This window comes from Pan troglodytes, chromosome X (genome assembly GCF_028858775.2).
Source record: "Pan troglodytes isolate AG18354 chromosome X, NHGRI_mPanTro3-v2.0_pri, whole genome shotgun sequence".
In the NCBI taxonomy this organism is placed as follows: Eukaryota; Metazoa; Chordata; class Mammalia; order Primates; family Hominidae; genus Pan; species Pan troglodytes.
The window spans coordinates 1,096,214-1,166,444 of NC_072421.2; the positions used below are offsets into that span (position 1 = coordinate 1,096,214).

The 70,231-nt window shown below is 50.5% G+C and overlaps 1 protein-coding gene across 2 annotated transcripts; it reads left to right on the plus strand.

Annotated features, from left to right (window-relative positions):
* The first annotated feature begins 13,440 nt into the window (after positions 1–13,440).
* On the plus strand, positions 13,441–52,400 carry LOC107971217 (short stature homeobox protein). 2 transcript variants are annotated; one of them, XM_063804031.1, is made up of 6 exons: positions 13,441–13,985; positions 22,197–22,908; positions 26,369–26,577; positions 32,887–32,944; positions 33,066–33,154; positions 51,764–52,400. In XM_063804031.1, the coding sequence occupies exons 2-6, from the start codon at positions 22,632–22,634 to the stop codon at positions 51,806–51,808; spliced, it is 678 nt and encodes a 225-aa protein (XP_063660101.1). In that variant the 5' UTR covers positions 13,441–13,985; positions 22,197–22,631; the 3' UTR covers positions 51,809–52,400. The 2 variants fall into 2 exon arrangements, with proteins under 2 accessions (XP_063660101.1, XP_016799831.1); XM_016944342.4 differs by lacking the exons at positions 13,441–13,985; positions 51,764–52,400 and adding an exon at positions 36,253–38,690 and having other exon boundaries at positions 21,808–22,908.
* The last annotated feature ends 17,831 nt before the right edge of the window (positions 52,401–70,231 follow it).

A 70,231-nucleotide genomic window follows, 5' to 3' on the forward strand; every position in this document is an offset into this window, starting at 1 on the left:
GCGGAGGTTGCAGTGAGCCAAGATTGAGCCATTACACTCCAGCCTGGGTGACAGAGGGAGACTCCATCTCTCAAAAAATATATATATATAAATATATATATGTGTGTGTGTGTGTATATATATATCATCATATATATGTCATATATATAGATACCTATATATATCATGTGATATATATATGTGTGATCCAATTTGCTAACATTTTAGATGTATCTTTATAGATAAGACACACACACACACACACACACACACACATATACACACACGCACACGTGACCCAATTTGTTAACATTTTATGAAGGATTTCTGTGTCTGTGTTTGTGGCTGATGCTGGTCTCCATCTCTTTTCACAGTGTCTTTGCTTTTTTGTGGTTTTGGTGTTGAGGTCCTACGGGCCCTCCAGAATGATTTAGGGAGTGCCTCCACCCCTCCACTGCTGAAAAAGTTTGTGAAGGTTTGCTGTGTTTCCTTAGACAGAATTTGCTAGACAACCTGGGCCTGGAGATTTCTTTGGGAGCAGACTCTTCATCACAGCTCCGATTTTTAAATGCTAAACAGGACTATCCACATTTTCTACTTCTTCTGATGTCAGCTTTGGTGACTTGTGTCATTCAAGGAATTTGTCTGCTTCACGTCAGTTAAATTCATCACCATAAGGTTGTGGATGAAATTCTCTTGTCATGTTTTGAATAGTGTTGGGATTTATAACTTCCCTCCTTCCTAAAACACTATCTTTCAGAGTCACCTTCTCTTGGTTTTTCTCCTACATCCCTGGCCACCCCCTCTGAGCCTGCTGCATCCCAACCTTTGTCTCGCCCTATAAACATTGCACTGCCCAGGGCTCAGTGGACAGACCTCTCCTCTTCCCTATGCATGTTTAAGCCGTGGGGGATCTCATCCAATCCAATGCAATAATTCCCAAATATATCCATGTCTATCTCATCCCAGTCTCCTCATGGAGCTCCCACTCAGCAATCCAAGAAATGACTCCACATCTCAGAGGTCCAGTAACCATCACAAATAAAACAAGCCCAAAACAGGCCACCTTTCATCCCCCTAAAACTCCACTTCACATCCTCTGCCATTTTGGTGAATGTGCCACTTTGTATGTGGTCAGGCACGTAGGTCACTGAAGCCCTTTGGTTACTTCTGAATGTGAAAGGTTTATTCCAGCCTCTTGTCTCTCCTTGTTTTTTTTTTTTTTAATTAAAAAATACATTTTCATAGATTTAGGTGGTACAAGTGACTATGTTACATGGATGTGTTGCGTAGTGGTGAGGTGTGGGATTTTAGTGTAACCGTCACCCAAATAGTGAACATTGTACCCAACAGATAATTTTTCAACCCTCAACCCCTCTCCCACCCTCAGGCCCTCTTGACCTTCCAAGTCTCTAATGTCTATTATTCTACTCTCTGTGATCATATCCGCACATGGTTGAACTCCCACTTACAAGTGACAACATGCGGTTTTTGGTTTTTTGATTCTGCACTAATGTACTTAGGGGCTGTGATGAAGAGCCTGCTCCCAGACAAATCTCCAGGTGCATGGATGAAGACCTCCAGCTGCATCTATGTTTCTGCAAATGACTTGAAGTCATTCCTTTTTCATGCCTGCATAGTACTCCATGGTGTATAGATACCACATTTTTCTTTTTTTCTTGAGACAGAGTGTTACCCTGTTGCCCAGGCTGGAGTGCAGTAGCGCCATCTCGGCCCACTGCAACTTCTGCCTCCCAGTTTCAAGCAATTCTCCTGCCTCAGCCTCCCGAGTAGCTGGGATTACAGGTGCATGCCACCACGCCCAGTTAATTTTTGTATTTTTAACACAGACGGAGTTTCACCATGTTGGCCAGGCTGGTCTCAAACTCCTGACCTCAGGTGATCCACCCGCCTCAGCTTCTGAAAGTGCTGGGATTACAGGCTTGAGCCACTATGCCTGGCCCACTTTTTTTTAATCCTGTACATTATTGATGTACACTGAGGTTGATTCCATGCCCTTGCTATTGTGAATGGTGCTGTGGTCACCATCCAAGTACATATAATGACTTCTTTTCCTTTGGGTAGAAACCCTGTCTGAGGATGGCTGGATGGAACACTAGTTCTACTCTTGGTTGTTTGAAAAATCTCCATACTATTTTCCATAGAGGTTGTAATACTTTACGTTCCCACTGGCAGTGTACAGCATTGCCCTCTCACCATATTGTCACCAACGTCTGTTGTTGTTTGACTTTTTAATAATGGCTATTCTGCTGGTGTGCGATGGTATCTCATTACAGATTTGTTTGGAATTTCTCCTGTCCTTGTTTTATCTGCTTATCATGCCCTTCCCTCCAGGGTCTCATAACCCCTTCCCTCACTTCCCCAAGATTCTGCACTAAATGTCACTTTAACTTCCAACTCTTTCTTTTTATTAAAAAAAATTATTTCCATAGGTTGTTGTGAACACGTGGTGTTTGGTTACATGAGTAAGGTCTTTTTTTTTTCTTTTGTTTGTGTGTGTGTGTGTGTTTTTTGTTGGTGGTGGTGGTTGTCTTTTTTTTTTTTTTAACAACAATAGTTGGCATTTATTGACCCAGATAATATACAAGGCAAGTCAACAATGGCATCATAAATATTAATGAAGTCCTTCCATAAACACTGTATGTTATCAGCGTTATTTCCCCAGTACATCTCTATAAGGACATTGAGTCATAGCAAAAAGTGAGTCAGTATAATTTGAGAGCCTGGACCATTAATGACTTAGCTATAATCAATTTAGTAAGTAAAACGATTTTCCATTTGAATTTGTTTCTTTGGTTATTAGTGAGATGAACACATTTGTAATATTTTAGTAGAATATTTGAATCTTTTAATAAATGACCCTCTCAACACATTTTCATTAATCTGTTGCAGGGATTGTTCATTTTATACTGACATGAGTAATTTCTTTGGTGGCGATTGGTGAGATTTTGGGGCACCCATCACCTGAGCAGTATACACCAAAACCAATTTGTAGTCTTTTATCCCTCACCCCCTTCCCACTCTTTCCCCCAAGTCCCCAAAGTCCACTGCATCCTTTTTTTGTTTTGTTTTGTTTTGTTTTGTTTTGAGATGGACACTCAATCTGTTGCCCAGGCTGGAATGCAATGGTGCGATCTTGGCTCACTGCAAGTCCCCAAAGTCCATTGCATCATTCTTTTGTTGTTGAGACAGAGTCTCGCTCTGTCGCCTAGGCTAGAGTGCAGTGGTGCAATCTTGGCTCATTGCAACCTCCACCTGCCCGGTTCAAGTGATTCTCCTGCCTCAGCCTCCCGAGTAGCTGGGATTACAGGTGCCCGCCACCACGCCTGGCTAATTTTTTGTATTTTTAGTAGAGACAGGGTTTCACCATGTTAGTCAGGATGGTCTCCATCTCCTGACCCCATAATCCGCCCACCTTGGCCTCCCAAAGCGCTGGGATGACAGGCATGAGCCACTGCACCCAGCCCAGTCCATTGTGTCATTCTTATGCTTTGCCCACTTATGAGTGACAACGTACAATGTTTGGTTTTCCATTCCTGTGTTACTTTACTTAGAATAATTGTCTCCAGTTCCATCCAGATTGCTAAAAATGCCATTAATTGGTTCCTTTTTATGGTTGAGCAGTATTCCATCATATCCTTGACTCCCCCAGCTCCTTCTAAACAGCTCCTGCACCCCATCTCCTTCTCTCTCCCTCCATCTCTCTTTCTCTCTCTCACTTTTTCTCTCTCTGTATTTAGAGACAGGCTCTCGCTCTGTCACTGAGGCTGGTGTGCAGTGGTGCAATCACAGCTTACTGAAGCCTCAACCCCTTGGGCTCAAGCAATCTTCCCACCTCAGCCTCCCAAGTAGCTGGGACCACAGGTGCACGCCACCATGCCTGGCTAATTTCTAGTAGAGAGGGAGGGTCCCACTATATGGCACAGGCTGGTCTTAAACTCTTGGGCTCAAGTGATCCTCCCACCTCAGCCTCCTGAGTAGCTGGGACCACAGGTGCATGCCACCAAGCCTGGCTACTTTTTAGTAGAGACGGGGTTGGGGGGTCTCACTATATTACACAGGCTGGTCTTAAACTCCTGGGCTCAAATGATCCTCCCACCTCAGCCTCCCAAAGTGCTGGGATTACAGGTGTGAGCCACTTCACCCAGCCCCAATCACTGTCAGACTCCCAGCCTTTCAGTCTACTTACCATCTTGTGAGATTGTATCTGATTTTCGACTGATGTATTTCCTGATTGGCTGTGTCCTCCAGTAAGATGGGAACTCGGTGAGAACAGAGAATGTACTTCTGTATTTCCCGCTCGTGTGCCTGGAAGACAAGCAGGTGCTCATCTAAGTGGGTGGATCTGTTTCTTCTTGCAGCTGTAAAAAGTGATCCTAAATGCAATGGTTCCAAACGGCACCTCTTCATCATCCTACGGTCACTGTGAGTCAGACGTCAGGCACAGCGTCTCCAGCTGCATCCCCTCCTCAGAGCCTCCTATGGCCACAATTATGAGATGCACGCAGTAGGCTCTGACTGGGGGTCCTAAGAGATGGTCCATGTCCGCATTCAGGCAGGTCGTTTGCCCAAGCTCAGTTCCTTGGGGTTGCAGGACTGAGGCTCCCAATGCAGGACCTGGCTTTGCTCTTGGAGGTGCTCATGGTCCTTCTCCTGCCCCCACCTGGGGCCCCTGTAGCAAGGGCAGGCTGAGTTTCTCTGTGCTTGGAACCCTCCTGATGCCGTCTTCTCCTTGTCTCTCTGACTCCAGGCACAGAAAGTTCTTTGCTATGGAGAGCGCATCTGATTAGATTGGACCCACTTGGATAAGTTTGGCAAACTGAATCCCATCTTTAAAGTCCCCTTTGCCATCCAAGGTCATATTGAAGCTTAGAAAATGATACCCTAAATGAAGGCTTTATCAGCAGCCTGAGAGGCAAATGTTTCTCTCTTTGACCTTCTCTTATCCTCCTGCCTCTCAGTCCCATTCTCCTCTGAGACACCACCAGAGAAACTAGAATTTTTCTTCCCCCGGACATGGGTCTTGGAATTCAGAACTTCTTTTCCTCAAAGACATCATAGAAACTAGAATCCTTCTTCCCCAGCATGGGTCCTAGAACCAGGACCCCCCAAGCCAGGCACTGTGGCTCACACGTATAATCCCAGCACTTTGGGAGGCCGAGGCGGGTGGATCACCTGAGGTCAGGAGTTCGAGACCAGCCTGGTCAACATGGTGAAACCCTGTCTCTAGTAAAAATACAAAAACTCCCAGGCGTGGTGGCAGGCACCTGTCATCCCAGCTACTGGGGGGGCTGAGGCAGGAGAATGGCTTGAACTTGGAAGGCGGAGGTTGCAGTGAGCCGAGATTGTGCCATTACACTCCAGCCTGGGTGATGGAGCAAGACTCAGTCTCAAAAAAAAAAAAAAAAAAAAAAAGAGAGAGAGAGAAAGAAAGAAAGAAAGGAAAAAAAAGAAACAGGATCCCTTTTTCCCCAAAGACACCAGAAAAACTAGAATCCGTCTTCCCCAACACGGGTTCTAGAAACAGGAGCCCCCAAGCCAGGTGCGGTGGCTCATGCCTATAATTCCAGCATTTTGAGAGGCCAAGGTGGGCAGATTGCCTGAAATCAGGAGTTCAAGACCATCCTGGCCAACGTGGTGAAACTCCGTCTCGACTAAAAATACAAAAATTCCCGGGCGTGGTGGCGGGCACCTGTAATCCCAGCTACTGGGGAGGCTGAGGCAGGAGAATCACTTGAACTTGGAAGGCGGAGGTTGCAGTGAGCCGAGATTGTGCCATTGCTCTCCAGCCTGGGTGATGCAGCAAGATTCAGTCTCAAAAAAAAAGAAACAGGAGCTCTTTTTCCCCAAAGACACCATAGAAACTAGAATCCCTCTTCCCCAACATGAGTCCTAGGAAGAGGAGCCCCCAAGCCGGGCACGGTGGCTCACACCTGTCATCCCAGCACTTTGGCAGACCAAGGAGGGCAGATCACCTGAGGTCAGGAGTTCGAGACCAGCCTGGCCAACATGGTGAAACCCTGTCTCTAGTAAAAATACAAAAACTCCCGGGCGTGATGGCGGGCACCTGTAACCCCAGCTGCTGGGGAGGCTGAGGCAGGAGAATCTCTTGAACTTGGAAGGCGGAGTTTGCAGTGAGCCAAGATCATGCCACTGAACTCCAGCCTGGGTGACAGAGCAAGACTCAGTCTCAAAAAAAAAAAAAAAAAAACAGAGAAAGAAAGAAAGAAAGAAAAAGAAACAGGAGCCCTTTTCCCCCAAAGACACCAGAAAAACTAGAATCCATCTTCCCCAACACGGGTCCTAGACACAGGAGCTCCCAAGCCGGGCGTGGCGGCTCACACCTGTAATCCCAGCACTTTGGGAGGCTGAGGCGGGCAGATCACCTGAGGTCACGAGGTCGAGACCAGACTGGCCAACATGGTGAAACCCCGTCTCTACCAAAAATAGAAAAAATAGCCGGGCGTGTTGGTGAGCACCTGTAATCCCAGCTACTCGGGAGGCTGAGGCAGGAGGATCGCTTGAACCCGGGAGGCGGAGGTTGCAGTGAGCCAGGATCACACCACTGCACTCCAGCCTGGGCGACTGAGCAAGAGTCAGTCTCAAAAAAAAAGAAAGAAACAGGAGCTGTTTTCCCCCAAAGACACCAGAGAAACAAGAATTCCTCTTCCCCCATATGGATCCTAGACACAGGAGCCCCTTTTCCCCAAAACCAGCCATAAAACCCAAAAATAAGACTCTAACTTTCCCTCTACCGTATCTGTATAAAAACCGGTCATAAGGAAATTCGCTGACATACATTGTTTGACTGAAGGTCCTATGACCCCCATTTCAGAGAATACCCTGCCCCACACCTAGAAGAAAGGAACGCTGCTCAGAGAGGCCGAGAAGATTCTAGACAGACAGGCCTGGCTCGGTTTCCCCACTTAGTCCATTAGCCTTAGGTCAAGCCCTTTTTGTGCAATCCTGTTTCTACAGGGCTTTGTTAAACCAAAGCACAAAAATGGATAATTTCCCTTTTATCTTTGGGTCTTCCTTTTGAAGCCTCCTGTGTACACACGTGACATAAATGTGTATGTGTTTTCTCCTATTTTTTTTTTGAATCGGAGTCTTGCTCTGTCGCCCAGGCTGGAGTGCAGTAGTGAGATCTCGGCTCACTGCAACATCTGTCTCCTGGGTTCAAGCGATTCTCCTGCCTCACCCTCCCGAGTAGCTGAGATTACAGGCATGTGCCACCACCACCATGCCTGGCTAATTTTTGTATTTTTAGTAGAAACAGGGTTTCACCATGTTGGCCAGGCTGGTCTCGAACTCCTGACCTCAGGTGATCCGCCCGCTTCGGCCTCCCAAAGTGCTGGGATTGCAGGCGTGAACCACCGCGCCTGACCTCTCCTATTCTTCTGCCTTTTGCAAATTAATTTTTCAGCAAACTTTCAAAGGGTGAAGCTCCCTTGGCCCCTACAGTAAGACAGTCACAGCTTCCAGGGATGAGGGTCTGGATATCTCTTTTTTTGAGGGGGGTGGGGAGATGGGGGCTGGCGTGATTCCATCCCCCACAGGGCTCAGGTACTATTTCATCACTCACAGAATCTGCAAACAGGACCCTTTCACAGCTGGCTTGATCCTGATGCCTGCCTGGGGGCAGTGATGCCTTCAGAGCTCTGTGAGTCTTTTTCCTCCGGGGAACACAGGAGTGTCTCCAGCACTCTGGGAGATCAGATCCTCCTAAAGCACCGCAGCCCATTTCGCAGCAGAAAGGATTTTGGGAAAGCAAATGAGCCGAATACAAGCTGCAGAGGGTGAAAACGATGGTGTCTCCCTCCAGACCGCAGTGGTGTCATATACCCTCTGGACCCCCAGGTTGTCACCTCCCCTCCAGACCCCCACGTTCTCATGTCTCATGTCCCCTCCACACACCCACGCTGTCATAGCCCTGGGCATCGTGGCCTGTGTGCAGAAGAACCTCTCATCCTTGGAGACCCAGAGTCCCCAAATCACCTGGCCACACGGGGGACCCCAGTCTTTCTGGTCCAACCTGGAATCACGCCCTGAAGTCACGGAGACCTAAAGACCCCAAAACATGTCCCCCAAAGACACCTTACTGCGCCCTGGTGCAAGAGGCCTCACTCCCAACCTGGAAAGCTGCCTTCCTGACTCCCACACAGACCCCAGAGCTGCTGGGAAGGCCCTGGGCATTTCAGAACTCCCCTGGCCAAGCTCCTGAAACCCCACGAACTCTGTGACTCCTTTGAAAACAGGGGTGGGAGTCACTCCCACCTCCCCGCTGCCAGACCGAGGGCTACAGGGTCACGGAGGCAGCCTCAACACGTGTGAGAGGATGACAGCTGAGGCCAGCAGGCACACAGCAGAATGAATGAATGAATGGATGGATGAATGAATGGATGAATGGATGGATGAATGGATGGATGAATGGATGGATGGATGAATGGATGAATGGATGGATGAATGAATGGACGGATGAATGGATGGATGAATGGATGGATGAATGGATGAATCGATGGATGAATGGATGGATGAATGGATGAATGAATGAATGGATGAATGGATGAATGGATGAAGGAATGAATGGATGAAGGAATGAATGGATGAAGGAATGAAGTGAACCCAGGGCAGTCCCCTGCCTGCAGCATCTCCCCACACACCTCAGGGCTTTCTTAGCTGCGGCCAGCCGACGAGTGCCCTGAGCTAGAGTCCCTGAGTGACCAATGCAGACAGCTGTCCGCTCAGATCCCCCGGGACCCTCAGTCAGTGGCACAGAGTAGCTCTCCTGCCCACGCCTGCAGAAGCAGACATGCCAGGGTGGTTTATCCTGCGTGGCTGGGGGCGTGGGGGTGGCTGGGCTGTCGCTTGCTCCCACCCCTACCCCGGGTGCGCCCCCTGCCCCGTGCGCTGCGGGGGAGAAGCGCGGGGCGGTGCAGAGCGCAGAGCTGGGCTCCGGGCGAGAGTCCAGCCGGGTCGAGCTCAGGTCTCTCGCCCCAAGCTTCGCCTCGGGCCAGGAGGCTGAGCTGCGGGTGGAAACCGCCCTCCCCTGCCTCGCCCCGGGGCCCCCTCCCCCGCACTCCGGCCCGGGCCGGGCCGGCGGCTGAGCTCCCCAATTAGCCCGGCTGCACTCGGACCTCCCCCAAATCCCTCCCCCAGATCCCTGCCCCGCACGCTCCTGCCTGGAGACCCCGCGCGCTCTGCGCTCCCCGCCTTCCCAGCCACCGCAGGCCAAGTTCCCCAATGCGCGCAGGGCATGACCGGGGCGCATCCCTGGCCCCCCAACAGGCAGCCTTGGGCGGTCAGCGCGGGCGCCTTATTAGTGGGGTGGGATGAAGGGTTCCCCGGAGAGACGCAAGGCGAGCCCCCACCCACCCACCCACCGAGGCCCCGAGCATGGATAAGCGCCCCCAGTCCGGGCACCGTGGGGGACCCCTAGGGTCGTGGCCTCGCGGGCTGGTCCAGGAGCGCCCAGAAGCCTGGGGCGAGGGTGGGGGTGGGGGTTCCAGGACCGGCACGTGGGGGCCCCAGAACCCCTGCGCTCACCCGCGGGGTCGAGCTGTCTCTCCAGAAGCTGCGCTTGGTCAGGACTTGGGCCTTGTCCCCGCGGAAGTTCTGTTCCAGGGCAGCCCCCTGAGGCAGGAGGATGGGGAGGAGGCGGCCAGGTCTGCGGCACAAATTAGGCCATTAATTCCTGCCTGCTCCTAGAGAAGGCAAAGTTTCTGTCCTGGAATACGTTTCCAAAGACACAGCTTCTGGAAGGGGAAGGGAAAGGATGGAGAGACTGCGCGGTGCTGATTCCACCCGACAGGCAATGCTCGCGTTCCTTGGAGTGGGAGGGGTGGGGGCGATGAGAAACCTCTGGGGGATCGGGGCAGGTGGACACGCGCGCTCGGAGCTGTCCAAGGCCTGGTCTCCCCGGGGATGACCCTACCCAAGCGTCAGGTCCCCACCTCAGGGAATCCTCCCGTTCCTTGGAGTTGGGGGGATGGGAGCGATGGGAAACCTCTGGGGTCTTGGGGCAGGTGGATACGCGAGCTCTGAGCTGTCCAAGGCCTGGTCTCCCCGGCGCTGGCCCTATCCAAGGGTCAGGTGCTCACCTCAGGCCTCAGGCCTCAGCCGGGGAGGAAGGCGGTGAACCAGGCACGGCGCCCTGTGCGCGCTCCTCGCTCCCCGGAGGCTCGGGGCCGCCGTGTCCCCGCCGCGCCCCTGGGTGCCATTCGCGTTCTGCCGAAGCTTCTAGTCTTGGGAAGCAAAGTGTGCCTCTTCCTGGCTCTGCGCGGTGGACGTCTTCGTTCCTTTCATCTGCGTTTTGACGTTGGAGAGACGTGGCCAAAGACTGGGAGCCTGTTTGGGAGTCCTGCCAATTTCTTAAGCCGGTGCGTCCTGGGGACGAGAATCCCGCGTCTGGGGCACGGGCAGGAGGAAGGAAGGACCAGTTCTTCTTCTGTCCCCTTGCGGAGGCCCGTGCCAGAAGTGGAAATGACAATTGAAATACACCTCCAAGATGTATTCCTCAGAACATGAATGACCGCAGAAAGGGGGCTGAATTTATTCCTGGCGAGGGAGGGCCGCCCCTTGTTTGTGCAGCGGTGGCCTCCAGCAAACGGCCTTGCTGGGTTTCTTGTTCGTGACAAAGGCCTTTGCTCCCTGAAAAACATAACGTTTTTCTTAAACAAATAAGAGTTTTCTTAAATAAAACATAGAGGCCGTGTGATTAAATCCGAAAGGAAAGAGGTGTAATGCCCACCATATGTGGCAAAGTACATGCTAAGGTTTAAAAGAGAGAGAGAGAGAGAGAGAGAGAAGCAAATTGCACAGAAGGTCCCTGAGAAAAAGCAAACAACGTTTTCTCCTAGGAAGTTTTACTTTAAAAATTGCAAGTTTGCATGGTGGGGTATTTTAGAGACACCCGCTCCTGCACACACACACGTAGGTACTAGGACTTGTAGAAAAAGTGAGACAAAATGAAACAAATAGAAAAAATAATAAACCCACACAAAAACAAAGCTACATTCCCAAGGCAGGTCCTTAGACACATATGGTCAGCCAGGCCTGTGGAGAGAAGAAAAAACCAACCAGGGCCTACGTGCCCCTTTTGAATATTATAGACGTTGCCCTTGTCCACTGGATCAGTCTCAGCCATTCACGAGCCAGATTGACAAACCTCACTTTAAAGAAAATCTATTAGCTTCGCGCGGGCAACGTGGATGTTTGCGTCAATCAATAAACAGCGTCGGAGGGAGTAGAAATCCAGGTTTCTGAATTTAAAAGGGGAGGGGGGAGAAAAAAACAAACAAGAGTTTGTCTAGGAAACGTGTTGACACGTCTGTAAAATTCTGAAACCCTAAATCCATCCTTATACATATTTAATGTGCGGGGAGGGGTTGGTGGTTGTTATAGGGGCTGAACCTCGGTCAGAAACCATGAATACCCGCCCTTCCGTGCTTATCATTAATAGAAATGGCCTTTCGAATTACGTGCTTAAAAAGTGGGCCACACGGAAGGGGTATTTCTTGAAATAGCTGTAGGAGATATACCTAATGTCAATGACGAGTTCATGGGTGCAGCAGACCAGCATGGCACATGTATACGTATGTAACTAACCTGCACGTTGTGCGCGCATGTACCCTAGAACTTAAAGTATAATAAAATAAAATAAAATAAAATAAATAAAGTAAAATAAAATAAAATAAAATAAAAAGTGTTTCCTCCCTGGCTGGAGGACCCAGGAGGAGGCCCCAGTTTTCTGGTGGGGGTGGGCGTCGAGTAGGGGGCGGGGGAGGGATGAGGGCCTTAGGTTCTGCACTCAGGAGGGCTGGAGGCCCCAGAGGGCCCCGTACAAATGCCGCTCTGCAATTAAGAGCTCTGGGCGTGAAATTTGATTTAAAGTAAATACACTAGGTTCCAGAGAGCGGAGCTTCGTTGGAGCTAAAACTGAAAAAATATAATCAAAGCCATACTTTTCGGGAGTTAAAGAAATCAAGTGTTCAGTATTTGAAGGTTCACGGCTTCTATTCCCCTTGGTGCTGCAAATGAGAGAGAGAGAGAAAGGAGAGAGAGAAAGAAAAGAGAAAGAGAGAGAAGACATAGAAAGAAAGACAGAGAGAGAGAAGAGAGAGAAAGAGAGAGGAGAGAAGAGAGACAGAGGAGAGAGAGAAGACAGAGAGAGAAAGAGAGAGAGAAGAGAGAGAAAAGAGAGAGGAGAGAGAGAGAAGACAGAGAGAAAGACAGAGACAGAGAAGAGAGAGAAAAGACAGAGAGAAGAGAGAGGACAGAGAGAAAGAGAGAGAGGAGAGAGAGAAAGACAGAGAGAGAGAAGAGAGAGAGAAAGAGAGAAGACAGAGAGAAAGAGAGAGAGGAGAGAAGACAGAGAGAGAGAGAAAGAGAGAGAGAAGAGAGAGAGAAGACAGAGAGAAAGACAGAGATAGAGAGAAAGAGAGACAGAGAAGACAGAGAGAGAGAAAGAGAGAGAGAAGAGAGAGAGAAGACAGAGAGAGAGAGAAGAGAGAGAGAAGACAGAGAGAAAGAGAGAGAGGAGAGAGAGAAGACAGAGAGAGAGAGAAGAGAGAGAGAAGACAGAGAGAAAGACAGAGAGAGAGGACAGAGATAGAGAGAAAGAGAGACAGAGAAGACAGAGAGAGAGAAAGAGAGAGAGAAGAGAGAGAGAAGACAGAAAGACAGAGAGAGAAGACAGAGAGAGAGAAAAAGAGAGAGAGAAGACAGAGAGAGAGAGAAAAAGACAGAGAGAAGACAGAGAGAGAAAGAGAGAGAAGAGAGAGAAGACAGAGACAGAAAGCGAGACAGAGAAAGACAGAGAAAGTCAGAGAGAAGAGAGAGAGAAGAGAGAGAGAGAGCAAATGACTTATTCCTTAAAATGTACCTAATTCACATAGAGAAAGCGAGGTTATTTGATAAAATGGGCCAGTGTCAGAGTTCCTTCCTCTTCGCAGCCATCCTAAGCGCGTTCCTCGTGTTTCCCCCCAGCAGATGCGTTCTAGAAAGCGCTGGTCAGGACGCATGGCTGCCCTATAGATTTCTTGGGGACGGGAGTGAGAGACGCCTGGACGCCCAAGCGGAACCCTCCAGCCTCCAAGGTCCTACAACAGATAACAGCAGCTACTGAGTCTCCTCTCTGGTTTCTTTTCCGCACCTGGGGAGAGAAAAGACAAGGGGAGAAACGTCACCACCAGCAACTGCTCCCGGCCAGCAAGACGCACGGCGGGGAGGCCGGGGCTGGCCGCGTCCTGCAGCTCCTGAGCTGCGTGTCCGAGCTTTTCCCAGCCCCGCCTGCGTCTCCAGGGGCGAAATAAAAAGCAAATCTTGCTGGGACCAAGTTCAGGTCGGGGAACTCCGGGGCCTCTGCAGCCTCAGCCCTGCTGCGCGCTCCCCGCAGCTTCGGGCCTGTTGCGGGGAGTTGGGGAGGAATTCAGGGAAGGGGGGAACCAGGGCGGGATAAGAGGCTCCGGCTTGGTGTGGGCTGCATGAGGGGGTGCAAAGGCGAGGAGAAGCCCCTGGGATCCTGGCTCGTCTGCTGCGGGACCCCCAGCCCCGGCGGGCGGACCGCGGAGAGCGCTGTCCCGGATCCGGAGATTCGCTTTTATTTTGCAACTGCGGGGCTGGCGCGCGCGCGAGGGGTCAGCACCCTGAGCATTGGGGTTAATGCAACCAGGGCAGGTCCCTGGGGGGGCCCCCAGGAGCCAATAGGGGTCTTCCGATCACCCTGCGGCCGCCTCCTTTTGCCCGGGTCCTGACAACAGGGTCTCCCCACATTTTTTTTTTGGTTTTGTTTTATTTCGTTTCCGCGCGTCTCTTTCTACTGCAAAGAGAAATGGGAGGGTGGACAAGGGGGTAGGAGCGGATCAGACGCCCAGGACGCAGCAGCCCGAGTCCGCACAGGGTTTGCAGGAGGTGGTGACCGCGCTGGGGACGCCAGGACGCGAATCAACCTCCGGGGCGCGCTCGGGGCCTGCGCTCAGAGCTTGGTGAGCTCGGTTTTGGAACTTTCCTTTTCTTTTCCAGAAAGCTTTTTCCTTCCTTCCCTCCTTCCTTCCCTCCTTCTCTCCCTCCCTCCTTTCCTTTCCTCCCTCTGTTCTTTCCTTCCTTTCTCCCTCCTTCTCTCCCTTCCTTCCTTCCTTCTTTCCCTCCCTCCTTCCCTCCCTTCCTTCCTCCCTCCTTCCCTTTCTTCTTTCTTTCTTTCTTTTCTTTCTTCCTTTCACTTGCCAAGATTGGTTTTGGAGCTTTCCTTTTCTTTTCCAGAAAGCTTTGTCCTTCCTTCCCTCCTTCCTTCCTTCCCTCCTTCCCTCCCTTCTTTCCTTTTTTCCTTCCTTCCCTCCTTCTCTCCCTCCCTCCTTTCCTTTCCTCCCTCTGTTCCTTCCTTCCTTCTTTCCCTCCTTCCCTCCCTCCCTTCCTTCCTCCCTCCCTCCTTCCCTTTCTTTCTTCTTTCTTTTTTCTTTCTCTTTCATTTCTTTCCTCTTCCTTCCCCCGTCCTCCCCCTTCATTGTCCCTCCTCCTCCTCCTCCTTCTCCTCCTCCTTCTCCTCCTCCTCCTCCTTCTCCTCCTCCTTCTCCTCCTCCTCCTTCCTCCTCCTCCTCCTCCTTCTCCTGCTCCTCCTCCTTCTTCCTCCTCCTCCTTCTCCTCCTCCTCCTCCTTCTCCTCCTCCTTCCTCCTCCTCCTTCCTCCTCCTCCTCCTTCTCCTCCTCCTCCTCCTTCTCCTCCTCCTTCTCCTCCTCCTCCTCCTTCTCCTCCTCCTCCTCCTTCTCCTCCTCCTCCTTCCTCCTCCTCCTCCTCCTTCTTCCTCCTCCTCCTTCCTCCTCCTCCTCCTCCTTCCTCCTCCTCCTTCTCCTCCTCCTTCCTCCTCCTCCTCCTCCTTCCTCCTCCTCCTCCTCCTTCTCCTCCTCCTCCTCCTTCTACTCCTTTTCCTCCTCTTCCCTCTGCCATTTCTCTCTTTCCCCTTTGCGTTTTTATTCGCAGTCGTTGTTTTTGTCCATCCACTAACTTCTCTGAAACCTGATTCTTTTGGGACACTCGGCAAAAGGCATTTCATACAGGGAGGCGGCCACATGCTGACAAGACACGGTGACGTGTGAAAAGTCTCTTCTCATCGGCTTGGTGTGGTGCTCTCTTCTCTCTCTCGCTGTCTCTCTCTGTCTGTCTCTCTGTCCCCTGTCTCTCTGTCTCTATTTTTCTCTGTCTCTCTCTGTATCTCTGTCTGTCTCTCTCTCTCCTCTCTCTGTTTCTCTCTCTCTCTCTGTATCTCTGTCTATCTCTGTCTCTCTTTCTCTCTCTCCTCTCTCTTTTTCTCTGTCTCTGTCTGTACCTCTATCTCTGTCTCTCTTTCTCTCTGTCTTCGTTCCTCTCTCTCTTTTTCTCTGTCTTTCTCTGTCTCTCTTTCTCTCTCTCCTCTCTGTCTCTTTTTCTCTGTCTCTGTCTGTATCTCTGTCTGTCTCTGTCTCTCTTTCTCTCCTCTCTCTGTTTCTCTGTCTCTCTCTGTATCTCTGTCTCTGTCTCTCTTTCTCTCCTCTCTCTGTTTCTCTGTCTCTCTCTGTATCTCTGTCTCTGTCTCTCTTTCTCTCCTCTCTCTGTTTCTCTGTCTCTCTCTGTATCTCTGTCTATCTCTGTCTCTCTCTCTCTCCTCTCTCTTTCTCTGTCTCTGTCTATATCTCTATCTCTATCTCTCTCTCTCTGTGTCTGTATCTCTATCTGTCTCTCTTTCTCTCCTCTCTCTCTCTTTTTGTCTGTCTCTGTCTGTATCTCTATCTCTCTCTCTGTGTCTGTATCTCTATCTGTCTCTCTTTCTCTCCTCTCTCTCTCTTTTTGTCTGTCTCTGTCTGTATCTCTCTCTCTCTCTCTCTGTGTCTGTATCTCTATCTGTCTCTCTTTCTCTCCTCTCTCTCTCTTTTTGTCTGTCTCTGTCTGTATCTCTATCTCTGTCTCTCTTTCTCTCTGTCTTCATTCCTCTCTCTCTTTTTCTCTTTCTCTGTCTCTCTATCTCTGTCTCTCTTTCTCTCTCTCCTCTCTGTCTCTTTTTCTCTGTCTCTCTCTGTGTCTCTACCTCTGTCTCTCTCTCCTCTCTCTCTTTTTCTCTGTCTCTGTCTGTATCTCTATCTCTGTCTCTCTCTTTTTCTCTGTCTCTGTATCTCTATCTGTCTCTCTTTCTCTCTCTCCTCTGTCTCTTTTTCTCTGTCTCTCTCTGTGTCTCTACCTCTGTCTCTCTTTCTCTCCTCTCTCTCTCTTTTTCTGTTTCTGTCTGTATCTCTGTCTATCTCTGTCTCTCTTTCTCTCCTTTCTCTTTTTCTCTGTCTCTGTATCTCTGTCTATCTCTGTCTCTCTTTCTCTCTCTCCTCTCTCTGTGTCTCTTTTTCTCCGTCTTTCTCTGTCTCTCTATCTCTGTCTCTCTTTCCCTCTCTCCTCTCTCTCTCTTTTTCTCTCTCTCCCTGTCTCAGGGAAGCATCAATAAAACCTCCAACAAGCACCCCCTTGTACACAGCCCAGGCCAAGAGAGGTGCAGACACTGCTTTCTGCCTGCAGCCGCCTGCTGTAAAACGTCAATGCAAAACATTTCATAAAGTCCACCCACTCTGCAGACTGGAGCTGCGGCCTCTCGGACAGCGTCTTGAATTTGCAACGAAAAACGTGTGTGGTAGAAAAAGCTCTCGTCTGGGTTTCTGACACGTTATCAAGCACTCAAACGCTGGGTGTCTCCTGCCTGTCTTTAAAGGGAAGGGCAGGGAGAGAATGTAAAAGCTCTGGTCAGAGAAGGGAAAGGGCTTTAGGTGAGAGGGGTGAGGCCGCCTCCGTGGTCATCGCAGAGAAAGAGTTGGAGTTTTACAGAAAGAAGAGATCTCTTTCACGTAGCCAGAAACTCTTAGGAAAAGCAGGGTGTTGGAAAGGCGGAAAGTGTGCCATGAATCGGACGTGCGTGATTTCAAACCCACTTGTCTGCAATGAGAATTACAATTCGGGCTTCAGTTGAAAAAGGGCCTTTGCTTTTTCTCCGAGGGAGGCTGAAGGGCCTTGAATAGCCACAGCTCCTGACTGGTGTCCCCATTCTCATTCCTGGAGGCTCGGAGACCCTGGCAGAGCGGAGTTTCCTACTAGACAAAGGGGTCCAGATTGCAGCCCAAGAAGGAACCTCAGGTCGGGGAAGGCCTGGGCCTCACGGGACCCCCAGGAAAGCCTGGTCCTTGGGGTTGGAGAAGACAGCTGAGCTGGGAGCACGGAGGGTTTTCGGTAGGGAGACAGTGAGCAGCTGTGAGAGGTTTACGGCGCAGTCCCCGGGGACCCAGTTTCCCAGCAGAGGAAGAGATGGGGAGGCCTTTAGAAGCAGAAAAGTTACCCGGCCTCTGAGGACCCCAGAAAGTTGCTCTAACCGAGAGACCCTTCTCCGAATCTCTCTCTCTGTCTGTCTCTGTCTCTCTCCCTCTTTCTCTCCCCCCTCCCTGTCTCCCTCTCTGTGTCTCTGCCTCTCTTTGTCTCTGTGTCCCCTGTCTCTCTGCCTTTGTCTCTCTCTGTATCTCTATCTCTGTCTCTCTTTTTCTCTCTCCCTCTCTCTGTCTCTCCCTTTCTCTCTCCCTCTCTCTCCCTGTCTGTGTCTCTCTTTCTCTCTCTCCATCTCCCAGTCTCTCCCTTTCTGTCTCTCTCCATCTCTCCCTGTCTCTCTCTTTCTCTGTCTCCATCTCTTTCTCTGTCTCTCCCTGTCTCTCTCCCTCTCCATCTCTCTGTCTCTCCCTGTCTGTGTCTCTCTTTCTCTCTCTCCATCTCTCTCTGTCTCTCCCTGTCTGTTTCTCTCTCTCCATCTCTCTGTCTCTCCCTTTCTCTCTCTCTGTCTCTCCCTCTCTCTCCCTGTCTGTGTCTCTCTTTCTCTCTCCCCATCTCCCAGTCTCTCCCTTTCTCTCTCTCTCCATCTCTCCCTGTCTCTCTCTTTCTCTGTCTCCATCTCTTTCTCTGTCTCTCTCTTTCTCTCTCTCCATCTCTCTGTCTCTCCCTCTCTCTCCCTGTCTGTGTCTCTCTTTCTCTCTCTCCATCTCTCTCTGTCTCTCCCTGCCTCTTTCTCTCTTTCCATCTCTCTGTCTCTCCCTTTCTCTCTCTCTGTCTCTCCCTCTCTCTCCCTGTCTGTGTCTCTCTTTCTCTCTCTCCATCTGCCAGTCTCCCCTTTCTCTCTCTCTCCGTCTCTCCCTGTCTGTCTCTTTCTCTGTCTCCATCTCTCTCTGTCTCTCCTTGACTCTCTCTTTCTCTCTGTCTCCATCTCTCTGTCTCTCCCTGTCTCTCCCTGTCTGTGTCTCTCTTTCTCTCTGTCTCCATGTCTCTGTCTCTCCCTGTCTGTGTCTCTCTTTCTCTCTCTCCATCTCTCTCCGTCTTTCCCTCTCTGTCTCTTTCTCTGTCTCCGTCCCTCTGTCTCTCCCTTTCTCTCTGTCTCTCCTTGTCTCTCTCTTTCTCTATCTCTCTCCATCTCTCTCTCTCCCTGTCTCTGTCTCTCCATCTTCCTGTCTCTCCCTTTCTCTCTGTCTCTCCCTCTCTCTCCCTGTCTTTCTCTATCTCTCCATCTCTCTCTCCCTGTCTCTCTCTCTCCGTCTCCCTGTCTCTCCCTTTCTCTCTCTGCCTCTCCCTGTCTCTGTCTTTCTGTGTCTTACGCACACCCCCAACCCACCGTCCCTCATGTCCCCCCACTGCTGTGCCATCTCACACAAGTTCACAGCTCAGCTGTCATCCTGGGTCCCCAGGCCCCGCCAGGGAGGGAGATGCGCCGTGGGGTTATGGGAGGAAGGGGACTCCGGGCCTCCTGGTGCCACAGCCGCGCCCCTGCCCACCCTCCCGGCCTCTCCCCAGGCCTCTTCCCGACAGCGACGACCCGGCGAGGTGCCTTTGCATGATACATGGAGCTGTTTGTCATTCTCTGTGATATCTGGCCGCCCCCGCTTTGATGGGAGGGCGCAGTGACAAAGACCTGTTTGTTAAGTTTCGAGGGCGTCTTTGCCTTCGGTTTTGAAGTCTGGGGAGGTGGCAGCGCCCGAACTATTGGGATCAGCCGGTGTGTGCATGGGGCAGAGTGGCCCGGGACACGGTGAGAGGCGCCGGCTGCCAGGGCTGGGCTCCTGGGAGGGGAACGGGGAGGGAGGGGAGAGGCAGAAAAGGGGAGAGGCAGACAGAAGGGGAGGGAGGCGGAGGCAGAGAGGGAAGGAGGAAGATGGAGGGGGAGAAAGAGGGGCAGGAAAAAAAGGCAGAGACTGAGGAAGTGAGGGAGGGAGAGAGAAAGAGAGGAAGAAAGAAAGGAGAGAGAGAGGGGCAGACAGCAGGCCTGGGGGCAGGGGTCTCGGGGAGGGAGGGAAGGAAACAGGAGGGAGGGAAGGATAGAAGGTTAGGGAGGGAAGTGTGCAGAAGGGAGGAAGGAAAGGAGGGAGGGAGGAAGGAAGGGAGGAAGGAGGGAAGGAAGGAAGGAAAGGAGGAAGGAGGGAAGGAAGGGAGGAAGGAAGGAAGAGATGAAGGGAGGAAGGAGGGAGGGAGGGAAGGAAGGAAGGAAAGAAGGGAGGAAGGAAGGGAGGGAAGGAAGGAAGGGAGGGAGGGAGGGAGGGAGGAAGGAAGGGAGGAAGGGAGGAAGGAAGGAAGAGATGAAGGGAGGAAGGAGGGAGGGAGGGAAGGAAGGAAGGAAAGAAGGGAGGAAGGAAGGGAGGAAGGAGGGAAGGAAGGAAGGAAGGGAGGGAGGGAGGGAGGGAAGGAAAGAAGGAAGGAAGGAAAAAAGAAGAGAGGGGAGAAAGGAGAAGCAGGAGAAAGTAGAGAAGGAAGAAAGACAAGAGAGGGAGGGAAAGAGGGAGGAAGGAGGGAGGGAGGGAGGAGGAGGGAAAAGGAGGGAGGAGGGAGGGATGGAGGGAAAGAAGGAAGGGAGAGAAGGAAGGAAGAAGCAGAGAGCAAGGGAAGGAGGGAACAGGCAGGGAACAGGACAGCGGTTTCCCCGGCTCCTCAGCTCCTCCCCCTTCCCCTCAGCGCCTGACCCCCCAAACCTGAACCTGACCCAGGCTGCTGGGGGCCCCTTCCCTGCGCCCTGGGGTCCTGGAAAACGTCCCACTTTCTTTCCGCTGAACGACACCAGGGCCCGGCTCCCGAGCACCAACCCTGGGCGCCTTCGAGGCTGGACGGTCCCCGGAATCTCCCTCAAAAAACAGTTAAGGGAACCTCTCCAAAAATCACACCTCTCTCAGGACACTCCCCAGCTACAAACGCGATGGGAGAAGGAAAATGAGAGCATTTTACAGAAAATGAAAGAAATGAAATAAGAAAGAAAGAGAGAAAGAAAGAAAGAAAGAAAAGAAAGAAAGGAAGGAGAGAGAGGGAGGGACAGAGGGAGAGACACACAGAGAGACAGAAAGAAAGGAAATAGAAAGAAAAGAAAGGAAGGAGAGAGGGACAGAGGGAGAGACACACAGAGAGAGAAAGAAAGAAGGAAAGAAAGAAAGAGAGAGAGGGAGGGACAGAGGGAGAGACAGAGAGAAAGAAAAAGAAAGAAGAAAGGAAGGAAGGAGAGAGAGAGGGAGGGACAGAGGGAGAGACACAGAGAGAGAGAGAAGAAGAGAAAGGAAAGAAAGAAAGGAGAGAGAGAGAGGGAGGGACAGATGGAGAGACACAGAGAGAAACAAAGAAGGAAAGAAAGAGAGAGAGAGAGGGAGGGACAGAGGGAGAGACACAGAGAGAGAGAGAAGAAGAGAAAGGAAAGAAAGAAAGGAGAGAGAGAGGGAGGGACAGATGGAGAGACACAGAGAGAAAGAAAGAAGGAAAGAAGGAGAGAGAGAGAGGGAGGGACAGATGGAGAGACACAGAGAGAAAGAAAGAAGGAAAGAAGGAGAGAGAGAGAGGGAGGGACAGAGAGAGAGACACAGAGAGAAAGAAAGAAGGAAAGAAGGAGAGAGAGAGAGGGAGGGACAGATGGAGAGACACAGAGAGAAAGAAAGAAGGAAAGAGAGAGAGAGAGAGGGAGGGACAGAGGGAGAGACACAGAGAGAAAGAAAGAAGGAAAGAGAGAGAGAGAGAGGGAGGGACAGAGGGAGAGACACAGAGAGAGAGAGAAGAAGAGAAAGGAAAGAAAGGAGAGAGAGAGGGAGGGACAGAGAGAGAGACACAGAGAGAAAGAAAGAAGGAAAGAGAGAGAGAGGGAGGGACAGAGGGAGAGACACAGAGAGAGAGAGAAGAAGAGAAAGGAAAGAAAGGAGAGAGAGAGGGAGGGACAGAGAGAGAGACACAGAGAGAAAGAAAGAAGGAAAGAAGGAGAGAGAGAGAGGGAGGGACAGATGGAGAGACACAGAGAGAAAGAAAGAAGGAAAGAGAGAGAGAGAGAGGGAGGGACAGAGGGAGAGACACAGAGAGAGAGAGAAGAAGAGAAAGGAAAGAAAGAAAGGAGAGAGAGAGAGGGAGGGACAGAGGGAGAGACACAGAGAGACACAGGAAGAAAGAAAGAGAGAAAGAAAAGAAAAGAAAAGCGGGAAAGGGAGAAAAAAGTCCACTTTATTTGCAGAAGGTCCTTGGCAGGAACCGTGACGCGTTTGGTTTCCAGGACTTGGAAAACGAATTTCAGGTCGCGATGGCGAGCACCGGCTTCCCCTAAAGCACATTCAATAGCGAGAGGCGGGAGGGAGCGAGCAGGAGCATCCCACCGTGAAAACCAAAAACACAAGTATTTTTTTCCCCCCAGTAAATACCCCAGACGCCAGGGCGACAGCGCGGCGCTAAGGGAGGAGGCCTCGCGCCGGGGTCCGCCGGGGTCTGGCGCGGGCAGAAAGAATATAGATCTTTACGAACCGGATCTCCCGGGGACCTGGACTTCTTTCTGCGGGCGCTGGAGACCCGGGAGGCGGCCCCGGGGATCCTCGGCCTCCGCCGCCGCCGCCTCCCAAGCTCCCGAGTCCAGGTTTGGGGACACCCGGCCCCTTCTTCTCACTTTCGGGGATTCTCCAGCCGCGTTCCATCTCACCAACTCTCCATGCAAGGGCGCGCCGCCACCAACTTGGAGCTCATCTTCTCCCAAGATCGTGCGTCCCCGGGGCGCCCGGGTCCCCCCCTCGCCATCTCAACCCTGGCGTGACCCGGGCGCTTCCTGGAAAGATCCAGGCGCCGGGCTCTGCGCTCCTCCCGGGAGCGAGGGCGGCCGGACAGCTGGGACCCTCCTCTCTCCAGCCGTGAACTCGTTGTCTCTCTGTCTCTCTCTGCAGGAAAACTGGACTTTGCTTTTCCTCCGGCCACGGAGAGAACGCGGGTAACCTGTGTGGGGGGCTCGGGCGCCTGCGCCCCCCTCCTGCGCGCGCGCGCTCTCCCTTCCAAAAATGGGATCTTTCCCTCTTCGCACCAAGGTGTACGGACGCCAAACAGTGATGAAATGAGAAGAAAGCCAATTGCCGGCCTGGGGGGGTGGGGGAGACACAGCGTCTCTGCGTGCGTCCGCCGCGGAGCCCGGAGACCAGTAATTGCACCAGACAGGCAGCGCATGGGGGGCTGGGCGAGGTCGCCGCGTATAAATAGTGAGATTTCCAATGGAAAGGCGTAAATAACAGCGCTGGTGATCCACCCGCGCGCACGGGCCGTCCTCTCCGCGCGGGGAGACGCGCGCATCCACCAGCCCCGGCTCCTCGCCAGCCCCGGCCCCAGCCATGGAAGAGCTCACGGCTTTTGTATCCAAGTCTTTTGACCAGAAAAGCAAGGACGGTAACGGCGGAGGCGGAGGCGGCGGAGGTAAGAAGGATTCCATTACGTACCGGGAAGTTTTGGAGAGCGGACTGGCGCGCTCCCGGGAGCTGGGGACGTCGGATTCCAGCCTCCAGGACATCACGGAGGGCGGCGGCCACTGCCCGGTGCATTTGTTCAAGGACCACGTAGACAATGACAAGGAGAAACTGAAAGAATTCGGCACCGCGAGAGTGGCAGAAGGTAAGTTCGTTTGCGCGCCGGCTCCAGGGGGGCCCTCCTGGGGTTCGGCGCCTCCTCGCCACGGAGTCGGCCCCGTGCGCCCCTCGCTCTGCACATTTGCAGCGCCCGGCTCGCCAGGGTAAGGCCCGGGCCGTCAGGCTTTGCCTAAGAAAGGAAGGAAGGCAGGAGCGGACCCGACCAGAGACGCGGGTGTGGGTAGGGGGGTGCGGGGAGACCCAGGGAGGGTCGCAGCGGGGGCCGCGCTCGTGGGCACCGACACGGGAAGGTCCCGTGCTGGGGTGGATCCGCGTGGCTGTGCCTGAAGCCGTAGGGCCTGAGATATCTTTTTCATTTTCTTTTTCTTTCCTTTCCTTTCCTTTTTTTGTTTGTTTGTTTGTTTGAGACAGAGTCTCGCTGTGTCGCCCAGGCTGGAGTGCAGTGGTGCGATCTCGGCCCACTGCAACCTCAGCCTCCCGGGTTCAAGCGATTCTCTTGCCTCAGCCTCCCCAGTAGCTGGGATTACAGGTGCTCACCACCACACCCGGCTAATTTTTGTATTTTTAGTAGAGACGGGGATTCACCACGTTGGCCAGGCTGGTCTCGAACTCCTGACCTCAGGTGATCCACCCGCCTCGGCCTCCCAAAGTGCTGGGATGACAGGCGTGAGGCACCGCGCCCGGCCTGGGTCCTGATGGCTTAGGATGTGTGTTTCTGTCTCTGTCTGTCTGCCTTGTATTTACGGTCACCCAGACGCACAGAGGAGCCGTCTCCACGCGCCTTCCCAGCGCTCAGCGCCTGCCGGGCCCCCCCCCCCGAGATCACGGGAAGACTCGAGGCTGCGTGGTAGGAGACGGGAAGGCCCCGGGTCAGCTCGGTTCTGTTTCCTTTAAGGAACACTTCATTATTATTTTATTTTTTTCCTTTGAACCTCGAGGCTTGATCTTGGCGAAAGCTGTTGGGTCCATAAAAACTACTCCCGTTGCCCGCAGGTGGCCGGGATCTGGATGGGGCGCGAGGGGCCCCGGGGAAGCTGGTGGCTTCGCGGGCGCGTCCTAACTCAAGGTTGTCAGAGCGCAGCCGGTTGTGCGCGGCCCGGGGGAGCTCCCCTCTGGCCCTTCCTCCTGAGACCTCAGTGGTGGGTCGTCCCGTGGTGGAAATCGGGGAGTAAGAGGCTCAGAGAGAGGGGCTGGACCCGGGGATCTCTGTGCACACACGACAACTGGGCGGCATACATCTTAAGAATAAAATGGGCTGGCTGTGTCGGGGCACAGCTGGAGACGGCTATGGACGCCTGTTATGTTTTCATTACAAAGAGGCAGAGAATCTAGCCTCGGCTTTTGCTGATTCCCAGAGTTGAGGTGCGAGGGTGAATTCCCCAAAGGTAATTCTTCCTAAGACTCTGGGGCTACCTGCTCTCCGGGGCCCTGCATTCGGGGTGTGGAGTGGCCCCGGGAAATAGCCCTTGTATTCGTAGGAGGCACCAGGCAGCTTCCCAAGGCCCTGACTTTGTCCAAGCAGAAAGCTGGCTACGGTTTACAAAGCAGTCCCCGGTTTCTGACCGTCGAAGAGGCAGGAGCCCAGCCTGCCTTTGACCGTCAGAGGAGTTACTCCCTACCCACTGCTGCGGGCACCCGGCACTGTAATTCATACCCAGAGAGTTGGCCTTCCTGGACGCAAGGCTGGGAGCCGCTTGAGGGCCTGCATGTAATTTAAGAGGGTTCGCAGCGCCCGGCGGCCGGTTCTGTGGGGTTGCTTTTTGTTTGTCCTTCGCAGACACTGTTCTGCTCCTCTGAACTCTCTCTTCTCCCCCTGGACATGGACCCGGGAGAGCAAAGTGTCCTCCAGACCTTTCGAAAGTGAGAGGAAAATAAAGACCAGGCCAAAGACCCAGGGCCACAGGAGAGGAGACAGAGAGTCCCCGTTACATTTTCCCCTTGGCTGGGTGCAGAAAGACCCCCGGGCCAGGACTGCCACCCAGGCTACTATTTATTCATCAGATCCAAGTTAAATAGAGGTTGGAGGGCAGGGGAGACTCTGAGGTTACCGTGGAAGCCTGGAGTTTTTGGGAACGGCGTGTCCCCGCCGAGCCTGGGAGCCCGTGGGTTTTGCAAAGCCTGCGGGTGTTTGAGGACTTTGAACACCAGTTTGTCAGTTGGGCTCAATTCCTGGGGTTCAGACTTAGAGAAATGAAGGAGGGAGAGCTGGGGTCGTCTCCAGGAAACGATTCACTTGGGGGAAGGAATGGAGTGTTCTTGCAGGCACGTGTCTTTTAGGAGGTGAAAGAGAATGTGAAATCCACGTTGGAATAAGCGTCCACACTGAATGTAGCTCGGGGTGGGGTGGGAGGGCCCTGCTGTGGGTCGTGGAAGGAAGAAAGACAGAACAGAGTGCTAGTATTTACCCCGTTCCCTGTAGATACCTTGGATTTGTCAGCTTTGCAAGCTTCTTGGTTGCAGCGGCCTTGCCTGTGCCCCTTTCAGACTGTTTCCAGACTAAACTTCCAAATGTCAGCCCCTTACCCTTGACAGCAAGGGACATCTCATTAGGGCATCGCGTGCTTCTCATCTGTGCTCAGCAGGCCCGAGATAGGAACAGAGGGGCGTTGGAGATGCCACTTCCACCAGCCCTGGGTTGAAGGGGAGCGAGGGAGACACCTTTTACTTAAACCCCTGAGCTTGGTCAGAGGCTGAATGTCTAAAATGAGGAAGAAAAGGTTTTTCACCTGGAAACGCTTGAGGGCTGAGTTTTCTGCCCTTCTGACTCCCCCAGCAAATACAGACAGGTCACCACTACTGGAGATGAGAAAGTGCCATTTTTGGCACACCCTGGTGGGGTAGGTGCCCGACCGCGTGTGAAAAAGTGGGAAGGAGAGATTTCTGCCCACACGGTTCACCACCCCCAGGCGCGGTGGCGCATTCAGGTACTCAGACGCGGTTCTGCTGATCTGCTGAGAAACAGGCTTCGGGTAGGGGCTCCTAGCTCCGCCAGATCCCGGAGGGACCCCCAGCCCTCCTGCGCTGCAGCGGTGGGGATAGCGTCTCTCCGTAGGCCTAGAATCTGCAACCCGCCCCGGGCCCTCCCCGTGTCCTTCCCGGGCGTCCCGCCGGGGATCCCACAGTTGGCAGCTCTTCCTCAAATTCTTTCCCTTAAAAATAGGATTTGACACCCCACTCTCCTTAAAAAAAAAAAAAAGAAAAAAGAAAAGGAAAAAAGGTTAGGTTATGTCAACAGAGGTGAAGTGGATAATTGAGGAAACGATTCTGAGATGAGGCCAAGAAAACAACGCTCGTGCAAAGCCCAGGTTTTTGGGAAAGCAGCGAGTATCCTCCTCGGCTTTTGCCTGATGGACCCCACGCAGTTTTTGCGTCAAAGCGCATTGGTTTTCGAGGGCCCCCTTTCCACCGCGGGATGCACGAAGGGGTTCGCCACGTTGCGCAAAACCTCCCCGGCCTCAGCCCTGTGCCCTCCGCTCCCCACGCAGGGATTTATGAATGCAAAGAGAAGCGCGAGGACGTGAAGTCGGAGGACGAGGACGGGCAGACCAAGCTGAAACAGAGGCGCAGCCGCACCAACTTCACGCTGGAGCAGCTGAACGAGCTCGAGCGACTCTTCGACGAGACCCATTACCCCGACGCCTTCATGCGCGAGGAGCTCAGCCAGCGCCTGGGGCTCTCCGAGGCGCGCGTGCAGGTAGGAACCCGGCGGGGGCGGGGGGGCCGGAGCCATCGCCTGGTCCTCGGGAGCGCACAGCACGAGTACAGCCACCTGCGCCCGGGCCGCCGCCGTCCCCTTCCCGGAGCGCGGGGAGGTTGGGTGAGGGACGGGCTGGGGTTCCTGGACTTTTGGAGACGCCTGAGGCCTGTAGGATGGGTTCATTGCGTTTGTTTTTCACCAACAGCAAACAAATATATATATATATACATATATATGTTATACAAATAACAAATAAATATATATGTTATACAGATAGGTATATTGTATATATTATAGATATTTGTTCGTCCTTGGTGCAAACACACCCGGTGAACCCATATATTGGCCCCTGACTGCCTTCGGTTCCCGTGGGATTGGTGATAGGGGGCAACACATGCAAACAAAACTTTCCCTGGATTATACTTAGGAGATGAAGCTACAGATGCATTTGATCCAGAGTGTTTTACAAGATTTTTCATTTAAAAAAATGTATCTTTTGGCCCCTGATTCCCCTCCGTCTTCCCGTGTGGCTGCATTGAAAAGGTTTCCTTAGGATGAAAGGAGAGGGGTGTCCTCTGTCCCTACGTGGAGAGAAATAGGGTCTTCTCTTTCCTCCCTTTTTTCACCCACCGTTTCTATGTCCCTCCTCCCCTCTCCAGCCTTGTCCTCTGGTACAAACCACCCCCTCCTCCCTCCGGCGGTGGGGAGCGCAGGAGCACGTTGGGCATCTGGATGAGCAGAGACCATTAGCGGGGCACGGGGGCTCCCCGAGGAGCGCGCGAATTCCCGGTGCCCCATCAGACCAGGCACTGGGGGGCGGAGGGGCCTTGGGTGTGCGCAGAGGGACGGGCGAGCAGAGCCTTCCTCCGCATTCTAAACATTCACTTAAAGGTATGAGTTTATTTCAGGGGTGCTGCTGGGAGAGCCTCCAAATGGCTTCTTCCAGCCCCTGCCTGACAGTTCAGCTCCCCTGGAAGGTCAACTCCTCCAGTCCTTTCTCCTGGTTCTGGGCAGGGCAGAAGTGGGGGGGAGGGAGAGAGAGAGAGAGAGACGGTCAGGATCCCCGGACCCTGGGGACCCCGTCAAAAATAAATGAAATTAAGACTGCCGACCAGAGAGAGAACCGTGACAAAGCAAAGGGCGTTCAAAGCAAAGAGACGCACTGAAAGCCCGTTCCCGTAGGACTGGTTATGAGGTCAACACATTCAAACACAGCTTTCCCTGGATTTTGCTGAGGAGAGGAAGATACAGATGCATTTGATGCAAAGTGTGTTACATCTTTCATTATATGTGTGTGTATATATATAAACATATATAAATATATAAACATACATAAATGTATGTAAATATATATAATCTATATAAATATATAAATATATATAAACACATATATAGTATATAAATATATATAAACATATATAATATATAAATATATATAAACACATATATAATGTATAAATATATAAACATATATAAATATATAAACACATATAATGTATAAATATATATAAACACATATATAATATATAAATATATATAAACATATATAAAATATATAAATATATAAAAACACATATATAATGTATAAATATATAAACATGTATAATATATAAACATAAATATATATAAACATATATAATATATAAATATATAAATATATTAACATATATAAAATATATGTAAATATATATAAACATATATAAATATATAAATGTATAAAGATATAAATATATAAACATATATAAATATATACAAACATAGTGTATATATATAAATATATAAAAACATATATACATATAAAAATATATATAAACATAGATACATATAAAGAAATATATATAAACATATATACATATAAAAATATATATAAACATATATATACATATAAAAATATATATAAACATATATATACATATAAAAATATATATATAAACATATATATACATATAAAAATATATATATAAACATATATATACATATTAAAAATATATATATTTTTGGCTCTGATTCCCTTCAGTTCCTGTGGGATGGGGGATTGAGTCAACACATTCAAACACAACTTTTCCATCGATGTTGCTTGGGAGATGAGGATACAGATGCGTTTGATGGAGAGGGTTTTACAAGCTCTTTCATTTAAAAAGTGTATATATATATATATATATTTTTTTTTTTTTTTTGGCTCCTGATTGTCTTCCGTCTTCCCATGTGGCTGCATTTTAAAAGGCCTCCCTAAGATCGTTCGGATTAAATCAACCCTCCCCAGGCATCTTTACCCAGGGCTGTGGTCCCCAAAGCGATACAGCCCAGGAGGGAGAGAGGCTCTGGTGACTTGGAGGAAGGACTGTGTCCCTCCTTAGGGCGTCTGTGGCCTCCGTGAGGGAAGGAAGCTGCATCAGACAGGGGTTTCCTCGCTGTCCACCCCTCTGGCAGAAGATGGATTGGGCTGCCCCGTATACATTAATGAAAAGATTAAAGTTTCGCTACAGGGGACATCGAGTTTATGTGTCATCTCCTGGTGTCTGTGTGCCTGGGATCTGCAATATATCCCAGCCCTTGATGTACTGTTTCTATAAAAATAAATTACTTGTAATTTAATTCCACACTATTTGTTTCCGTAGTCTATTACCGACGAGAGCACGTTAGTTCAGCTGCAGAAAATTGGTTGTGGGGTGTGTGCGGACCCCGAGAACGCCCTAAAATAAAGACAAATCGGGGACAAGCTGGGGGTTATCGATTGCAGGGGTCGCCTGAAAATTTAACGACGGTAAATAACAATAAAAACAAACATGGGAATGCAATAAAAGACATAATTCTCCATCGCCGCGGGGGGAAAAGGATCCTATAATAAAGGCCAGTGCGCTTTGAGGGGTCATAAAAATCAATTAGTTCAAACCCCGACGTCCCGCGTTGAGGGGACGGGGACGAGCAGGGACAGAAAACGAACCATATTTGAATCCCATCTCTCTGTGAATTCTTGGGTCATGTGCGTTTCCGTACAGCCCGTCCCGTGCTGTGACCGGATAGAGTTTCAATTTACTGTGGAAATTTGCTGTAAATAAATTGAGCATCCGATAGAAGCTGTTGCTGATTAACCTTTTATTTTTAGCGTGGCCCTGCAAAGTCGTATCACCCAGCTGTCAGGCTTCTAATCGAAAGTTATGAGAGCACGGTGAGGGGCAGGCGGTAATTTAATTACAACAAATATCTTTGGGTTTATGGCGCAGAGCTAAATTAAATGTCATTATTCACTGTCTGTAATGGAAATCAAAAGGAAATCGCATTACGGCATTTGGGAAAGAAAGCGGGGAGTGCTCTTTAATGAAGAAATAACTGTCTTAACCAGTGTCACACACTTCACTTACCATATTCGGGCCTAATTGGAATGGATCGTGAATCACTCCAAGACTGATTTATTAGCGCTTCACGCAGCGGCTAATTCATCACTTGTATTCTTCATCATTTTTTTTTTCCTCTCCCCGTGTTGAAGGGAGAGTGAATGAGGCTTTCCACGTTTCAGGAGGATTTTCTTTTTTGAAAAAATGCCCTTCCAGAGGCTTTTGGGTGGCTGGCTCGCTTTCTGGGCCCTGGAGGAGACAGGCGGAGAGTCCAGGTGGGCATGGAGAGGCACAGTGGCGGGTCACCTGGATGGTCAGTGGAGGTGGAGGTCGGAAGGCGCCAGCTTTGGAAATTATTGGTGAATTTCGATGTCAGCACCAGGCAGGGGCCTTTTTGGCAGGGGTGTGAGGGACTTTGCTGGGAAACAGGATCAGGTTCTCCAGGCGCACTGCAGCCCGGCAGGACCCACTTTGGAAATGAAAAGCCACTTCCGAAAGCTGGGCTGGAAGCTCGGTGTTGGGTTCAAGAGCAAGTTCACGTTGCGTTGTGTAGACTCCTGGCTGCTCCCAAACTCTGAGGGTTTTCTGAGGTTCCCTTCATCATAGGGGCACCGGCCCCGGGCCATGCACAGTGCGTAAGGGTGGCTGTGGGCCGAGGGACCCAGCACGTGTTTTGCCCACAACAGCCGGAGTGACTGGTTCACTCACCGCCTTGGCTGAGAACGCCTGTCTCTGGACGCATCATTTCTCTTGGGCAGTGACTGCCTTGTGGGTCAGGGTGCAGCTTTTCTGCCACAGAAAAGCTGTTAGGAGGAATTAAGCGACTAAGACTGTCAGGGAGGTGGTGGTGGGGGAGAGGAGGGGGGGTGTCCAGATTACCAGGCATAGGCTAAACCGCCTGCACTCTCCAGCTGGTCTGTCTGTGGAGGAGGGGATTGTCAATACTGGGAGAGCGGAGGAGGCTTGTAGGAGGTGAGAGGGGGTGGAATTTGCATGCAAATCTTCACATGAGGCCTGTGTGAATTTCTCCAGCCTCCTGAGGGTCCCCTGCGCTATTGCACTCAACTTCTTGATAGTTTACCCCAAGACTCAGAAGTCCTCAGAGGGGCAGAATGCCCCCACCACAAAGCCTGCTATCCTTGGGCGTCCTCATGACCCTTGGTCATGAATGGGACCCTTTCATGTATGGGGACCCTTGGTAATATGAATGGGACGCCTTCAGCTCCCCAGGGCTTCCGAGGAGGAGGCCGAAAAGGGCAAAGACATTTTCTGGGCTTGGTGTGTCAAGAGCTAGATTGGAGAAGGGGCTGGATTTGGAACTCTTTAGCCATCAGCTCGCCCTCTCCGTTTGTGGCTAAAGTCTGAAGGTGGAAACTTCGGTTCTCCTACAGGGTCTACAGGAGTTGGGGGGCGGGGCACCCACACAGAACGCTGGAAAGTTCGACAGTCCACTTCCACTCTCTCGGAACTCACTTTTTCACCTTAAATTCATCAGTGGTAACGCACAGGTCTCACTTAGGCAGGGCACGGAGGATTTAACAATTTCTACTTCTAGGTCAGGCGTGGTGGCTCACACCTCTAATCCCAGCACTTTGGGAGGCCCAGGTGGGTGGATCGCTTGAGGTCAGGAGTTTGAGACCAGCCTGGCCAACATGGTGAAACCCCGTCTCTACTAAAATACGAAAATTAGCCAGGCATGGTGGTGAGCACCTGTAATCCCAGCTACTCGGGAGGCTGAGGCAGGAGAATTGCTTGAACCTGGGAGGTGGAGGTTGCAGTGAGCCAAGATCACACCACTGCACTCTAGCCTGGGCGACAGAGCAAGACGACATCTCAAAAAAAGAAAAAAGTGTAAAACCAAGCTGTAAGGCCAGGCATGGTGGCTCACACCTCTAATCCCAGCACTTTGGAAGGCCCAGGCGAGTGGATCACCTGAGGTCAGGAGTTCGAGACCAGCCTGGCCAACATGGTGAAACCCCATCTCTACTAAAATACGAAAATTAGCCAGGCGTGGTGGTGAGCACCTGTAATCCCAGCTACTCGGGAGGCTGAGGCAGGAGAATCGCTTGAACCTGGGAGGTGGAGGTTGCAGTGAGGTGAGATCACGCCACTGCACTCCAGCCTGGATGAGAGAGCAAGACTCTGTCTCAAAAACAAAATAAAACAAAAACAAAACAAATATCAAAAAGAAAACCCAATTTCCAGTTCTAGGCCAGGTGCAGTGGCTCACGCCTCTAATCCCAGCACTTTGGGAGGCCCAGGAGGGTGGATTGCTTGAGGTCAGGAGTTCGAGACCAGCCTGGCCAACATGGTGAAACCCCGTCTCTACTAAAAATACAAACGTTAGCTGGGCGTGGTGGTGTGCGCCTGTAATCCCAGCTACTCGGGAAGCTGAGGCTGGAGAATTGCTTGAATCTGGGAGGTGGAGGTTGCAGGGAGGCGAGATAGTGCCACTGCAGTCCAGCTTGGACCAGAGAGCAAGACTCCGTCTCAAAAACTAAAGAAAGCAAAAACAAAAAACAAGAGACCAGCCTGGCCAACATGGTGAAACCGCGTCTCTACTAAAATACAAAATTAGCCGGGCGTGGTGGTGGGCACCTGTAATCCCAGCTACTCGGGAGGCTGAGGCAGGAGAATGGCTTGAACCTGGGAGGTGAAGGTTGCAGTGAGCCGAGATAGTGCCACTGTACTCCAGCGTGGGCAACAGAGCGAGACTTGATTTCAGAACCACCACCACCACCACAACAAAACAAAACAAAAAACCCAAAAAACCCCCAATTTCCAGTACTAGGTAGTCAGTGATGCAGGGCTGGAGACAGAGGGGCGGTAAGTGTCTGGGAGCCCACCATCAGTCACCTCCCGGCTCCCAGAGGTGCAAAGTGCTTGGTTCATCCTCATGGGAAGGATGCTCCCTGGGGAGGCTGGGCTGGGTTCACAGGGCTCTTCACATCTCTCTCTGCTTCTCCCCAAGGTTTGGTTCCAGAACCGGAGAGCCAAGTGCCGCAAACAAGAGAATCAGATGCATAAAGGTGGGTGTCAGGACTGGGGGGACCTGAAGCTGGGGGATCCTGCTCCAGGAGGGATGGGGGGCGACGAGGTGCTGGCTACACCCAGGACCACCACACTGACACCTGCTCCCTTTTGACACAGGCGTCATCTTGGGCACAGCCAACCACCTAGACGCCTGCCGAGTGGCACCCTATGTCAACATGGGAGCCTTACGGATGCCTTTCCAACAGGTAGCTCGCTTTTTCTTCCTCTGAAGATCCCTAGGGACCTGCTGCTCCCCTCCCCTTTCCCCTATTTGCTGCCGCATCCTGACACTCCTAGTCCCTCCCTGCCCCTGCAGACTTCTCAGCTGGCCCTTAGAAAAAGAGCCTCTTTTCCGAGGAGGCATTTACAGGCACCTTGGCACCTATGAAATCAGGCTGGGCCAGGCGGGGTGGCTCACACCTGTCATCCCAGCACTTTGGGAGGCTGAGGAGGGTGGATCACCTGAGGTCAGGAGTTCGAGACCAGCCTGGCCAACACGGTGAAAACCCGTCTCTACTGAAAACACAAAGCTTAGCCGGGCGTGGTGGTGCCCAGGTACTTGGGAGGGAGAATCACTTGAACCTGGGAGGTGGAGGTTGCGGTGAGCCAACATCGCGCCACTGCACTCCACTCTGGGTGACAGAGTGAGACTCCAAGACTCCATCTCAAAAAAAAAAAAAAAAAAAATCAGGCTGTAAAACTCCACTTTTGGGAAGGTGAACACACACAAGCCCAAACAGAAATCTGACAAAAACCAGAGGGGTGAAAAGCCCACACAGTCAGGCACCCCCACCTGGCTTGCTGCCTGGTTAAGAAGGGCGCAGATGCCTGTGCCTGGATATCAGAGATGGGACAGACACCCATTCCCTTTTCACCACCACCCCCGAGTGCCCGAGGGCCTGGGGCGTCTGCCTGGCCCCTGGCCCCTGGCTTGGGCTCTGCACCTCTGAGCTGGAGACACCCTACTCAGCTCCCCACTTACTTTGGAGTGAGCAGCGCTTGGGTGCCCAGCGTGGATTTGGGGCTTCCAGGGAGTTGGGGTTCGGTCGCGGAGCCCAAGCTTCCCAAGGGCGCCCCCGCCCTGCGCTGGCTTAGTGGCGGGGATGGGATGGGGGGAAGCGGGGAGCTGCGTGGAAGGAGGTGAAAGGTCACAGGAGGAGACAGCGCAGAGCCCACGTGCGCCCTGCCTGAACGCGCAGCGCAGCGCCCGGCTGCAGTGTCCCTTGCCTCTTCGGTCCCTAATTTGGGGGTCGGGAGTGCATGCGCGGGCGGAACGGGCTTGGGGGGGGGGCTCTGGCAGGGCGGACGCGTGGCCTCCCTTCTTCACCGTTTTATTCCAAGGGGACAGGCTGGGGATTGTATTTGGGCGCGTGTTTGGCTGAGGGTGCAGGGGCTTGGGGGGTGGCGGTGGGGAGCGGAAGGTATAAACGTATAAATCATAAGTAAACAACTCAGAAATGGACCCCGAGCGCTGGTCGCCGCGAGCTCTCCAGCTCTCCCTGGCCCAGGCCCGAAGGAGAGGGGTCCGCATCCCTCCGCGGTTCTCCTCTCCTGGGTACCTGGCCTTGAGGTGGGGGAACGAGCCCACTTCTTGTACCGTCTCTTGCGGGACCCAGTGAAATTAGGCCGTTGGAGCCCGAAGGCCTGCCTGGCTTTGCGCACCGGAGTCTTGGGGACCTGGTGTCCCCGGGAAAAACTTGGGGACTTGGTATCCCCGGGAGAGGCTTGGGGACCTGGTGTCCCAGGAGAGGCTTGGGGACCTGGTGTTCCGGGAGAGCCTTGGGGACCTGGTGTCTCTGGAAGAGGCTTGGGGACCTGGTGAACCGGGAGAGCCTTGGGGATCTGCTGTCCTGGGAGAGCCTTGGGGACCTGGTGTCTCTGGAAGAGGCTTGGGGACCTGGTGACCCGGGAGAGCCTTGGGGATCTGGTGACCCGGGAGAGGCTTGGGGACCTGGTGTCTCTGGAAGAGGCTTGGACACCTGGTGTCCTGGGAGAGGCTTTGGGACCTGGTGTCCTGGGAGAGGCTTGGAGATCTGGTGTCCCTGGAGAGGCTTGGGGACCTGGTGTCCCTGGAGAGGCTTGGGGACCTGGTGACCTTGGAGAGGCTGGGAGACCTGGTGTTCTGGGAGAGCCTTGGGGACCTGGTGTCTCTGGAAGAGGCTTGGACACCTGGTGACCCAGGAGGGCCTTGGGGACCTGGTATCCTGGGAGAGGCTTGGGGACCTGGTGACCTTGGAGAGGCTTGGGGACCTGGTATCCTGGGAGAGGCTTGGGGACCTGGTGACCTTGGAGAGGCTTGGGGACCTGGTGTCCTGAGAGAGCCTTGGGGATCTGGTGTCCCAGGAGAGGCTTGGGGACCTGGTGTCTCTGGAAGAGGCTTGGACACCTGGTGTCCTGGGGAGAGGCTTGGGGACCTGGTGTCCTGGGAGAGGCTTGGGGACCTGGTGTCCCGGGTGAGGCTTGGGGACTTGGTGTCCTGGGAGAGGCTTGGAGATCTGGTGAGCCAGGAGAGGCTTGGGGACCTGGTGTCCCAGGAGAGGCTTGGGGACTTGGTGTCCCGGGAGAGGCTTGGGGACCTGGTGACCTTGGAGAGGCTTGGGGACCTCGTGACCCAGGAGAGCCTTGGGGACCTGGTGTCCTGGGAGAGGCTTGGGGACCTGGTGTCCTGGGAGAGGCTTGGGGACCTGGTGTCCCGGGAGAGGCTTGGAGACCTGGTGTCCCGGGAGAGGCTTGGGGACCTGGTGACCTTGGAGAGGCTTGGGGACCTGGTGACCCGGGAGAGGCTTGGGGACCTGGTGTCCCAGGAGAGGCTTGGGGACCTGGGGTCCTGGGGAGAGGCTTGGGGACCTGGTGTCCTGGGGAGAGGCTTGGGGACCTGGTGACCCGGGAGAGGCTTGGGGACCTGGTGTCCCAGGAGAGGCTTGGGGACCTGGGGTCCCCGGGAGAGGTTACGGGGGCTGGTTGGGGGAGAGAACGTTGTGAGCCGAAGTCCCTGAATCCCTGCGAAGAGAGCGCATCTGGAGCTCCCCCGAGGGCATTCCATTTGTGGACCCCCCTCCCATGCGCTTTGCAGGGAGCTGTTCGGATTCCCCTGGCCGGGCTCCCGCGGATGCATCCAGTGGCAGCGCCAATTCTGGGCCAGGGGGAAGGAGGAAAGTCGGGTGTGGGGTGGTCTCCAGGGCTGGAGAAGGGGCGACGCTCCCTAGGGGAGAAGAGGCACGTTGGGGGTTTCCGGGGGCGCGGGGCGGAGCAGGCCCCCCAGTCCCCATCCTGCGCCCTCACCCCGCCGGGTCCGCTCCTGCAGGTCCAGGCTCAGCTGCAGCTGGAAGGCGTGGCCCACGCGCACCCGCACCTGCACCCGCACCTGGCGGCGCACGCACCCTACCTGATGTTCCCCCCGCCGCCCTTCGGGCTGCCCATCGCGTCGCTGGCCGAGTCCGCCTCGGCCGCCGCCGTGGTCGCCGCCGCCGCCAAAAGCAACAGCAAGAATTCCAGCATCGCCGACCTGCGGCTCAAGGCGCGGAAGCACGCGGAGGCCCTGGGGCTCTGACCCGCCGCGCAGCCCCCCGCGCGCCCGGACTCCCGGGCTCCGCGCACCCGGCCTGCACCGCGCGTCCTGCACTCAACCCCGCCTGGAGCTCCTTCCGCGGCCACCGTGCTCCGGGCACCCCGGGAGCTCCTGCAAGAGGCCTGAGGAGGGGGGCTCCCGGGACCGTCCACGCACGACCCAGCCAGACCCTCGCGGAGATGGTGCAGAAGGCGGAGCGGGTGAGCGGCCGTGCGTCCAGCCCGGGCCTCTCCAAGGCTGCCCGTGCGTCCTGGGACCCTGGAGAAGGGTAAACCCCCGCCTGGCTGCGTCTTCCTCTGCTATACCCTATGCATGCGGTTAACTACACACGTTTGGAAGCTCCTTAGAGTCTATTGAAACTGCAAAGATCCCGGGGCTGGTCTCCGATGAAAATGCCATTTCTTCGTTGCCAACGATTTTCTTTACTACCATGCTCCTTGCTTCATCCCAAGAGGCTGCGGAACGGGTGTGGATTTGAATGTGGACTTCGGAATCCCAGGAGGCAGGGGCCGGGCTCTCCTCCACTGCTCCCCCGGGAGCCTCCCAGGCAGCAATAAGGAAATAGTTCTCTGGCTGAGGCTGAGGACGTGAACGGGGGGCTTTGGAAAGGGAGGGGAGGGAGACCCGAACCTCCCACGTTGCGACTCCCACGTTCCGGGGACCTGAATGAGGACCGACTTTATAACTTTTCCAGTGTTTGTTTCCCAAATTGGGTCTGGTTTTGTTTTGGATTGGTTATTTTTATTTTTTATTTTTTGCTGTGTTACAGGATTCAGACGCAAAAGACTTGCACAAGAGACGGACGCGTGGTTGCAAGGTGTCATACTGATATGCAGCATTAACTTTACTGACATGGAGTGAAGTGCAATATTATAAATATTATAGATTAAAAAAAAATAGCCGTGCACTCTTGACCCCGTCAGCGTCCAACGTGGAAAAGGCGTTACCTCTTCTCCCAGCGCTGGCCGCCTGGCCACTGAGGGCCCTTTGCAAAAATCACGGGTGTAGAGATGGCCCTGGGCGCGCTGGGAGTGTGGTTGTGTTTCTGAAGGGGATAAAAGAGGGCACGGTGGTGCCAAGATATCAGTTTGGTACCTGAGCTGTTTCTGGTTGGGAAGCGTAAAAGCCAGGGAGAGATCCAGAGAGTTTTCAAGTTTTTGCAGATGTAGGTGGTTCCAGCTTTTCTTTCTCCCCTACTCCATCTTCTGCGTTCCCCCAGTTCTTTTATTTCTTTGTTTTTTTATTTTTGAGACAGAGACTTGCTTTGTCGCCCAGGCTGGAGTGCAGTGGCGCAGTCTCGGCTCACTGCCACCTCCGCCTCCCAGGTTCAAGCGATGCTCCTGCCTCAGCCTCCCGAGTAGCTGGGACTACAGGCGCCCGCCACCACACCCGGCTAATTTTTTGTATTTATAGTAGAGACGGGGTTTCACCGTGTTGGCCAGGCTGGTCTCGAACTCCTGACCTCAGGTGATCTGCCCGCCTCCGCCTCCCAACGTGCCCCCAGTTTTATAAACAGCAGATAGCAACTTGTCATCACAGCTGGCATGGGCTGGACAGTTGCTTGAAATGACCTAACCAAAAACATTCAAGGGTTCTGCCCCCAGATTTCGGGAGATCCACGTTCCATGTTCTGATTGGTTTTCTGGGAACACAGCAAGGGGTTTGGTGACCTCTAAGAAGATCCATCTGCATGACTGGCATTAGTTACCACAGCCTGCCCAGAGAGAAACTATCTTCTCCCAACATTTACTAACATCCACTGGTCAACTCTCTTATTTCCATAACACATTTGCATCTTTCTGGATTCAAGCTTGGTGGTTTTCTTTCCTAACTTCTGATTTAGATACTTCTCCCTGAGGTAGGGATAAAAGAAAAAAAAAAACAACTTCTTTTTTTCTTCTGCATAACACTTTCTATCTTGTCACTGAGCTGAACTGTAGATCCATTTGGACCCGTCTCATTTGTATCTTCTGATATTCTTTATACAAACCAAAAGTCCCCTTCAACATTTTTTATGTTACAATGTTACAACCGCTGTAAAATGACGGAGAGAGAGAGAAAGAATCCCAGACATTAACGGTATTAGAGAGTTTGCCTCATTCATCCATTTTTTTTTAAAGCTGGAAATTTAAAAAAAAAAAAAGAGAGAGAGAGAGGCTTTAATAGTTAAGCTGAAATTTTTATCGAAAAGAAGAATTGCATTTTGAATCTTTGGGAAGTAGGTTCATTCATCAGAGTATGTAACCCTTTGGAAAAGTGGTTGGTAAGATATGTACAGCCCTAGATTTTTTTTTTAACCAAAAAGGCTGAGTAATTTTGAAAAATTGAAACATAACAATGTGTCATCATTTCCTCCCAAGAAAAAGCTCACTCCATGTGAGTAGAAAGACATATACCTGGTCCCTGTAGAATCTGAACGTTTCTTTTTAGAGACGGAGTTTCAATCTTGTTGCCCAGGCTGGAGTGCAGTGGCACAATCTCGGCTCACCGCAACCTCCGCCTCCCGGGTTCAAGCCATTCTCCTGCCTCAGCCTCCCGAGTAGCTGGGATTACAGGCAGCTGCCACCAGGCCTGGGTAACTTTCTGGTATTTTTAGTAGAGACAGGGTTTCACCCTCCTGAGTAGCTGGGATTACAGGCACCTGCCACCAGGCCTGGGTAACGTTTTTGTATTTTTAGTAGAGACAGGGTTTCAGCCTCCTGAGTAGCTGGGATTACAGGCACCTGCCACCAGGCCTGGGTAACTTTCTGGTATTTTTAGTAGAGACAGGGTTTCAGCCTCCCGAGTAGCTGAGATTACAGGCACCTGCCACCAGGCCTGGGTAACGTTTTTGTATTTTTAGTAGAGACAGGGTTTCAGCCTCCCGAGTAGCTGGGATTACAGGCACCTGCCACCAGGCCTGGGTAATTTTTTTGCATTTTTAGTAGAGACAGGGTTTCAGCCTCCAGAGTAGCTGGGATTACAGGCACCTGCCACCAGGCCTGGGTAATTTTTTTGCATTTTTAGTAGAGACAGGGTTTCAGCCTCCAGAGTAGCTGGGATTACAGGCACCTGCCGCCAGGCCTGGGTAACTTTCTGGTATTTTTAGTAGAGGCAGGGTTTCAGCCTCCTGAGTAGCTGGGATTACAGGCACCTGCCGCCAGGCCTGGGTAACTTTCTGGTATTTTTAGTAGAGACAGGGTTTCAGCCTCCCGAGTAGCTGGGATTACAGGCACCTGCCACCAGGCCTGCGTAACTTTTTTGTATTTTTAGTAGACAGGGTTTCAGCCTCCTGAGTAGCTGGGATTACAGGCACCTGCCGCCAGGCCTGGGTAAGTTTTTTGTATTTTTAGTAGAGACAGGGTTTCAGCCTCCTGAGTAGCTGGGATTACAGGCACCTGCCACCAGGCCTGGGTAACTTTCTGGTATTTTTAGTAGAGACAGGGTTTCAGCCTCCTGAGTAGCTGGGATTACAGGCAGCTGCCACCAGGCCTGGGTAACTTTCTGGTATTTTTAGTAGAGACAGGGTTTCAGCCTCCTGAGTAGCTGGGATTACAGGCACCTGCCACCAGGCCTGGGTAATTTTTTTGCATTTTTAGTAGAGACAGGGTTTCAGCCTCCTGAGTAGCTGGGATTACAGGCACCTGCCACCAGGCCTGGGTAATTTTTTTGCATTTTTAGTAGAGACAGGTTTTTGCCGTGTTGGCCCGGCTGGTCTCAAACTCCTGACCTCAGGTTGACCTGCCCGCTTTGTCCCTCGCAAAGTGCCGGGATTACAGGCATGAGCCACCGCACCTGGCCTGAATCTGAACTTTTAAAAGGGAGTTACTGACTCTCAACTGTGCGGGGACGGTTTCAGTTTGATTTAATATGGAAAGAGGGCCAAGTGTCACCCTCACAAATGGGTCCCCGAAGCAGATCAAACGCAGAGAACTGTGAGGGTGGAACACGAGTGTCTGTGGACACTGGCTGCCTTTGGCTTTTCTCCTGCGAGAGAAGTTGGGTGACTTTCTGTAGGTGGATGAGTGATCCCCGAATGAGTGTGGGGTACGTGTATGCTAGCTGCTTCTTTCTCCCTGAAACTTTCGGATGGAAGGAAATAAGAAATTCAGCTTGGGCTGTGACCAGTTCTCACCACCAATACCCTCTTCTCTCTCCCTTCCCTTCTCCTTCCTTCCTTCCTTCCTTCCTCTTTCTTTCTCTTTCTTTCTTTCTTTCCTTTCTTTGTTTCTTTCTTTCTTTTTCTTTCTGTTTCTTTCCTTTTTCTCTTTCTCTCTTTTTCTTTCTCTTTTCCTTTTTTCTTTCTTTCTTTCTTTTTCTTTCTTCTTTCTTTGTCTTTCTTTCTTTCTTCGATGAAGTCTCACTCTGTCACCCAGGCTGGAGTGCAGAGGTGCAATCCCAGCTCACTCCATCGTCTACCTCCTGGCTTCAAGCAATTCTCCTGCCTCAGCCTCCCAAGAAGCTGGGATGACAGGCACCCACCACCATTCCCGGATAATTTTTGTATTTTTTAGTAGAGACCAGGTTTCGCCATGTTGGCCAGGCTGGTCTTGAACTCCTGACCTCACATGATCCACCCGCCTCGGCCTCCCAGAGTGCTGGGATTACGGGGTGAGGCACCGCGCCCGGCCTCCTCTCTCTTTTTCTGGGATGTGTAGGAGGGACTGGGCTGATGAGGTCCCTCTGTATGTGATGTGCGTGGGTTTGGTTTCCCGGAAGGCCCTCCAGAGACACGTTTGCGTGAACATTCAGCGTGGAAACCACACACGTCTCTCCACAGGAGGTGAGAAATTGAATTTATGGGGTGGGTGTACGCTGGCGATTCTTGGTGCTTTTTTCTCCAAACAAGGTTCTTTTGAAAGTCACGTTCCTGCTTTCCCTGTGGCTTCCTGGTTAGCTCGCTCGCAGAGCAAGGAATACCACCCAGACAGCAACGTGGGCTGTGTTCCGTTGTAACGCCGTTGCAGAGAGAGGATTTGGTGTGTGAGATCCGTACCAGCTGCAGCACACTGATAGGAACACGTTGCTGGCCGAACTGAACGATGCTGGGTTGTGTCCTGATTGATACGTATTTTCTTCCCTGCCCTCCCCAAAACTTGGCCAAATACTCCATGGAGGGTTGTCACTCGCCCCGGTTGAGCAAAACGCACTTCTTCCTTCGTGTGGCTGTTCTGGTGAAATCTATTTCTGACATATCCACTTTTCTCTCTCTTTTCTCTCTCTCTGACGGCGAAGCACCCACAGGGAGAAGGAATTGGATGTATCGGATGTTGCTATTAGATTTTCTTTCTCCGTTCGAGTCTCTGACTGGTGCATACTTTGCAAAGGTCTGTTCCTGGCAATTGCCAGGAGTTAGAAAAATGCGCCTTCTCTGGTGGCCGTTGGGGTGGGGATAGGGGTGTGATTTCAGAGTCAGTGGTGACAGGGCCCCTTGGCTGTGGCTCTCTTCTCCAGCGCCGCGAGTAAAGAGATGGGACAGATTCTGTGCCTCTGTACGATTTAGAGTGTAACTGACCACATCCAACACCCATTTTTCCAGTTACAAAGCTGGTGGTGCGATGGGCTTGGTGTCTCCCGTACGGGAAGGAGGCCTTTGGGCTGCTCCAAAGACGCCCTGTGGTAGGAATGGCCTCTCCATCCCGCCAAAGTCCAGCCAGGCCCCCGAAATGGTCCCATTTCCTTGGAAGCCTGAGTTTCTGTTCTGGTCTTGTTGCTGTCCTTGGCCACGTCAGCACGTGGGAGCATCTGTGGATACCGCAGAGTCTGGGGACAGCTGGGCGTTTAACCGAAATGAAGCCGAGACGGGTTTCAGGTTTTGGTGCCAAGCTCTGGTCAGGATGAAAGGGAAATACCAGAGTCGTCTGTCCTCACCTCTGGGTTTCATGCTGACCTTTCTAACATATTTTTTCCCGTAAGAACAAGCAGAACCCTCCAGCTCCCTTTAGCTCCACAGTTTTCCCGGGGACATAGCGACGATGACGCACGGCAGCCACTCCAACGACACACATTTTGGAGGCTGGAAGCTGCTTGTCTCCTCCAGCTTTGGGAGGTCTGGGGAGGAGAGAGGCTTTCGGTGCACACGTTTGACATTAAAAAAAAAAAACAAAAAAACTGGTGCCTAATTTATTAAAGAGAATTAGCTTAGCGAGTATATGCTGATTCTTCGACACACGTGGGTAAGTTGATGCAATTTATAAATGTTTTATTGAAATTTGATATTTAATGAGAAGCCGGTGAAGGAATGTAGAGAATATCCAGTTTCAAAGCTATGAAATGTGCTATTTATTGAAAGGGGATGGCTTCACGAGTTCAGCCCATTGTACGTGCAGGTCCCGTGGGAAGGAGGCAAAAGCCCCTGCTTCTTACTCTGTGATGTATGTGGATTTGTTATTTATTTTTTTCCTTGGTCGGACATTCATAAATATGTGCTATTTTAATTATGTCGAGTGTAAATTTGACATCGCGTTGCATTTATTTTTATATTTCTGAAAACTGTTGCTTTTTCTTCCCCCCTCTCATTTACGAGGAGCCTGTTATGATTGACGACATAGCGGCCCCCGCGTTCGGGTTACGAATACATCTACAGATATTTTCAGGGATTGCTTCAAATGAAAAGAAATCACACACCGTTTCCCAAACCAACAGTCTTCACATTTCTATCCCTCTGTTATTGTCGGCGGGCGGTGAGGGGTAGAAAACAAACAAACAAACAAAAAACACCCTGAGTTTCTCTGGTGACACCCTCATTCTCCTAACGTTCAATAATCTCAATGTTGAGTTGCAGCAACCGACTGTATTTTGTGACGCCCCGTAGTATGAATGTACATCTTGTAAAACTGAGATATAAATAAACTTATAAATATTTGTATTCAAGCGTTAAAAAAAAAAAAATTCTCAACCTCTCCCCTGAGGACAGGCTGATTGGGGAAAAAAAAAAATCCTGAGTCAGCCGTGGCTGAAAACAGAGTGTTGTTCTGGGACCAGCAGCCCCGGGTGCTCCGTGCATTTCTGGGGTGGGTACCTGGTGTTGCCCCCCAGCCCTAGATCGGGAGGTACCATTGACTTTTGCTTGTATCCCATCTGCTTCCTTTACTGAAATGTACCTCCCTGCTTCTCAGCCAACGTTCCCCCAGAAGGTGGGAAAAAAACAGAGGAAAAAGCCCTGATCTGAATCAAGTCAGAGCTGCTAATTTTCCACTTTCTTTAATTAATTAATTTATTTTTTTTGAGACTGAGTCTCGCTCTGTCGCCCAGGCCGGAGTGCAGGGGCGCGATCTCGGCTCACTGCGACCTCCTCTGCCTCCCGGGTTCAAGCGACTCTCCTGCCTCAGCCTCCCGAGTAGCTGGGATGACAGGCACCTGCACCACCACGCCCGGCTCATTTTTGTATTTTTAGTAGCAATCGGGTTTCACCGTGTTGGTCAGGCTGGTCTCGAACTCCTGACCTCGTGATCCACCCGCGTCTGGGCCCGGCCGGTGATGTGTGTGCTTTTAACTTTTATTTTGTTCCAGTTTTCGACACTGGCACGGATTTTCCAGCACGGTCTTGCAAGGATGATTGAGTCATTTTTGAGACAAAAAATATAATAATAATAAATGGAAAAAGAAATCGACTTTTAAAAATGACAAATTTTTTTTTTTTTTGGCATAGATTTTTCTCTCTTTATGTAAAGGAAAGTTCATGATTGGATTTGGCCGGCCTGACTGCTTCCCGGCTGTGATAAAAAACACATGTGAGCTGGGAGGGAAGTGGGGGAGGGACACACAGCTGCCCACACAGGGTTCCCACTGCGGTTACAGGGTGGGCAGTGCTGGGGGAGCTTTCTCTGTGGGGGGCTCAGAGCCTGAGGACAGGTGAGCCTCTCTGACACCTCCCCAGTTGCCTGGAGTCTAAACGGTCCGTTGTCTGTACCGTCCGTTTTTCCTGCTGACTCCTGGTAGTTCCTGAAAGCTTCTCTTGGCCAGAGAAGGGGTTTCAGAGGCCGTGTGTCCAGGCCATTCTGCAAAGTGCAACTTGACCGTTCTTTTCCTTTTGTGGCCCGCGCGTTCTGAAGCTCAGAGCCCTCTCTTCACCCAGCCTGCGTGTGTCTTGCCGGACAGAAGAAAAATGGTGCTTTGCGTGTTAGCAGAGGTGCTTTTCATGGCTGACCTCAACGCGTCCATCTCCAGCCTTGACCAAGCTGTTTTTTACGGGCAAACGCAGGCAAGTTCTGAATGCACACAGTTATTTCATGGTTAAAATATTCAGCTTTGGCCGGGTGCGGTGTGGCTCTCACTCCTGTCATCCCAGCACTTTGGGAGGCCGAGGCGGGTGGATCACCTGAGGTCAGGAGTTCGAGACCAGCCTGGCCAACATGGTGAAACTCTATCTCTACTAAAAACACAAAAATTAGCCGGGCGTGGTGGTGTGTATCTGTAACCCCAGCTACTCAGGAAGCTGAGGCAGGAGAATCGCTTGGACCCAGGAGGCGAAGGTTGCACTGAGCCGAGATCGCGCCATTGCATTCCAGCCTGGGCGACAGAGCCAGACGCTGTCTCAAAAAAATGAATAATAAAATAAAATAACAGGAACTAAATAAAATAAAACGTTCAGCTTTGTTCTGCAAATCCACTCCTATGGTTTCACGTGGTTTGAGAGACCCTGTCCCTTAGAAATAGATGTTTGTTGCCAGTTGTAATGAATCTGTTTCAAAAATGAACAGAATATTCAAATGGTTCGAGAGATCCTTTCCCTTAGAAATAGCTTGTTGCCAATTGCAAAGAATGTTTTTCAAAAATGAATGGAATCTTCCTGGATATCTCTTCCAGATCTTCATTTTTTTTGCATAGTTCAACCTGAAAAGTAAGTGTCTCAGCCCTGAATTTCTTTCTGACTTTTCCATGGGTTCTCTTGCAGACTTCTCTGGACTTGACCACATTTAAAAAAAAAAAAAATTAACTTTTTCACACGGACACAGTTTCAATAGGAATGAGATCTTTGAGTTTTTATGTAACAGATTCTTACCATCAGTTCTCAGATTCCCAAATTACACACAAAAAGCCACGGGCTTCGCCTCCTGCTAACATGTCCTTCTGTTTCTGAGGCTTCTGTTGGTGTTAGACTTTCATCTTTAATAGCAGACAATGTAGGGATTTAAAGAAAAATGCAGAGAAAGCAAAAACACTGACCAAACACACGGAGATAAGCTTTCTAAAGCCTTTGTTCGTGGAGTTGTCGTTAAAAAAAAAAGTTGTTTTAAACTTTGCAAGCATGCCTATATTGAACTCATAAGCAAGAGAGCCAAGAAAAACAGTGTCAGTCGTCAACTCTACACGTTTTCCCAAAACCGACGTATTTCAATTTCTTTTGTTTGAACTCACAGATGCTGAGAGTTAAAAGTTAAATTTTTGTCATGAACAATAATGGCCAAAACCACAGTTACTTTTGCACTATAGCATAATAAGAAAAATACAGGCTGGGCTCGGTGGCTCACACCTGTAATCAAAGCACTTTTGGAGGCGAAACAGCCAGATCCCTTGAGCCCAGGAGATTGAGACCAGCCTGGGCAACATAGCGAGACCCTCATCTCTACAAAAAAGGTTTGTTACATATGTAACAAACCTGCACATTGTGCACATGTACCCTAAAACTTAAAGTATAATAATACAAAAATTAAAAAAAAATTCACCAATCAACTGCCTGCTGGTGCCTTCAAGAGACTCACCTAACACATAAGGACTTGCATAAACTTATAAAACAATTCAATGGAAGAAACCTTGAAAGTATTCTGAGAAGACAGTATAATAAACTGATTTCTAAAAAGGCTATAAAAAATTGAATAAATCATTGTTGGGTATCCTGTGATGAAATACAATGCAGCCAATAAAAATTACAAAATGAATAAACATTTTATAACAATTAAAAAAAAGTCAAATAATTAGGCAGGCATGGTGGTGCTCTCCTACGGTTGAAGCTATTCAGCAGGCAAGAGGATACTTTGTTTTTGTTTTTTAATTTTTTTTGAGACAGAGTCTCGCTCTGTTGCCAGGCTGGAGGGCAGTGGCCTGATCTCAGCTCACTGTAATTTCTGCCTCCCGGGTTCATGCCATTCTCCTGCCCCAGCCTCCCGAGTAGCTGGGATTACAGGTGCCCGCCACCACACCTGGCTAATTTCTTTTGTATTTTTAGTAGAGACGAGGTTTCCCCATGTTGGCCAGGCTGGTTTTGAGCTCCCGACCTCAGGTGATCCACCCGCCTCAGCCTCCCAAAGTGCTAGGATGACAGGCGTGAGCCACCGCGCCCGGCCTAGGAGGATTATTTGATCCCAGGAGGTGGAGGCTGCAGGAAGCCATGATTGCACCACTGCACTCCAGCCTGGGTGACAGAGTGAGACCACATCTCTAAATAAATGAATAAATACAGGCAGAAAGTTTTTTTTTTTTTTGGATGGAGTCTCGCTCTGTCACCAGGCAGGAGTGCAATGGTGCCATCTCAGCTCACTGCAACCTCTACCTCCTGGGTTCAAGCAATCCTCCTGCCTCAGCCTCCCGAGTAGCTGGGACTACAGGTGCCCGCCACCACGCCCGGCTAATTTTTTGTATGTTTAGTAGAGACGGGATTTCACCGTGTTAGCCAGGATGGTCTCGATCTCTTGACTTTGTGATCTGCCTGCCTCAGCCTCCCAAAGTGCTGGGATTACAGGCATGAGCCCAGGAGTTCAAGACCAGCCTCAGCAACAAAGTGAGACCTTTTCTCTCCAGAAAATCAAAAATTTAGCCAGCTGTGGTGGCTCCTGCCTGTGATCCCAGTACTGTGGGAGGCTGAGGCAGAATTGCTTGAGCCCAGGAGTTCGAGACCAACCTCAGCAAAAAGGACTCTCTCTCTCTCTCTCTCTCTCTCTCTCTATATATATATGAGTTTCAAAAATTGCTGGGTGACCAGCTCATCTACTGGTTTTCCCCTTGGGGAAGTGAAATTGTCATATATTGAAGATTTCCAGGGAAGCTGTATTGAATGAGAAACAAACTCAATCTGTTCATGTTTAAAGAGCTGCAGTGCGTTTGCCGTGTTTCCCATAAAACTGCACTTCCAAAAGACACGCTGAGAAAGGAGACCAGGATTTGTAATTCAGAAATTGGAAAGCAAGTTAGGCTGGACGTGGTAGCTCATGCTTGTTGTAATCTCAGCACTCTGGGAGGCTGAGGCAGGAGGATCACTTGAGCCCAGGAGTTCAAGACCAGCCCGTGCAACATGGTGAAACCCTGTCTCTCCAAAAAATAAAACATTTAGCCAGCTGTGGTGACTCATGCTTGTAATCCCGGTACTCTGGGAGGCTGAGGCGGAGTTGCTTGAGCCCAGGAGTTCAAGACCAGCCTCGGCAACAAAGTGAGACCCTGTCTCTCCAAAAAATAAAACATTTAGCCAGCAGTGGTGACTCATGCCTCTAATCTCAGTACTCTGGGAGGCTGAGGCAGAATGGCTTGAGCCCAGGAGTTCGAGACCAACCTCAGCAACAAAGTGAGATCTTGTTTCTCCAAAAAATCAAAAATTTAGCCAGCTGTGCTGGCTCATGCCTGTAATCCCGGTAATCTGGGAGGCTGAGGCAGAGTTGCTTGAGCCCAGGAGTTCAAGACCAGCCTTGGCAACAAAGTGAGATCTTGTTTCTCCAAAAAATAAAACATTTAGCCAGCTGTGGTGGCTCATGCCTGTAATCCCGGTACTCTGGGAGGCTGAGGCAGAATGGCTTGAGCCCAGGAGTTCAAGACCAGCCTCAGCAACAAAGTGAGATCTTGTTTCTCCAAAAAATAAAACATTTAGCCAGCTGTGGTGGCTCATGCCTGTAATCCCGGTACTCTGGGAGGCTGAGGCAGAATGGCTTGAGCCCAGGAGTTCAAGACCAGCCTCAGCAACAAAGTGAGATCTTGTTTCTCCAAAAAATAAAACATTTAGCCAGCTGTGGTGACTCATGCCTGTAATCCCGGTACTCTGGGAGGCTGAGGCAGAGTTGCTTGAGCCCAGGAGTTCGAGACCAGCCTTGGCAACAAAGTGAGACCCTGTCTCTCCAAAAAATAAAACATTTAGCCAGCTGTGGTGACTCATGCCTGTAATCCCGGTACTCTGGGAGGCTGAGGCGGAGTTGCTTGAGCCCAGGAGTTCAAGACCAGCCTCGGCAACAAAGTGAGAACCTGTCTCTCCAAAAAATAAAACATTTAGCCAGCAGTGGTGACTCATGCCTCTAATCTCAGTACTCTGGGAGGCTGAGGCAGAATGGCTTGAGCCCAGGAGTTCGAGACCAACCTCAGCAACAAATGAGATCTTGTTTCTCCAAAAAATCAAAAATTTAGCCAGCTGTGCTGGCTCATGCCTGTAATCCTGGTAATCTGGGAGGCTGAGGCAGAGTTGCTTGAGCCCAGGAGTTCAAGACCAGCCTTGGCAACAAAGTGAGATCTTGTTTCTCCAAAAAATAAAACATTTAGCCAGCTGTGGTGGCTCATGCCTGTAATCCCGGTACTCTGGGAGGCTGAGGCAGAATGGCTTGAGCCCAGGAGTTCAAGACCAGCCTCAGCAACAAAGTGAGATCTTGTTTCTCCAAAAAATAAAACATTTAGCCAGCTGTGGTGACTCATGCCTGTAATCTCAGTACTCTGGGAGGCTGGAGCAGAATGGCTTGAGCCCAGGAGTTCGAGACCAACCTCAGCAACAAAGTGAGATCTTGTTTCTCCAAAAAATCAAAAATTTAGCCAGCTGTGCTGGCTCATGCCTGTAATCCCGGTACTCTGGGAGGCTGAGGCGGAATTGCTTGAGCCCAGGAGTTCAAGACCAGCCTCAGCAACAAAGTGAGACCCTGTCTCTCCAAAAAATAAAACATTTAGCCAGCCGTGGTGACTCATGCCTGTAATCCCAGTACTCTGGGAGGCTGAGGCAGAATGGCTTGAGCCCAGGAGTTTGAGACTAGCCTCATCAACAAAGTGACACCCTGTGTCTACAAAATAAATAAGTAAATAAATAAATTAAAAATACATAAAATTAGCCAGGTATGGTGACTCATGCCTGTAATCCCGGTACTCTGGGAGGCTGGGGCAGAATGGCTTGAGCCCAGGAGTTCGAGACCAACCTCAGCAACAAAGTGAGATCTTGTGTCTCCAAAAAATCAAAAATTTAGCCAGCTGTGCTGGCTCATGCCTGTAATCCCGGTACTCTGGGAGGCTGAGGCAGAGTTGCTTGAGCCCACGAGTTCAAGACCAGCCTCGGCAACAAAGTGAGATCTTGTTTCTCCAAAAAATAAAACATTTAGCCAGCTGTGGTGGCTCATGCTTGTCATCCCAGCACTTTGGGAGGCCGAGGTGGGCGGATCACGAGGTCATGAGATCGAGACCATCCTGGCTAACACGGTGAAACCCCGTCTCTACTAAAAATACAAAGAAAATTATCCGGGCGTGGTGGCGGGCACCTGTAGTCCCAGCTACTCAGGAGGCTGAGGCAGGAGAATGCCGTGAGCCTGGGAGGCGGACCTTGCAGTGAGTCGAGATCGCGCCACTGCCCTCCAGCCTGGGCCGCAGAGCAAGACTCCATCTCAAAAAAAAAAAAAAAATTGCTGCCCAAGCTGTGTTTGCACCACTGCCCTCCAGCCTGGGCAACAGAGCAAGCCCCAGCTTTCTGCCACCTCCGCAACCAAGAAAGCAATTCACACAGAAATCAGTGCGTCGTGCAGTGACCTCTTCAGAAAACCAATGAGTTTTCCACCTGACGAACCGTTTCCGAGCCCCATTCAGAAGAACACATCCCTGTAACTGCAGGGCAGATTTACTCACTGATACCTGTTTAAATAAAGCTTCCAGCCTCTGCACGGGGTCTGTCTGGAAGCTCCTGTATCTGTCCCACATTCTTGGAATCACAATGCACCCTTGCAAGGAAGATATGTATTTAAACGGAGTGGATCTTATGGTGAGAAAATGCTGCCCATCCTTCTAGAAGACAAAAGCCACACAAAATACATCACAAGAACCAGTTTTTTTCAGAGAAGAACCTGCACAAAGAACCTGCCCCCCCCCCACACCCGTGAATTAACAGGATGTATGTTTTATCATAAAAGCACAAATTTGTTTCCTATGCACTCTCTGAGGATTTGGCCATATGCAAAGATGTACAAAAACCTTCTGTTTCCCCAGGGAACCGTAACCCATCTGAAAAGATGCCCTTCTCAGAAGCGCATTGAACGATTGTTGGAAAAGATAAAATACGACGTGCACACACAGAGTAGAGAAATGTCACCCATGCAAATTGTGTGTTTGAATGTAACACATTCAGGAAGCTAAATGGGGTATGACCACACATTTGGGTTGATTTATTTGGCGAGTGGAAGGGGCAGATGGAAATGAATACTGCTGTTTTCCTTTGGAAGGCCATATATGGGATTACCAACAGGATTACTTTGGAAGTTTAGCCTCTCCAGGTGGTCTCTCTCTCTCTCTCTTTTTTTGAGACACAGTCTCACTCTGTTGCCCAGGCTGCAGTGCAATGGTGCGATCTCGGCTCACTGCAACCTCAGCCTCCCAGGTACAAGCGATTCTCCTGCCTCAGCCTCCCGAGTAGCTGGGATCACAGGTGTGCACCACCACGCCTGGCTAATGTTTGTATTTTCAGTAGAGATGAGGTTTTACCATGTTGGCCAGGCTGGTCTGGAACTCCTGACCTCAGGTGATCCACCTGCCTCGGCCTCCCAAAGTGCTGGGATGACAGACATGAGCCAGCACGCCCGGCCCCAGGTGGTCTTTTTAGCGGGTATTAAAGCAGTTTTCTCTCTGAGCCTTAAACCATGAAGATAGAGAGACTCAGTGTATGGGTTTTAGAGTTGTAATTTTATAAAAATAAGAAAAAGTCGACCTATCATTGATGGTTAGTATTTTTTGTAGCAGTTGCATGCAATATTAGGATAAGGCATGTTCTCAAAAAGAACTCTTTTTTTTTTTTCTTTTTTTTTTTTTGAGACGGAGTCTCGCTCTGTCACCCAGGCTGGAGTGCAGTGGCGCAGTCTCGGCTCACTGCCACCTCTGCCTCCCGGGTTCAAGCGATGCTCCTGCCTCAGCCTCCCGAGTAGCTGGGACTACAGGCGCCCGCCACCACGCCCGGCTAATTTTTTGTATTTTTAGTAGAGACGGGGTTTCACCGTGTTAGCCAGGATGGTCTCGATATCCTGACCTCGTGATCTGCCCGCCTCGGCCTCCCAAACTGCTGGGATTACAGGCGTGAGCCACCGCGCCTGGCCTTTTTGTTTTGTTTTGTTTCTAGATGGAGTTTTGCTCTTGTCGCCCAGGCTGGAGTGTAATGGCGTGATCTTGGCTCACTGCAACCTCCGCCTCCCGAGTTCAAGTGATTCTCCTGCCTCAGCCTCCCGAGTAGCTGGGATTAAAGGCACCCACCACCATGTCAAGATAAAGTTTGTATTTTCAGCAGAGACAGGATTTCACCATGTTGGCCAGGCTGGTCTCGAACTCCTGACCTCAGGTGATCCACCCGCCTTAGCCTCCCAAAGTGCTGGGATGACAGGCGTGAGCCCCTGCGCCCGGCCTTTGTAACTTTATTAATTTTTTTAATTTTTGTTTTGTTTTGTTTTAAGAAAGACAGAGTCTTGCTCTGTCACCCAGGCTGGAGCACACTGGTGCGATCATAGCTCACTGCAGCCTCAAACTCCTGGGCTCAAGCGACCCTCCCACCTCAGCCTCCTGAGTAGCTGGGACTACAGGCGCCCACCACCACACCCAGCTAATTTTTTTGATTTTTACTAGAGACGGGATCTTGCTTTGCTGCTGAGGCTGGTCTTGAGCTCCTGAGCTCCAAAGATCCTCTCACCTCCACCTTCCAAAGTATTAGAATTACAAGCATGAACCACTGCCCGTGATCTCCAAAAAAAGGACTGTTATGTGGATGTTCTAGCTTCCTGTTCTCGTCTTTTCTTTGTTAATTGTACAGTTTGAGGGTGTGTGTGTGTGTGCGCACGTGTATGTGTGCAGTCTCCTGATTTCACGTATTTAATTGTTTACTGTGTAAAGATACATGTTGTTTTTAAATTTTATTTATTTATATTTATTTATTTGTATTTTTGAGACAGAGTCTCACTCTGTTGCCCAGGCTAGTGGCGCGATCTCAGCTCACAGCAACCTTTGCCTCCTGGGTTCAAGCGATTCTCCTGCCTCAGCCTCCCGAGTAGCTGAGATTACAGGCACCCGCCACCACGCCCGGCTAGTTTTGTTTTGAGACGGAGTCTCACTCTGTTGCAGGCTGGAGTGCAGTGGTGTGATCCCGGCTCACTGCAACCTCTGCCTCCCGGATTCAAGCGATTCTCCTGCGTCAGCCTCCCGAGTAGCTGAGATTACAGGCACGCACCACCACACCCGGCTAATTTTTTATTGGTAGTAGAGACGGGGTTTCTCCATGTTGATCAGACTGGTCTTGAACTCCCAACCTCGGGTGATCCACCCACCTGGGCCTCCCAAAGTGCTGGGATGACAGGCGAGGGCCACCGCGTCCAGCCTTCTTCTTTTTCTTCTTTTTTTTTTTAAGATGGAGTTTCACTCTGTTGCCCAGGCTGGAGTGCAGTGGTGCAATCTCGGCTCCCTGCAACCTCCACCTCCCAGGTTCAAGAAATTATTTTGCCTCAGCCTCCCAAGTAGCTGGGACTACAGGTGCCCGCCAGCACACCCACCTAATGTTTGTATTTTTTTGGTAGAGACGGGGCTTCACTACATTGGCCAGGCTGGTCTTGAACTCCTGACCTCAGATGATCCTCCTGCCTCGGCCTCCCAAAGTGTTGGGATTACAGGCGTGAGCCACCATGCCCGGCCAGACATCATGTCTTAGGAAATCAGAAAGTGGGTAGTTTCTGCACTCTGAGGAGAAAAAGAGACGTCCGGCGAAGAGAAAGGAGAGGGAAAGGATATCTCCTCTTGTCTGTAGCCCGTTCTCAATCGTGAGTGAGCCAATTGCCAGAAACTGAGGGTGCATCGTTTGCCCAGGCAAGCTTCTCAACATGTCTAAGTACTTGTTAATGCTGAGAAGCTCTCCAAGGTACTGCACTCCAGCCTGGGTGACAGAGCACGACCTTGTCTGAAAACAATTAATTAATCAATTAATTAATATAATGAAATCATACTGAACCCAGGAGACCATTGGGGTGGGCGGGGCTGCGGTTGGAAGGGAACAGACAATATGGCCAAATGGACTTTGCTCCAGTCTCCTTCCCCATCTCTGCTCGCCAAGAACCTCTGGAGGGAGCATGGGGAAGATGCTTTGGGAATCTGTAACTTCTTGTCTTGTAAACAGAATATCTAAGTAATTGTTAATGCTAAGAAGCTCTCCAAGCTACTGCACTCCAGCCTGGGTGACAGAGCACGACCTTGTCTGAAAACAATTAATTAATCAATTAATTAATGTAATGAAATCATACTGAACCCAGGAGACCATTGGGGTGGGCGGGGCTGCGGTTGGAAGGGAACAGACAATATGGTCAAATGGACTTTGCTCCAGTCTCCTTCCCCATCTCTGCTCGCCAAGAACCTCTGGAGGGAGCATGGGGAAGATGCTTTGGGAATCTGTAACTTCTTGTCTTCTAAACAGAATATCTAAGTAATTGTTAATGCTGAGAAGCTCTCCAAGCTACTGCACTCCAGCCTGGGTGCCAGGGCACGACCTTGTCTGAAAACAATTAATTAATCAATTAATTAATGTAATGAAATCATACTGAACCCAGGAGACCATTGCGGTGGGCGGGGCTGCGGTTGGAAGGGAACAGACAATATGGTCAAATGGACTTTGCTCCAGTCTCCTTCCCCATCTCTGCTCGCCAAGAACCTCTGGAGGGAGCATGGGGAAGATGCTTTGGGAATCTGTAACTTCTTGTCTTCTAAACAGAATATCTAAGTAATTGTTAATGCTAAGAAGCTCTCCAAGCTACTGCACTCCAGCCTGGGTGACAGAGCACGACCTTGTCTGAAAACAATTAATAAATCAATTAATTAATATAATGAAATCATACTGAACCCAGGAGACCATTGGGGTGGGCGGGGCTGCGGTTGGAAGGGAACAGACAATATGGTCAAAGGGACGGTCCAGTGGACTTTGCTCCAGTCTCCCTCCCCATCTCTTCTCGCCAAGAGTCTCTGGAGGGAGCATGGGGAAGATGCTTTGGGAATCTGTAACTTCTTGTCTTGTAAACAGAATATCTAAGTAATTGTTAATGCTGAGAAGTTACAGATTTCCAAAGCCTTTCTCCAGGCTACGGACAAGGGTCATGGGTTACTCAGTGTTACGGAAAGAATGACATGGAGATGTTTCTTACATCTTAAGGAAGCATGAGGGGCCAGAGTACTTTACTCTGAGTGTAGACGGTATGTTGGCCACGCCTGTCCCAACACCACCAATGGTGGCACCGAAGTTTTGTGTTCCTGCCCCACATTGCTTCTTCTTTTCTGATGTAAACACAAGTGATATTCCTTGGAAACCATGCTGCAGCAAGAGGCCATCTGACTACTAGTGATACCCTGTAGCTCACCTACAGCAGCTCACTTGGAGCAGCTCACCCATAGCTCAGGTATAGCTCACCTGCAGCGGCTCACCTGTAGCTCACGTGTAGCTCACTTGTAGAAGCTCACTGGTAGCTCACCTGCAGCAGCTCACCTGTAGCTCACATGTAGCTCACTTGCAGCAGCTTACCTGTACCTCACCTGTACCTCGCCTGCAGCAGCTCACCTGTAGCTCACCTGTACCTCACCTGCAGCAGCTCACCTGTAGCTCACCTGTACGTGAGCCACCGTACCCGGCCAGCAAGATCCCATTTCTAAAATAAATACACAAAAATTAGCCGGACGCGGTGGCGCGTGTCTGTAGTCGTAGCTACTCAGGAGGCTGAGGTGGGAGGATTGCTGGAGGCTGGGAGGCAGAGGCTGCAGTGAGCCGTGATCCAGCCACTGTACTCCAGCCTGGATGACATAGCAAAACCTTGTCTCAAAAAACAAAAACAAAAAAACAGAACACACAAAAAACCCACACACACCAGAAAACAAAACGAAAAGCAAAAAGGAAAGAAAAGAGAGCCAGGCCCCGAATATATATTTCCTTGGAGAACCATTTGCAAAGAGCACACTTAAGGCCGGGTGCGGTGGCTCACGCCTGTCATCCCGGCACTTTGGGAGGCTGAGGCGGGTGGATCACGAGGTCAGGAGATCGAGACCATCCTGGCCAACACGGTGAAACCCCGTCTCTACTAAAAATACAAAAAATCAGCCGGGCGTGCTGGCAGGTGCCTGTAGTCCCAGCCACTCAGGAGGCTGAGGCAGGAGAATGGCATGAACCTGGGAGGTGGAGGTTGCAGTGAGCCGAGATCGTGCCCCTGCACTCCAGCCTGGGTGACACAGCGAGACTCCATCTCAAATAAATAAATAAATAAATAACAAAGAGCAAACTTAAAATTGTCTCAGAAATCCCACGGGATATTGGATCTCCCTCATGCCTATCTGATGACACTTTGAGTGTCTGGGGCTCCGTGCCTATTTTCTGGGGTTCCCAGAAGCTGCCGTGCTGAAAGTGTGGCTCTCGGGGACATGGCACAGGTGTGGATGTCTGTTTTAAATGTCAGGCGTTTGGACGTTGAGGAACGTGAGGCTGAAGGTCGCCTTTGCCGACCCCCTGAGTTTAGGGTCCTGCCTTTTAAATCTTCTGAGCACTCTGTGTTCACGCAAGCGTCCCATCTGTTTGGGTGGCCGTGCCGTCTGCATCTGTCTCGAACCTTCACAGCTTTGCGGAATATCCTGTTTCTCAATACGGATGGAGAAATACGAGACGCGTTTTCTGGGTTATTTTAGTCGTCACGGAGAACCCCAGACTCGTGTGTGCTAATGACCTCATTAATGATACTCTGAGGCAGACAGCCCTGCCTGATCTTAAGGACATTTTTTAAATTTCTTTTTTTGTTGTTGTTGTTACAGGATCATTCATATAACGTAGGAAACCGTGATCAGTAGCTTTCAGGATATTTGCAACAGGGTGTGACCATCTGTTAGACTCCAGAGCGTTTTTATCACGCTGAAAAGAAACCCCAAAGCCCCTTCAGCCATCAGTCTCAGGTTTCTCCATTTAGCCTGGGCAACCATTAACCTGCTTCCCATCTCTCTACACCTCTCCTACTCTGAATATGTGTATATACGTGTGCATATATATGAGCATCTATGTGCGTGTGTGTACATATAAATATATGTGTGTATATGTATATATGTGTGTATATATGTGTGTATATACGTGTAAATATATGTGTGTATATATGTATACATGTGTATATATAGTGTGTATATATCTGTATATATGTGTGTGTATGTGTATATAGTCTGTATATATGTGTGTATATATGTATACATGTGTGTATATATAGTGTGTATATATCTGTATATATGTGCGTACATATGTATATATGTGTGTGTATATGTGTATATAGTCTGTATATACGTGTGTATATATGTATATATGTGTGTATATATGTATATAAGTGTATATATGTGTATATATGTATATATGTGTATATATGTATATATGTGTATATGTGTGTATATATAGTGTGTATATATCTGTATATATGTTTGTACATATGTATATGTGTGTATATGTGTATATAGTCTGTATATACGTGTGTATATATGTATATGTGTGTATATGTATATATATCAGTGCATATATGTATATATGTGTGTATATGTGTGTATATATAGTGTGTATATCTCTGTATATATGTGTGTATATATGTATATATCTGTGTATATATAGTGTGTATATATCTGTATATATGTGTGTACATATGTATATGTGTGTATGTGTATATAGTCTGTATATATGTGTGTATATATGTATATGTGTGTGTATATGTATATATATCAGTGTATATATGTGTATATATGTATATACGTGTATATATATCTGTGTATATATGTATATATCTGTGTATATATGTGTATATATGTATATATGTGTCTATATGTATATATAGTGTATATATGTGTGTACGTATGTATATATTTGTGTGTATATGTGTATATAGTGTGTATATGTGTATATATGTATATATATCAGTGTATATACGTGTATATATGTATATATGTGTATATATGTATATCTGTGTATATATGTGTGTATATATGTATATATGTGTATGTATGTATATATATCAGTGTATATATATGTATATATGTATATATGTACATATGTGTGGACATATGTATATATTTGTGTGTCTATATGTGTATATAGTGTATATATGTGTATATATGTATATATGTGTGTATATACGTATATATGAGTATATATGTATATATGTGTATATATGCATATATGTGTATATATGCATATCTGTTTATATATGTGTGTATATGTATATATGTGTATATATGTATATATATCAGTGTATATATGTGTATATATGTATATCTGTGTATATATGTGTGTATATACGTATATATGTGTATATGTATATATATCAGTGTATATATGTGTATATATGTATATCTGTGTATATATGTATGTCTGTGTATATATGTGTATATATGTATATATGTGTATATATGTATATATAGTGTATGTGTGTGCTTATATGTATATATGTGTGTATATGTATATCTGTGTATATATGTGTATATATGTATATATGTGTATATATGTATATATATCCGTGTATATATGTGTATATATGTATATATGTGTATATATGTATATCTGTGTATATATGTGTGTATATATGTATATATGTGTATATATGTGCTTATATATATATGTGTGTGTATATATGTACATATGTATATATATGCACTTCTTTTTCCCATTCAGCCTATAAGTACGAGGCAGGCCATGTTCATTTATATTAAGAAATATGTAGACTGCCAAATGAGGCAATCGTATTTCTGAAGCCAGCCAATGCAAACCCTCCTTCTTTCACAAGGGACGTCTCCCAGGCAAAAAGAAAAAAAAAAAAAAAGTCAGCTTCGCAAGATCGCTTACCGTGAGCGGAAAATGCAGTTAAGAGAGCCGGCCAGCCAGGCTCCCGACGGCAGCGTGACGGGTGGCATGGACGACGCTGGGAGAACCACGGGGAAGATGGGTGATACGATGCTCCCTCTAATTGACACCTCTAGGTCCAGGGCAAATTAATGATGAGCTTGGACCGCGTTGCCACCGGTTCGAATGGCCTTTGCCAGTTTTCTCTGCACAGAGCAGCGTTCGGCTTCACATTTTTGCCTCAACTTCATCCACTTGGTCTGTTTCTGAAAAGCACCTTCTCCTCTGGCATAGAGCTTAGAATCTTGTGGCGGGTCATGGGGTCTGTCATTTTCTCTTATTTTATTTATTTATTTATTTATTTTTGAGACAGTGTCTCACTCTGTTGCCCAGGCTGGAGTGCAATATGGTGCAATCTCGGCTCACTGCAACTCTGCCTCCCCAGGTTCAAGCGATCCTCCTGCCTCAGCCTCCCGAGTAGCTGGGACTACAGGCACCCGCCACCACGCCTGGCTAATTTTTTGTATTTTTAGTAGAGATGGGGTTTCACCGTGTTGGACAGGCTGGTCTCGATCTCTTGACCTCGTGATCCCCCTGCCTTGGCCTCCCAAAGTGCTCGGATGACAGTCGTGAGCCACCGCACCCGGCCTATTTATTTATTTTTGAGACAGAGTCTCACTCTGTTACCCAGGCTGGAGTGCAATGGTGCAATCTCGGCTCACTGCAAACTCCACCTCCCAGGTTCAAGCGATTCTCCTGCCTCAGCCTCCTGAGTAGCTGGGACTACAGGCATCCGCCACCACACCCGGCTAATTTTTGTATTTTTAATAGAGACGGGGTTTCACCATGTTAGCCAGAAAGGTCTCGATCTCTTGACCTCATGATCCACCCACCTTGGCCTCCCAAAGTGCTGGGATTACAGGCATGAGCCACCACACCTGGCTAATTTTTTTTTTGTATTTTTAGTAGAGACGGGGTTTCACCATGTTGGTCAGGCTGGTCTCGAACTCCTGACCTCAAATAATCCTCCCAAAGAGCTGGGATTACAGGCGTGTCATTTTTAAATTTTCATAGAGATGGGGTCCTGTTTTATTGCTGAGGCTGAACTGGATCTCCCAGCCTCAAGCAATTATCTTGCCTCAGCCTCCCAAAGTGCTGGGATTACAAGTGTGAGCCACTGCGCCTGGGTCAGGCTTATGCAGTTTTTTATTTTTATTTTTTTTATTTTTTTTGAGATGGCGTCTCACTCTGTTGCCCAGGCTGGAGTGCAATGGCACGATCTCGGCTCACTGCAACCTCTGCCTCCCAGGCTCAAGTGATTCTCCTGCCTCAGCCTCCCGAGTAGCTGGGATTACAGGCGCCTGTCACCTGCCTAATTTTTTCTTTTGTTTTTGAGACCGAGTCTTGCTCTGTCCCCCAGGCTGGAGTGCAATGGATCCATCTTGGCTCACTGCAACCTGTGCCTCCTGGGTTCACACCACTCTCCTGCCTCAGCCTCCTGAGTGGCTGGGACTACAGGCGCCCGCCACCACGCCCGGCTAATTTTTTGTATTTTTAGCAGAGACGGGGTTTCACCATGTTAGCCAGGATGGTCTCAATCTCCTGACCTCGTGATCCGCCTGCCTCAGCCTCCCAAAGTGCTGGGATTACAGGCATGAACCACTACACCTGGCTAATTTTTGTATCTGTAGTACAGATGGGGTTTCACCATGTTGGCCAGGCTGGTCTCGAACTCCTGACCTTGTGATCCACCCACATGAGCCTCCCAAAGTGCTAGGATTGCAAATGTGAGCCACCGCACCCAGCGCAGGCTCTTGGAGTTTTTAGTAAGAGTCCGTGCTGACAGCCTGTCTTAGGGGAGACCTTCTCCAGATCCTGGGTGGTGCCGTTTCGTGGCCAACAAATTCATTCTCAAAAGCGTGGCCCCAGTAGAAGACCTTGTGTCCTTCCACTTGGAGTGTGTCAGTTGATCACCATAACCGTTTGTTGAGGTGTGTGCAAAACATCTCTAGCCAAATTCCACGGGAGGAGTGGGATGAGGACTCTTAAGGTTCCGGACTTGATGTAGAAACCGGGTCTTTGCAGATGTCTTTAAGGGAAGGATCTCAAATGAGGGCATCCTGGATTAGGGTGGGTCTTAAATCCAATAACAGGTGTCCTTGTAAGGGACAGAAGAGGACCATAAATCTAATGACTACGGTCCTCCTAAGAGACGGAAGAGGAGACATAGACACAGGCAGAGACACAGAGGAGGAGGCCACGTGGAGACCGAGGCAGCGACGGGAGTGATCCGGCCACAAGCCCAGGGACGCCTGGAGCCCCCAGGGGCTGGGAGAGGCAGGAAGGATCCTCCCCTAGAACCTCTGGAGGGAACATGGCCCTGAGACTCCTTGACCTCAGACTCCTGGTCTCCAGGACTGGGAGAGGCAGGAAGGACCCTCCCTTAGAACCTCTGGAGGGAACATGGCCCTGAGACTCCTTGACCTCAGACTCCTGGTCTCCAGGACTGGGAGAGGCAGGAAGGACCCTCCCTTAGAACCTCTGGAGGGAACATGGCCCTGAGACTCCTTGACCTCAGACTCCTGGTCTCCAGGGCTGGGAGAGGCAGGAAGTTTCCTCCTCAAGAGCCTCTGGAAGGAGCACAGCCCTGAGACTCCTTGACCTCAGACTCCTGGTCTCCAGGACTGGGAGAGGCAGGAAGGACCCTCCCTTAGAACCTCTGGAGGGAGCATGGCCCTGAGACTCCTTGACCTCAGACTCCTGGTCTCCAGGACTGGGAGAGGCAGGAAGGACCCTCCCTTAGAACCTCTGGAGGGAGCATGGCCCTGAGACTCCTTGACCTCAGACTCCTGGTCTCCAGGGCTGGGAGAGGCAGGAAGGACCCTCCCTTAGAACCTCTGGAGGGAGCATGGCCCTGAGACTCCTTGACCTCAGACTCCTGGTCTCCAGGACTGGGAGAGGCAGGAAGGACCCTCCCTTAGAACCTCTGGAGGGAGCATGGCCCTGAGACTCCTTGACCTCAGACTCCTGGTCTCCAGGGCTGGGAGAGGCAGGAAGTTTCCTCTTCAAGAGCCTCTGGAAGGAGCACAGCCCTGAGACTCCTTGACCTCAGACTCCTGGTCTCCAGGACTGGGAGAGGCAGGAAGGACCCTCCCTTAGAGTCTCTGGAGGGAGCATGGCCCTGAGACACCTGGACCTCAGACTCCTGGTCTCCAGGACTGGGAGAGGCAGGAAGGACCCTCCCCTAGAGCCTCTGGAGGGAACATGGCCCTGAGACTCCTTGACCTCAGACTCCTGGTCTCCAGGACTGGGAGAGGCAGGAAGGACCCTCCCTTAGAACCTCTGGAGGGAGCATGGCCCTGAGACAACTGGACCTCAGACTCCTGGTCTCCAGGACTGGGAGAGGCAGGAAGGACCCTCCCTTAGAACCTCTGGAGGGAGCACGGCCCTGAGACTCCTTGACCTCAGACTCCTGGTCTCCAGGCCTGTGAGAGGCAGGAAGGACCCTCCCTTAGAGTCTATGGAGGGAGCATGGCCCTGAGACACCTGGACCTCAGACTCCTGGTCTCCAGGGCTGGGAGAGGCAGGAAGTTTCCTCCTCAAGAGCCTCTGGAGGGAGCACGACCCTGAGACTCCTTGACCTCAGACTCCTGGTCTCCAAGCTGGGAGAGGCAGGAAGGATCCTCCCTTAGAACCTCTGGAGGGAACATGGCCCTGAGACTCCTTGACCTCAGACTCCTGGTCTCCAGGCCTGGGAGAGGCAGGAAGGACCCTCCCTTAGAGTCTCTGGAGGGAGCATGGCCCTGAGACACCTGGACCTCAGACTTCTTGTCTCTAGGGCTGGGAGAGGCAGGAAGGACCCTCCCTTAGAACCTCTGGAGGGAGCATGGCCCTGAGACACCTGGACCTCAGACTCCTGGTCTCCAGGACTGGGAGAGGCAGGAAGGACCCTCCCTTAGAGCCTCTGGAGGGAGCATGGCCCTGAGACTCCTTGACCTCAGACTCCTGGTCTCCAGGACTTGACGGGGATGAATTCCTGTGGCATGCATCGTCATTCCTGGTCCTTTGTTACAGCTGACTCAGGAATCTAAGAAACTGACCTGCGGGGTTTTGCCCATCAGTATGGTGGCTTCTCCGGCTGTGGATTTGTTGCTTTTCCATCTTCTCTGCGGCTGACACTCTTACGGGGAGTAATGGTGCAGAGAATTTCGGTTGCCTCCCAGAGCTGCAGCCGGAAGACGCAAGGACCAACGAAAACATTTGCATCGTGGCTGTCTGTGAGGAAGAGTCCTGCTGTGAAAGCATTTTTATTCTGAAAGAGGATCATCTTTGGGAGCAGAACCATGGAAAAGTCTCTTTCGGCAGCCCATGGAATGATGGGCCGGCCACATTTTGGATACATCTCATGCTTCTTACTGTTTTCAAATGGTTTTGGCTTGAATGGAATTCCAAGCTCATTTTTTTTTCCTCTTTCGCAAGTACTTTTTGTTCTTGAGTCTTGCAATCCTATGAATTCCAAGGGAAGCTGAATGTCTATCTTTTTGATACGTGGACACTGTCATCCTGCAAACAAAACCGTAGACGTCTTTGGGGGGGTCGTGAACTTGGCAGAGAAGTTCGAACGTCTCCAGTGCTTCTCACATCCGAAGTCAGAGCCCACATTTCTCCGTCACTTTGTAACCCTGGCAAAAGAAGGTCTTCGGCTTGCTTGTTTTCCTGAAAAACAGGAAGTTTTATTTTGCCAGGAATGAATGGAATGGGAAACCAAAGCGTTTGATATGCACAAGGGAAAATGCAGGATTTTTTGTGTGCAAAGTTTACGTGGGGCTACACAACCTATTTCCGCTTTCCTCACAATGATGCCACGAAATTGATTTTATTCCCTGCAGCTACTACATTTACAGTTCAAGTCCTGAATTTCTCCCCTCCCCTCCCCTGTCCTCCCCCTCCCCTCCCCTGCCCTCCCCACTCCCCTCCTTCTCCCCTCCCCCATCCCCTCCCCCTCCCCGTCTACTCCCCCTCCTCCCCTCCCCTCTCCTTTCCCCTCCCCCATCCCGTCCCTCCCGTCCTCCCCTCCCCTCCCCTTCTCCCCTCCCCTCCTCCCCTCCCCTGTCCTTTCCCCCTCCCCCTCCCATCCCCTCCCCCCTCCCCTCCCCTCTCCTTCCCCTTCCCCCCTCCCTTCCTCCCCTCCCCTTCCCCTTCCCCCCTCCCTTCCTCCCCTCCCCTCCACCCCCCTCCCCTCCCCTCCTCCCCTCCTCCCCTCCCCTCCTCCCCTCCCCTCCTCCCCTTCTCCCCTTCTCTCCTCCCCTCCTCCCCTCCCCTCTCCTTTCCCCCATCCTCTCCCATCCTCCCCTCCACTCCCCTCCTCCCCTCTCCCTCCTTCCCCCATCCCCTCCCATCCTCCCCTCCCTCCCATCTTCCCCTCCCTTCCCCTCCCCTCCTCTCTTCCCCTCCCCTCCCCCACTTCTCACTCTCCTCCCCCCTCCCATCCCCTACCCTCCTCTTCTCTTCTTTTCTTTACTTTTTTTTTCTTCTTCTTTCTTTTTTTTTTCTAATGGTCTTCCTCTGTCACCCAGGCTGGAGTGCAGTGGCGCGATCTCGGCTCACTGCAGCCTCCACCTCTCTGGCCCAAGCGATCCTTCCACCTCATCCTTCTGATTCTGTTACTTATTTTTTTTTTTTTTTTTTTTTTTTATTTTTATTTTTTTTTGAGACGGAGTCTCGCTCTGTCGCCCAGGCTGGAGTGCAGTGGCGCTATCTCGGCTCACTGCAAGCTCCGCCTCCCGGGTTCACGCCATTCTCCTGCCTCAGCCTCCCGGGTAGCTGGGACTACAGGCGCCCGCCACCACACTCGGCTAATTTTTGTATTTTTAGTAGAGACGGGTTTTCACCGTGTTAGCCAGGATGATCTCGGTCTCCTGACCTCATGATCTGCCCGCCTCGGCCTCCCAAAGTGCTGGGATGACAGGCGTGAGCCACCGCGCCCGGCCTAATTAATTAATTTTTTACATTTTACTTTAACTTCTGAGATACATGTGCTAATTAATTAATTTTTTAATTTTACTTTAAAAAAGTCATACTTTACTGAAGTAAAAGTAAGTAAATGTGTGTTAACTGAACACATTCTGGGGTACATGTGCACAAAGCGCAGGTATGTTACGTATGTATACATGTGCCATGGGGGTTTGCTGCTCCCATCAACCCATTATCTAAGTTTTAAACCCCACATGCACTAGGTATTTGTCCTAATGCTCTCCATCTTCTTGCCCCCTATCCCCTCACAGGCCCTGGTGTATGATGTTCCCCTCCCTGTGTCCATGTGTTCTCACTGTTCAACTCCCACTTACCAGTGAGAACATGCAGTGTTTGGTTTTCTGAGGATGCGGAAAAATAGGAAAGCTTTTACTCTCGATGGTGGGAGGTGAATAAGTTCAACCGTTGTGGAAGACAGTGTGATGATTCCTCAAGGATCTATAACTAGAAATACCATTTGACCCAGCCATCCCATCACTGGGTATATACCCAAAGGATTATAAATCATGCTGCTATAAAGACACACACGCACGTATGTTTATTGCAGCATTATTCACAACAGCAAAGACTTGGAACCAACCCAAATGTCCATCAATGATAGACTGGATAAAGAAAATGTGGCACATAGACACCATGGAATACTATGCAGCCATGAAAAAGGATGAGTTCATGTCCTTTGCAGGGACATGGGTGAAGCTGGAAACCATCATCCTCAGCAAACTATCACAGGAACAGAAAACCAAAGACCGCATGTTCTCACTCCTAAGTGGGAGTTGAACAATGAGAACACAGGGACGCAGGGAGGGGAACATCACACACCAGGGCCTGTTGGGGGGTGGGGGGATACGGAAGGGAGAGCATTAGGACAAATACCTAATGTAGATGACGGGTCGATGGGTGCAGCAAACCACCATGGCACGTGTATACCTATGTAACAAACCTGCACGTTCTGCACATGTATCCCAGAACTTAAAGTAAAATTTAAAAACAAACAAACAAACAAAAAAAACAAAGGCCAGGCCTGGTGACTTACACCTATAATCCCAGCACTTTGGGAGGCCGAGGTTAGGAGTTTGAGACCAGCCTGGACAACACAGCAAAAGCCTGTCTCTACTAAAAATACAAAAAATATTAACAGGGAGTGGTGGTGGGCACCTGTAATCCCAGCTACTTGGGAGGCTGAGGCGGGAGAATCACTTGAACCCGGGAGGCAGAGGTTGCAGTGAGCTGAGATCACACCATTGCACTCCAGGCTGGGCGACAGAGTGAGACTCTGTCTCAAAAAATAAATAAATAAATAAATGTAAAAAAATAAAAATAGGCACGGTGGCTCACGTCTGTTATCCCAGCACTTTGGGAGGCCGAGGCAGGCGGATCACCTGAGGTCAGCAGTTCAAATCCAGCCTGACCAACATGGTGAAACGCCATCTCTACTAAAAATACAAACATTAGCCAGGCGTGATGGTGCATGCCTGTAGTCCCAGCTACTAGGGAGGCTGAGGCAGGAGAATGGCTTGAACCCGGGAGGCGGAGGTTACAGTGAGCCGAGATCGCGCCGTTGCCCTCCAGCCTGGGCAACAAGAGCGAAACTCCGTCTTACAATAAATAAATAGATAAATAAATAAACAAACAAATAAACTTTACTTTAGAAACAGATCCCTGACCGTGTTTGTCTTTTCACCTTTCCTGCAGGGAAAGCAAAATATAAAATGTCAAGGCAAATATGCCCAGGGAGAGGGTGGAAAGTCAGAGGAAGAAAGACGGGGGGGGGGGGGGGGGGTCCGTGGGGACCCAGGCAGGCATGTTCCCATTTCCTGTCTTCACTTCAAAGGGGGGCCCCTCACTCCGGAATGAGGCCTACGGTTTCCTTTCACGAAGAGTTCCCCTTTGTGAGCTTACGGCTTCGGAGTGAACTTCGGTGCAACCTGTTATTAAAACACACAGAGGCTAATGCCAGCAAAAACACGCCCCCCGCTCCCGGTTTCAGAGGGAACAAAAAAATTCATAAGCAGGGCCATGCTTTTCTAATAAAAATTCATTAAATAATGGTTATACGGGATGAAGCCGGGAGGGGAGAGGACAGGAATACAATCAAGAGACTTTCTTTGAACTTTTTCTCCCTGCTTCAAATACAAAGCAATCTTCTGTGGGCCTGGGCCTGGGGGGGTTTCCCCCTTTCTCAGCAGCCCATCGGGAGGAAGAAAATGCTTGTCCTGAAGTTACTGCAAAATTGTTTCTGTTTTTCTTTTCTTTTTCTTTTTTTTTTTTTTTTTTTGAGATGGAGTCTCGCTCTGTCGCCCAGGCTGGAGTGTAGTGGTGTGATCTCAGCTCACTGCAACCTCTGTGTTCCTGGTTCAAGCCATTCTCCTGCCTCAGCCTCCCGAGTAGCTGGGATTACAGGTGCGTGCCAACATGACTGGCTAATGTTTGTATTTTTAGTAGAGATAGCGTTTTGCCATGTTGGCCAGGCTGGTCTTGAACTCCTGGCCTCAAGTGATCTGCCTGCCTCGGCCTCCCAAAGTGCTGTGTTTCTGCTTTTCTTTTCCCCCTTACTTAGCAGCCCATTGGGAGGAATAAAATGCTTTCCTTGAAGTTGATGCAAAATTGTTTCTGTTTTCTTTTTTTTGAGAGAGAGTCTTGCTCTGTCATCCAGGTTGGAGTGCAGTTGTGTGATCTTGGCTCACTGCAACCTCTGCCTCATGGGTTCGAGCGATTCTCCTGCCTCCTGAGAGCTGGGATTACAGGCACCTGCCAACACGCCCGGCTAATGTTTGTATTTTTAGAAAAGACGGGGTTTCCCCATGTTGGCCAGGCTGGTCTTGAACCCCTGGCCTCAAGTGATCTGCCCGCCTTGGCCTCCGAAAGTGCTGTGTTTCTGTTTTTCTTTTTCCCCTTTGTTAGGAGGCCGTCGGGAAGAAAAATGCTTTCCTTGAAGTTGCTGCCAAATTATTTCTGTTTTTCTTTTTCTTTCTTTTTTTTTTTATGAGACGGAGTCTCACTCTGTCACCAGGCTAGAGTGCAATGGTATGATCTCAGCTCACTGCAACCTCTACGTTCCTGGTTCAAGTCATTCTCCTGCCTCAGCCTCCTGAGGAGCTGGGACTACAGGCGTCCACCACCACGCCCGGCTAATGTTTGTATTTTTAGAAAAGACAGGGTTTCCCCATGTTGGCCAGGCTGGTCTTGAACTCCTGTCCTCAAGTGATCTGCCTGCCTCGGCCTCCCAAAGTGCTGTGTTTCTGCTTTTCTTTTCCCCCTTTCTCAGCAGCCCATTGGGAGGAATAAAATGCTTTCCTTGAAGTTGATGCAAAGTTGTTTCTGTTTTTCTTTTCTCTTTTCTTTTTTTTTGAGATGGAGTCCCGCTCTTTCACCCAGGCTGGAGTGCAGTGGTGCGACCTTGGCTCACTGCAACCTCCGCCTCCCGGGTTCAAGCGATTCTCCTGCCTCAGCCTCCAGAGTAGCTGGGATTACAGGCACCTGCCACTATGCCTGGCTAATTTTATTATTTTTAGTAGAGACGGGGTTTCACCATGTTGGCCAGGCTGGTCTCGAACTCCTGACTTCAGGTGATCCGCCCCCCTCAGCCTCCCAAAGTGTTGGGATGAGAGGCATGAGCTACTGAGCCCGGCCCTCTAACTCTTTACCAGACATAACGTCTCCTTCCCCTTTCTAAATGTATATATTGTGTTTTTAAAAGTTAACAGCAGGGATCCCACCTCATTCCCCACTCTCTCCCCCAAGACCTGTCCTGCACGTTGCACACAGCAGGTGTGCCCTGGACATATCCCAAACCCACGCTGAAAGAAAGAGGGTCTCACTACACCTATGACATCTGTGATCCTTTAAACATCTCCGTGGCTTCCAGGCAACACAGCCATAAATAGGAATCGCATGTCTCACATGATACCGGGACCATGCCTGGGAAATTCTGGGTGTGAGGTTCCAGCTACCCCACGAGAGGCACCGTTGCATACCCTCCAGAAACTCCTCTGTCGTTCAAGCCAAAGACACAACACAAACAGCTCCAAGAGAGAGGGTGTCATTGAAAATCAATACCACCATAAGAGCACACAGCACCGTCTTTCTCTTCTGTCCGTTGATACACAATCACGAGCAATTTGCTAACGCTGACAACTCGTGGCAAGAACAGGTCGTGTTGATACGGTTGCCTCGTGAGGACCCATCTGTCTTCTGGGGTCTTGCCTGGAACGGAGATCGGAGTTCAGGGTGGCTAATAGAATCATTACTCACCTAGGGACACAGAATATGAGGGTTACCCCCAGTTAAGTGCACACAGTCAAACGGACGGCTGCTCTGGAAGGTACAGTGATGTGAACAGCTTTTATGAAATGCCTAGATCTGGACCTTCCATACCTGAGCCACCGTTCCAAAGCACTGGGCGTTTTTCAGATACTTTCATGAGAAATGTTGTCAACACCGGAAGTTTGCAGTACACAGTCTGAAAGATATTCTTGTGTATGTAGATGTCTGTAGATGCCCTGAAGGTGTGTAGACTTTAGACACCCAGAAGGTGTGTAGATGTCTGTAGACACCTTCTATGTGTGTAGATGTCTGCAGACGCCCTGCAGGTGTGTAGATATATCTAGATGGTCTGCCTGTGTATGATACAGGCTAAAAAGACATTTGTGGTGGACACTAGTTGATTATTTAGGACTATGAGATGGGAAAGGAAGAGCAACCAGCAGTGAAAGGCCTGTGGTGGGTGGGGGGTTGGCATTGCAGTGGGGTCCTCTGAGCAGGTGACACCCGCTATAGGGCTGCCCTTGGATAGACGCTTTGTGAAGCTGTTTGATTTCACCACACCCAGCCTGGAGGCACGGACATTCCAGGATGGTGAGGAGTCTGCAAAGGAGGAGATTGGAGGAGGTGCAATATCCCTAGATTACATAGGAGAGCTGTATAAATAGCACTACCAGCCGGATGCGGTGGCTCACGCCTGTCATCCCAGCACTTTAGGAGGCTGAGGCAGGCGGATCACCTGAGGTCAGGAGTTCCAGACCAGCCTGGCCAACACAATGAAACCCCATCTCTACTAAAAATACAAGATTAGCCGGGCACGGTGTCTCACGCCTGTCATCCCTGCACTTTGGGAGGCTGAGGTGGGCAGATCACGAGGTCAGTCTGGCCAACACAGCAAAACCCTATGTCTACTAAAAATACAAAAAAGTAGCCAGGCGTGGTGATGGGCCCCTGTAATCCCAGCTACTCGGGAGGCTGAGGCAGGAGAATCGGTTGAACCCGGGATGCGGACATTGCAGTGAGCTGAGATCACACCACTGCACTCCAGCCTGGGGGACAGAGCGAGACTCCATCTTAAAATAAAATAAAATAAAATGCCAGTGATATGACAATACGCTGAACCCCAGGTTGGACCCGTGGGATAGTCAAGGAATGTGGAGGTTGGGAGAGCCGTGGATATCAGATACAAAAGGAGGGAAGAGGGCCAGGCGCGGCGGCTCACACCTGTCATCCCAGCACTTTGGGAGGCCGAGGTGGGCGGATCATGAGGTCAGGAGATCGAGACCATCCTGGCTAACACGGTGAAACTCCATCTCTACTAAAAATACAAAAATTAGCTGGGCGTGGTGGCAGGTGCCTGTAGTCCCAGCTCCTCAGGAGGCTGAGGCAGGAGAATGGCTTGAACCTGGGAGGCGGAGGTTGCAGTGAGCCGAG

Excerpts from the sequence above, each read along its gene's own strand:
- LOC107971217 (XM_016944342.4), top strand. The coding sequence starts at position 22,632 with ATGGAAGAGCTCACGGCTTTTGTATCCAAGTCTTTTGACCAGAAAAGC. Across the intron at positions 22,909-26,368 it reads CACCGCGAGAGTGGCAGAAG|GGATTTATGAATGCAAAGAG; the intron begins GTAAGTTCGTTT and ends CTCCCCACGCAG. Across the intron at positions 33,155-36,252 it reads TACGGATGCCTTTCCAACAG|GTCCAGGCTCAGCTGCAGCT; the intron begins GTAGCTCGCTTT and ends CCGCTCCTGCAG.